The 72,089-nt window shown below is 36.7% G+C and overlaps 1 protein-coding gene across 1 annotated transcript; it reads right to left on the bottom strand.

The window, feature by feature from the left end:
• Nucleotides 1–18,291: 18,291 nt before the first annotated feature.
• On the bottom strand, nt 18,292–36,219 carry ANXA1 (annexin A1). The gene is made up of 13 exons (XM_007182272.2): nt 36,046–36,219; nt 29,217–29,293; nt 29,014–29,122; nt 28,403–28,497; nt 27,445–27,558; nt 26,915–27,005; nt 25,240–25,319; nt 24,991–25,047; nt 23,339–23,432; nt 22,374–22,469; nt 21,184–21,242; nt 19,652–19,774; nt 18,292–18,634 (listed from the first exon to the last, which is right to left on the bottom strand). The coding sequence occupies exons 2-13, from the start codon at nt 29,280–29,282 to the stop codon at nt 18,578–18,580; spliced, it is 1,041 nt and encodes a 346-aa protein (XP_007182334.1). The 5' UTR covers nt 29,283–29,293; nt 36,046–36,219; the 3' UTR covers nt 18,292–18,577.
• Between the last annotated feature and the right edge of the window lie 35,870 nt (nt 36,220–72,089).

Below are 72,089 nucleotides of genomic sequence, written 5' to 3'. Positions count from 1 at the left end.
ATCAGAGTTTAAAAAATTTTGCTACATATTGATTATAATTTGTCCCACTTGACAGTCTTTCATTGTCCTATTTCACACTTGTATAATTTCATATTGATGATGAATCTACTCTTATTGACTGGTATTAAAACTTCCAATATCGATAAGGTTCTGAAATCTGGTGAGCTGGCTAAGGCAAAGATAATGATAATCACAGAATACTTGACTATTAATTTTTTAAAAAATTCACTTCTCCCCTTCAAAACAAAACAAAAAAAAGTAAGACTTCACAATAAGTATATATATTAAAAAATAAAAAGAATGTTGATTTGAGTCAGTGTCCAGAGTTCCCTGTATTTTATAAATTTCTAAAGGATATAATCCACGTGAAACTAACATTGGCATACGTCACCTGGATGGTTTAGGAAATAGTATAGCAAATGAAAAGAGAGATTAAGATTTTTAAGGGTTATAGAATTTGAATACAATAATCTCAGGGGCAGATAGAGGATTTAGAAGAGAAATCTTGCTTGCACTCGCTGAAATTTTCCTCTATTTGTTATTTAGTCACTCGCTGATTCCTTTAATAGCTTTTCAGTGGAAGAATTAAAAGAGAAGACTAGAGGATTGTTAGGGGAGTGACCAGAATGAGGGGGTGGGGTAGCTGCAGCCTCTTGGGAGAGAGGAGAGGATTCTGAAGAGGTGGGAAGAGAGTTATTAGACCCAACTATGGAAAGAAAATTAAAACATTCTGAATCCCGGAGGCCCGAGCAAAGGAAACCTTGGGGAGATTTTCTGGACCTGAAAAGGAATAGCGGCTGAGAAGCAAAGGCCGGGTGCAATTTCCTGACGTGGAGGAAAACTGCAATAAGAGCCCACAAAACAATTAATCCTGAATGCTGAGAAATAGGTACACCAGAGGACTTGTCTTTGCTTTATTCTAGATTCTGGATGTGAGTTCACGGTCAGCAAAAGCATCTTTCTCCCCAGCCAGTAACAGCTCACAGCTAACGTATTAACTCCTTTCTGTTTATATAGCTATAAATAGTTACACATATCTTTATATAGTTTCAAAAAAACCCAAAAAAACCTTACCTTTATTTCAAATGAAGTTTTCACAAGAATCCACATTGTCTCCTGATTAACTCCTCTGCCACCATTAAGAAAGAAAAGTTATACCTATAAAGACTTCATGGTGTAAAATTTAAGTGGTGTGAAAAGAAAGTGGTGTAGATCGGCCCTTTTTGAAAGCTTCTCTCTCTCTCTCTTCTTCTTTTTTTTTTTTTTTTTGCCTTCATTAATGGATTTAACATCATTAAATTGCAAAAGGCAGGACAGAAAGGTGATGTTTTGACAAAATGAGCTCGGTTGTTTGGAAGCAGCCCCTGAAGCAGTAGCTCTGAACTGGGGGCCTTGTGGATTTCTTCATAATGCAGATAAAACTTCATGATATATTTAAATCCTTTTCCGCAAACATTTCCCTGATTTGTTGCCAAGCTGTCACTGAATTTAGTAATCCAGACAGATTACCATAGAGGTTCTATTTTTAGGGTCCTTCTGTTAACTGCGGCAGTTGCAGCTGATCGGATTACAGCTACATCCTACCCATGTAAAATGCATTGATGCTTCAAGAGAAACCTGCGCTCCACTCCCGTAATTACAATGTCAGGATCATTGCTGGATATTTCTCTCTGAGTTTATTTTGTAGCTGCATTGTGGCCAATCCATTATCAACTCATGAGATGGTGTGTTTTCTTTTAGTTTTGTTCTGTGCCTTTCAATACTAGCTTACTATTGTGTGTATGTGTGTTTTGGGGGGGGAGGGTGGGTGATGGAAAATGCATGCTGTGGGTCACAGAGGACATGTGTAATTTCTCTGATTCTGAGGACAGGAAAATGTGTAACGCAGACATTACTCTCTCCTATAGATGACAATATCTCCATCTAGTGGTGAAAATGAGCTTAACCATCATATTATCTTCATTGTCAGAGGAGGAAAGAGGCAAATTTGCCTCAGAACGTAATTTGTATTTTACCTTTATCTAGAATATAAAATTTTTCTTAAGAAGAATAGATGTTCACTAAGCCAAATTGGACCCCTTCCTGAAGTCTTTGCAAGGGAAAAATAATTCCATTTACGTCAGGGAAAGTCTGGCCTCCAGAAACGACTCTCAATATCCAGGTATACAAAGTTGTCAATAATCTCTTTCATAATTTTTTACAAGGCTTTGTAAGGGAGACGGTTACAAAGTGTAATGAAATAACAAGTTGAATTAATGTCACATGGATTCTTGTATCTGGGCTAATAAGTAAGTTAGCCAACACATTTCTCATCTCCCCATAAAACTATCTTTTATTAATTTCATAGTATTTACACTCCAGTGAATTAGTATATATTATAAACATATAAACAAGTAAATTACATTATTTTCTTGGAGGCATAAATGCTAAAGAAGAATGTTAAGATTTTCCCATTCTGTAAGTTATTGCAACCTCAATTAAAAAGCTCTTGTAATATAAAGTCAATAATTTAAGGCTGTCTTTTACAAATGTTCTTGATTATGTTATTGTTATTTACTTTTGCAATCTCAGGATTGCTTTTAATTAATCTTCCAACTCCTATCAAGTTACACAGCTTTTAGTAACAAATTCATTTACTTAAGTATAGATAGCCCTCAGAGAACCAAGATGGGGAAGACGGCCGCTGAGCTTGCAGCAGAGCTCCACCAGGTGGCAGCACTCGTGTGGGCATGTTTCAAATCCTGGTCTTTGTACTCAAATTCCCCCTTTTTTCTTGTGCCACAGGAATTTGATCTCTCTAGAAGGACTGAGTAGGGTAACGCAATGCAAAACAGTCAGATCTTTCAAGTCAGAATGCCAACTGATTTGTGTAAAATTGAGGATATTCCTTTCCTGAGTCTGTAATGTCAGACTACACAGAGATCAGAGAGAGTTATGAAAATAAATACAAATACATGGGCATGTACACATGTCTATTTTCTAGTTCTATGTGCTGAGCAACCATAAAAACAATCACACTCCAGTAGCTATGCACATCTAGTGACCAGATCTTGGTTCCTAAAATCATTCTCCTTAAAAAGAAATGAGAAATGGAGAAATGAGTGATTCCAGAGCTCATTTAGGGAAGTGCAAGATGAGCCTAGAGCATATTTTTTAACCAGAAAATATGGAAGTTCTCAGATAATGATGAGGACACGTCAAAATGACAGAGTCCAGACTGAAGAGGCTCCCATGGTCCAACATCAGACAATATGTACATCAAAATAAATTATCATATTAATAGATTATAAGAAATCAAGGTTATGATTGTCAAAGATAAACTGAGGAACTCTTCCAGAGCAAAGGAAACTAAAGAGACAGGACAACTAAACACAACGTGTGATTCTGGATTGCACCTTGGACCAGATATTGGGTGTTGGGGGGAGGATGGCTATAAAAGACATTAGTGGGACAATCGCAAAATATAAAATAGGTCTGAAGATTAGATAGGAATATTGAATAATGTTAATTTCCTGATTTTGATACTTATGGTTTTGTGAGAAAATATTCTTGTTTTCAGGAAACATACGCTGAGATATTTAGTGGTAAAGCCTAAAAGTTGCTTTCAAATGAATCAGAAAAAAGTGTGTGTGTGTGTGTGTAAAGAGAAAGAGAGGACAGAAATGAGGTAAAATGTTACAGCTATATAGGGTCTGAGTAAAGTGTATATGAAAATTATTTGTACTATCCTTACAACTTTTCTGTAAGTCTGACATTTTTCAAAATAAAGCAATTTAGAAATTTAGTGTCTAGAAAAATAATATTAACACAGTTCCTGGCACATACAATCTTCATAAGTGTCAAGCTTAGAATTCATGATTTCCATAGAACACTGTGAATTAATCATGCAGTATGATGAAATAAAGTAATATGTCCCTGCCATTCAACATTTAATAATTCACAAGGTGAAAAATAAAGTATCCGTATGTTATGTTTAAGTTAGAGGAGACACTTTAAAATGATGCTTACAAACTGTTAGTTTAAAAAACTGAAATGAGGACAGTATTTTTCCTTCCTTCCTTCTTATAATCTCCCTGACATAATAGTAAATATACACAAGAAGAATAAATCACAGTGGTAAAAGAAAGAAAAGATATCATCAACCAGCCACATAAATGTTGCATTTCTGTAATATAGAAAACTGGTAAAATCCTATTGATGGATATATTAGAATAGAGAAAATGACTCACAACATGTGCAGGGGAAGCCTGAAAAAAGATAGGAACAATTTCTTTCTAATGAATCCCAAAGTGGCCAAGCTCAAGATTATCAAAAATGGGGAATGTAGGGGTGCAGAAGTTGTCAGAGGAATTAGTAAAAGGCTGAGTATAGAATGGCTGAGCCTCTGTACGGTCATGTTATAAACCCACAAACAATGGCACAAAAGGAGAAGGTAATCTTGTGGATACACCCTTCACTAGCTCCCTCTTGGGTGCAAATGAGTGAGAATGTCAACCATAGGGGAAAAGGCCAAGAGATTGCAGAGTTGTTGCCAGTTAACCTCTTGGCCAACCCTGAGGCCATATACCTCTAGGCTTTTTGTTATGAGCAGAAAATAAATTCTTAATTGTTTAAGCCATAATTCATCAAGCTTTCTTTTATCTGGAGCCAAAAACATTCCAAAATTTATCCAACATTTAAATGTGCCAATGCAATCATTAGAAAAACTCACAATAATAATATATGTAATAGACAAGCATTTGTAGGAGTAGGTGGGTCTGGGGAGATGGAGTAAGAAAGATATCTTCATGTTCCGCAGGAGAGATGTTAACAGATACTTTCTAAAGTTTATAAATTAAGAAATAGTTGTATAAAAAAAAAAAAGAAAGAAAAAAAAAATAGTTGTATAGGTTTGTAATACAAATTATTGAGTTAAAACATATTAAAATATAAATATTCAAATGGATTTACCCATAGAAAGTGGTGCATTCTCAAGCAATAGAAGAACAAATTAGGAGAAAAGACTTGACTCAAATGCCATCGTTTCAAATAAAAGCAAACAAAATTTTATATGTTAAGAATATGAGATGAGAGAAGATACCATATAAGGTGATATATCATTTTCTTGATTTAATAACATGTGAATATTTATTTGTATAAGTTAAAAAATACATAAGTACGTACAGTGATTATTTCCCATGTGTCTGTTGTGCAATTTTTTTCTCAAGAATGGACAAAAGAAAGCCAAAATATTTTTCTTTTCCCTCTGCTCAGTTGAGAAAGAATAAAATGTTCGCAGTGTAAGGAAAATAATTTACTCAGTCTTTGAGAATAGATTTTAAAGATCCCTGGAAAGAAGTAATTGAATGATTATCTGATTTCATATGCTGTCAATGGGTGCTTTTTTTTCTCCCTCACATTTCCATTTTCAGTACTCTCTTTTCATTACTTCTCATTGTGTCAGGTACATACCCTCCATTTGGTGCTGATGGTCTTAAACATCTGAAAATCTTCCTTTAGAGTGTGACCTGACTTTAGGCAATCTACAGTAAATCCAAGAGTCCATTGGCACAGCACCGAGGACAAGAAGTAAAGAGTATTTAAAAGCAAGATCATTTATCCAAGTAACAGGAATACTTTCTACCAGCCTTCCGTTTTCAGATTACTAAATTCTAAATGGAGTTATTCATTCTTATGTGACAGTTTATGATGTTAATAGCCAGCAAAGTGCTTCTGCGAGTAAACATTACTGTTTTCTCTTGTGTGTTTGTTTCCTCCCCAGTGATAAGCATTGGCAGCAATCAGTGCCCTCACTATGTTTCTATTTGTTACCAGCACTGATGATTCTGGCAAAAGGTTGCTGTACCTTATCCCTTCTCTTGCAGACCCATTCACTTCTTTATCAGGACTAAACTTCATTTTCAGGTTGAAAGTGTGGAGCTTTAGTTCCCCAGGGAACATCCAAGTGTTCAACAGGTCACTAGATGTGCAAGACTAGAGCTCTGGAGAATCAATCCCTAACACGTTAGATTTAAAGTTCATCAAAATACGGGTGAAGGATAAAAACATACATGTGGATGACATCATGTGACCATTAGTGAGCCAAGTATACCACCTTGGGTAATACCAATGCTGCAGACTGAATGTTTGTGTCCCCCTCCCCCCGCCAAATTCCTACGTCGAAACGTAATCCCCACGGTGATGATATTAAGAGGTGGGGCCTTTGGGATGTGAAGAGCAGAGCCTTCATGAATGTGATTTAGTGTTCTTATAAAAGAGGCCCCAGAGAGACCCTTTGCGCCTCCTGCCATGTGAGGTTACAGCAAAAAAGGGGACCTTATATGAACTAAGAAGAAGGTTCTCACCAGACACTAAATCTAGACTTCCCACTTCCAGAACTGTGAAAGATAAATTACTGTTGTGTATATAACCCTCCTAGTCTGTGGTGTTTTGTTATAGTGACCCAAGGGGCTAGGTCAACCAATAGCACTTAAAGAGTAGGCAGAGGAAGAGGAACCCATGGAAGAGGAGGGATGGACAGAGGACCAGAAGGGACCAGAAGATTGAAGTCATGGGAGAAGGGGAAAGCAGACAAGAGCATGTCAAATGCAGCAAAGGAGCTCAGGAAAATAAGGACTAAAAATGGTTATTGTATTTATTGACAAAGTCACTGCTGATGGGCCAGGGTCATTTCAGCAGAGTACTGAAGAATAAATGAGCAGGAAGCAGCAGTACCAGCCGCTGAGGTGAACTCTTGTCTGTAGTCTGGAAAAGAAGGATTTATGTGATTTTTAAAATTTCCACTCCATTAATCGAGTGCCATGTACAACTGACTTAGGGAAAATGGATAAGTTAGCTTTCTAACACTTCACTTCAAATAAAAATATCAAACGTAATATATACCATCACTACTGCTTCCCTAGTACACATATAGCTTTTTCCTACTGTTGATAATTCTTTTATATTCTTTGAAAAGTGATTTTCCATATTTTCCATGCCTGCAGCTTATGTCTCCTGGGCTAGACTGTAAATCCTGTGAAGAAATAGAACATGCTTTCTAGTTCTTTTACTTTTTTTTTTTTAACAGCTCTTTGTATATACAATCGGAAGGAAGTTTATAAAGTTGATCACTAGATGGCGGTAAAGATCAAAAGTTGAATGAAACCGGGGCAGAAAACTTCCAAGAGTAATAATTTTGAAATAAATTATGAACTTGCACATTTGAAATCAATTTAAAAGCCATATTGCCAAATACAATAGCTAATACATATCTGAAAAAGTATGCTGACATGCTCTCTGTGCTTAAAAAGAGGGTTATCTTGGGGAAAACAATAGAAATATTGAAGCCAAATGATTAAAAAACAGAACCTAGCAATGACATGCCTGTTTGTATGACAACTATGCCTTCTACAACTCCCCAGAGACAAACTTACAAGCTTTTTACATTATATGAGAATCATGTCTAAAATATTAAAGCACAATTCTGTGCCCTCTGTCAGAAAACATGCATTCCCCAACGAGTAGAGAAATTTCTTCATTTAGTATTTTAGCATTCTTCATTCCAGTATTTTCTTCATTTTTCAGGAAAAATTGGAAAATACAAAAAATATAAAATAATATTAGAATGAAGCATAATAATTCTCACTATATTTAATGGCACTTTTGAAAAAAATTTAAAATAATTTCACAGTTCCTAACTTTTGTGCCAGCGTTTTATTTTAGAAAAGGTATAGGGACTTCCCTGGTGGTCCAGTGCTTAAGACTCCTCACTTCCACTGCAGGGGGCACGGGTTCGATTCCTGGTTGGGGAAACAAGATCTTGCATGTCGCGTGGCGTGGCCACAAAAAAAAATAAATAAGAAAGGTATAGTATTTGTTGCTATCTTTAAGCATAATTATCATTTTGATTCTTTGCTTAATGTGAAGAGTTATGATAAAAACATTTTAGTTATATAGCCTTTGCACTCGAAACAGCACCATTTTTGTCCTTTGATGAGAGATCAAGGGAGCCTTGACAACTACATGGACTGATTCACCTCCAAGAAAGATCACACAAGTAGGATGGTTTAGTGAATTGCCCAGTGGATCAAAAAGGTCTCCTCTCAGCTCTGTTTTGATGTCATTTTTCACTAAACAGTCCCTGCAATGAGTCACCTATGACTTAATTAGAGTGGGTAGCTTATGCTTATGGTGACACCCGGTGCCAGGGACATATACTGGACCAGACACTATTTTTGTTTTTATTTTGTTTTAAGATAAAAGAGTCTTGACTCTTTTAAGTGAAGATAGGAAAGAATCAATAAAGGGAAAGATTTAAAATACAAATAAACAGGGCTTCCCTGGTGGTGCAGTGGTTGAGAGTCCGCCTGCCAATGCAGGGGACACGGGTTCAAGCCCTGGTCTGGGAAGATCCCACATGCTGTGGAGCGACTAAGCCCGTGAGCCACAATTACTGAGCCTGCGCGTCTGGAGCCTGTGCTCCGCAACAAGAGAGGCCGCGATGGTGAGAGGCCCACGCACCGCGATGAAGAGTGGACCCCACTTGCCGCAACTAGAGAAAGCCCTCGCACAGAAACGAAGACCCAACACAGCCATAAATAAATAAATAAATAAAAATTAAAAAAAAAAATACAAATAAACAAAAATCAGCCTCATGAAGTATAAATGCTTACCCACTGGATACATTTATATGTTTTCTATGCAATCCATCCAAACACAGAGAAGCAAGAGGAAACAATGGGTTAACTGTATCCATTTAAAAAAAAAAAAAACTTTAACAAATGATTTTACTGCAGGGTTCTTTTAAATAGGAAGCCGAATTTGTGATTTTATATAAAAGTGGGGGTTTTTTGGTTTGATTTTTTTATTTTTTTAGAAAAAGATACAAAACTCACTCCAAGCATAAATTAATATTTACTTGTACATTTTAAAAGAAAATCTTAGAAAAACTATCATACATGACTAGGTCATAAATTTCATGTGTCCTAGCTTACATGTAGAACAAATGTACAAACCTCTTATTTTGTCTTTGGTTAATCCGGTCTTTCTCCCATGCTCCCAAACAGTGGAAGAAAAAATTAATTTTGAGCCCTATCGTGTTTAAAATCCAATAATGACTGTGCTTCTAGGAACATATGGCTAGTATCTCACATCCTAAGTTAACCTCCAATGTCAAGTTCCCCCCAGGTAGGCAAGAGATATGAACCAGCAAACAGAAGGGCCAGGAGACACTGAGCCAGAGACCTCAATCCTTCCCTCGACAATGACACCCTTCCCCATGGTACACTCCAAAAATTCTTAGAGAGTAGCCAAGGGAAGAAGAAGTGGAGGAGGAACTAAGAAACTATGCTCTTTTTTCTAGACAGAGGAAGATCTAAAAATAGATTATTAAATCAGAACAAAATTCACACCAGATGGCACTAAAAGTTCATTTTTTTTCTTCCTTAAACTGAGTATGAAGGTTTTTGAAGAAGAAGAGATTATTTTTAGACAACATAAAGGAGTTACATTCAGGGTTGGCTTCACGGATACACAACCTGTGCAGTCACATAGGGCCCTGCTCAGAAGACCCTACATTTGGTTCAATGGTCTGCTCTCACTGTCTTGAAATTCTTTTTTTTTTTTTTAAAGATGAGTGTTTTATTTATTTATTTTTGGCTGTGTTGGGTCTTCGTTTCTGTGCAAGGGCTTTCTCTAGTTGTGGCAAGCGGGGGCCACTCTTCATCGCGGTGCGCGGGCCTCTCACCATCGCGGCCTCTCTTGTTGCGGAGCACAGGCTTCAGACGCGCAGGCTCAGTAGTTGTGGCTCACGGGCTTAGTTGCTCCGTGGCATGTGGGATCTTCCCAGACCAGGACTCAAACCCGTGTCCCCTGCATTGGCAGGCAGATTCTCAACCACTGTGCCACCAGGGAAGCCCTGTCTTGAAATTCTTAATAATTTTTGACAAGGACTCTTACAGTTTTCATTTTGCCATGTAGCCATGCTTGGTTATATTTTCTCTGCTCCTTCATATTATGATGCAACTTTAATTTTTTTTATCCCACTAGAGACAAACCAATAAGGATTTTTTCTTTCTTTTCGTTTTGAAAATTAATAGAAAACTTGGTTTTTCTAGGACTATATAGAGAAGTCTTACGTGTGCTTTTCTGATGTTTTTCTTCTATGGTAATACATTTAGAAAGACTAAAGTAGAGATCTGAATATGGAGAATTTAAAAGAAAAGGTATACATGCTAGATAAACCAGGATAAACATATTTAAAGTGTAAAAGTTGAGACATTTGAAATTAATAGTTGGCTTGCATGTTGACAACACAAAATTTCCAGTGGTCACTATCTTCATGAAAATGGAACAGCAATAATTGCTTCCAGTCAGAAGCAAGAGACTTGAAGTTTATTTCCATTAGACTAGCCAAAACGAAACAGACTTCTTTCCAGATGGGTTGTTTGGTAGATGACTCAGCTTGGGACTAAGCCTGAATTTCTACGGACTCCTGTGGTGGGCCCAAAAAAAAGAAGAAAAGAAAAACTCCACCCACACAGTGAAATTCTTGATGTACAGATATGTTCAAGCCGTTTTCCTTTCTTTTCCTTTCCTTTCTCTCATACTAAGCCTTTACCTTCTACTCCTGCTCCTTTTTCACAGGTACTTTTCCTACTTTTACCTTGGACCCATTTGTAGTTCCATATTCACAGAAAAAGAGGCAATAAATAAGCTTTCCATTGCTTGAAAGGCTGACACTATTGAACTTAATAATCTACAGTGAGGCAAGCATATAAAGAATATAATCATAACTTAGTTTACTACATGCAAGAAATCTCATTTCATTTCTCTTTGCAATAGCTAGCTAGAAATGATCTGATATTTCTGATATGATAGAGCATTTTATAATGCATTCTCATATTAAAGGAAGCTTTCTTTGGCAGAAATGCATGGTAAGCTCCTCATAGTAGCAGCAGCTACTGTGTATTAATATTTATTGAGTTCTTTATGTGGGCGCGATGCTGATTATCTCATTTAGTTTTTATCACAACCATCAATATTCTCATTTTACAGATGAGCAAACTGAGACACAGGGAAGGTAGGAAACTTAGCCAGGCCTCACAGTCAGTGAGTGGTAGGGCTAGATTTGAATCAAGCAGCCTGATTAATTCTGAATTATGATTGTGAAGACACTGACCTCCTGTGAATCAGTCTTCAGAGCCAAAAAAGCAAACAGTGATTATAATTGCAAGAGGATGCATTGTTTATACATCAAAGCTAAAGAAAGGATTTGGAAGGTGGGTCACTTTGGCTATTGAGTCAATATCCCAAGTTTCTACCACTGAAACTAAAGAACGGGTCATTTCCACATGACTGCATTTTAGGTTTCCAGACACTGAAAAGACGTTTCTTTTCATGTATTTCTGGCTCAGCCTGAAGCAGGTACACAAACCTCAGTACAAGGGTATCTTTTCAGGCCATTCAATTTTTAAAAGTCATTTCAGTTTGGAGCTAAGAATTAGCTTAATCCTACTTTAATCGCAACAAGATCTGTATCATCCATAGCAAAAGAAATGGATGAGAAATAAACACTAATCATACTGACTGTTTGGCCTATCATTACCAATTACCTTAGTATTTGAAAGCATTGATTTATTTTTCACTTTCTCTTAGGTGGTTTAATGGTAGCTGTCCCTCCAATTTCTTATGTACCTATTAAGTGTCAGTCACTTTAACTCCATTACGTCTAATCCATATAGCAATTCTGTGAGGCAGGTAGTAGCAGCAGCAGTATTAGTAGTAGCAGTACTTTTTTTTTTACCGATGAAAAACTATAGCTTAGAATAAGTAATTACTATCCTCAGGGTCACCTAATAAGTGGGAGAGATTTGATTAGAATTCGGATCCCTCTGGCTCCAAAGTCATTACCCTCTGTACCACTCTGCTGTCATATTATAATAAACCCTTAGCAAATATCCACAAATATCTTTTCTTGTCTCTCTTCTTTGCTAGTACTATTCCATGATTTTCCCAAAGGAAAAAAAAATCATTATTAATCTCAACCCTCATTTACTATGATCTTTTGAACTATGAGGTAGTATGCCAATAAATTGAACATGCCTTGTAAGCACCCCACAAAAATGTTTCCCAAAGTGGTTATCTATTTCTTGTATTAAAATAATCAGAACAGGAGAATCATGACTTTCTTTTTTAAAGCAATGACAACTTGTGAATCTGCATAGCCAATCCGTGGAGGATATTGCAAATGATGTTACATGGAATGCAATGACATGTAACACGTGGCATATTTTCTTTCCCCAAAATGGCTGTCACAATATCTCTATTCTTCCCCAAAATCATCTGGGACCTTGCCACTTCCCCTTTTAAGAGGTGAAGTGTAATTACTCTTCACTTGAATCTGAGCAGGCTTGTGACGGCTTGTAACCAAAATAATGTGGCAGGAGTAATGTGTGACTTCTGAGGCTAGGTTGTAGAAGATGTTGTAGCTTCTGCCTTGGTAGCTGGAACACTTTTGTTGGAGCCCTGAGCTGCCGTGTCAGTCGGCTTACTTTTCTAAGGATACCATGCTGTAAGGAAACTCAATCTAGTCTACTTGGAGAAGCCCTGAGATAAAGAGAGAGATGCCTGTCTAGCCCTCAGTTTTCCAGTTCCAGCTGACTACAACTGCAAGAGTTTCCTCTAGCCAGAACTGCCTAGCTAGGAAGAGAGAAGTTTGAAGGTAATTCCCTGCAGAGGTCTTGGTGAGAGCAGAGTGGTGGTCTCCTGATTAGGGTGTGGGAATATTAAGAAGGTTGCTGTACATTTTCCCTCCTGCTTTTCATCCCATCGTGGCTCCCAATTTTCTTGCCTATTTCTAAACCTGGACTCCCAGCCTGCTACCCATTCTCAGTCCCTTACTTCAACACACTCATCCTTTTATAAATTCCTCTTTCATAGGTTAGCCAATTAGTTTATCTTGCTTTCAGCCAAAGACCTAACTGATACCTATCATTCAAGCTCATTGGAGGCCTATTGCTTTATATTATCACATATACACATAATCATCCAGTTTTGTTTCTAAGCAAAAGAATTAGTTTAGGGAACCTATGTGGTTCCCAAACATGATGAGCCTAGACATGATGTCTGGATCTCTAGCAGCCATTTTGAGACCATGAGATAACCAACATAAGGAACATGCCAAATGATCACAGGATTTCCTGGTATCATTCAGTCTCTGACCCAATGCCAGCAGCAGTTATCTCCTGGATTTCTTGTGAAAAAAATTTCTATTTATTTAGCCATTATTAGTCATCTTCTTTGTTAATTACAGAGGACCACAAAATTAATTGATACATACATAGAAACTATCCCTGTACATTCCATATGAGGCATATAGGAACAAAAAAAAGAGAGAAAGAAAAAACTCAAAAAGAGTTCAAGGACTTAACCTAGACACTCTGGTGACAGGTGTTACTGAGGTGTGATACAGGAAATAAAGAGCAGAGGTGGGTCACTGAGATGAGTATTTTCTTTATTATTTAATGATAAGAAGAAAAACAAACAAATGAGGATAGATAAAACTAATAGAGAAGCAAGACTCAAGAAGCTTATGAGACATTTTAGCCATAGATGAAGTATGTAGAGCATATGTGTGCTGAGCTTAGATAGAAAGGGATGAAAGACCAATTATTAATACATGGGAGATGGATAATTTTGCAGTGTTAAATATTTTCTCTTTTTTACTGTTCCTAGATTTATACAGATTGTTGAAAATATTATTACTATTTTGTTTGAGAAAATTTTCATTGACAGTATGTAGTTTCTACTCCTCCACACAGAATTTACAAGTATTCTGCGTGTGTGTGTGTTTTAACAAAATCACTGTAAGTTTACAAAAACTCATGTATCAAGCAAGGAAGGGTGACTGAAAAGTTTTTTCTGCAAATGCAAAATACTAGCTACCTTCTTTGTGTGTTTGTTCATTTATTTGTATTTACAAATTTAAGTATGTATTATCTAATAGGGTCTGGGTTAGGCATTAGAGAAACAGAAGTGAATAAAACTGTCTCTACCCTTCTGAAACCTAGGGAAGACTAAGGGCAAATGAATAGGCAATTATAATGCAGTATTATGGGAGTAAAGGGGAGATTTTAGGTGTCAAAAGAAGACTTTTCAGAACTAATGTCTTATCACGTAGCTGAAACTATGTTAGAAAGGTAAATATAGGGAATGGGGAGTTTTCCTAGAGTTTAACCCTTTTAAGCACAATATTATCAGAGGTTTAACTTACACCACAGTTTATCTGTTTATCTACAGGGAAGAACTTTCTTATTAGCATTATGCTTAATTTCAATATCTTGTCATGGAACATGAGATGATAGTTTTTTTCCTTCTTCTTTTTCTCCTGGATTTGGACAATGAACACATTTACCTTTAATATATGATATTTACATCTCTTATTTTTCCTTTAAACCTGGCCATTAAAGGGAAATATGCCATCAAAAAAGAAAATAAAATTACCTTTCATGGCGTTGTTTATTAGAATCACAAAAAAAAAAATCACTGTACTTATTTATACGCAACAGAGGACATTTTGATTTTTACTCATTAATTAAAATAACATCTTTGTCAAAAGACCTGGTGTCTGAAGCAGGTTCTCATTCAGTCTCATTTCTTTCTTGGTCTTTCTTCCTATAGGTAGCTTTGGGGGTCAGCAGACCTGTGTTCAAATTTATGTTCATTCATTCACCTTGGGCAAGTCATGTGACCTTGGGAACTTCAGATTCCTCCTACGTAAAAAGCACATGACACTTTCTTCACAGGCTTGTTTGAAGACTAAATTTTTAAAAAAATTCTTAAACATCTAAGAATAGTTCATAAGAATGAGAAATTCTCAATAAATTTATTCATTCAATAATTCAACTGGATGAAGTACCACTAATCTTTCAAGTATTTTCCATTTTGTAGCTTTTCCCGATTTTGTTACTCTCTTATTTTACTAAAGTATTTCATATATGTCTGTATGTAACCATTATTACTTTATACTATCATCTTTTGCATGATTCTTTCTTTCTGGATATATTATAAGCTTCAAAAGTTGAGAACTGTTTTTTTAATAGACTTTATTTTTTAGGAGAGCTTTAGGTTTACAGCAAAATTTTGCTGAATTCCCATATACCATTTCTCTCCCTATATCTCACAGTTTTCCCTGTTGTTAACAGATTAGCGGGTACGTTTGTTAAAATTGATGAACCAATATTGACACCTTATTATTATCTAAAATCTATACTTAGGGTTCACTCTTTGTATGATAGAGCTCTATAGGTCTGACAAATGCATAATGCGTGTGTCCACCATTACAGTACTATACTCAATAGTTTAATTAACCTGAAAACGTCCTGTGCTTCACCTATTCATCTCGCCCTCCTTCTCCCTAACCTTTGACAACCACTCATCTTTTTACTATCTTCATAGTTTTGCCTTTTCCAGAACATCATATAGTTGGAATCATACAGCCAATTTTCAGATTGTCTTCTTTCATTCAGCAATATGTGCTTAAGATTAATACATGCCTTTTCCTCCATGTCTTGATAGCTCATTTCTTTTTATGGCTGAATAATATTCCACTGTGTATATGCTAGTTATCCATTAATCTTTTGAAAGACATCTTAGTTGCATCCAAATTTTGGAAAGTATGAATAAAGCTGCTATAAGCATTTGTGTGCAAGTTTTTGTGCAGACATAACTTTTCAACTCATTTGGGTAAGTACCTAGCAGTGTGATTGCTAAATTGTATAAGACTATCTTTAACTTGTAAGAAACTGCCAAACTGTCTTCCAAAATGGCTGTACTATTTTGCATTCTTATGAGCAATGAATTAGATTTTTCTGTTACTCCACTTGGAATGGATTTTGGCCATTCAAATAAATGTGTAGTGGTATTTCATTATTTTAATTTTCCATTCACTAATGACATATGATGTTGAGTGTCTTTTCATATGCTTTTTTACCATCTGTGTATCTTCTCTGGTGAAGTGCCTGTTGAGATCTTTTGCTCATTTTTAAATTAGGCTGTTTTCTTATGTTGAGTTTTAAGAGTTCTTCTGTGTGTTTTGGATACCAGTCTTTTATCAGATATTGTTTTTCAAAGATTTTCTCCCAGTCTGTGGCTTGTTTTCTCATTTTAACAGTATCTTTTACAGAGCAGAAGTTTTTAATTTTAATGAAGTCTAATCAATTTTTTCTTTCATGGATCATAAAGAGCTATATATTTTTATCTTCTAAAATTTTTTTTATATCTCTACTTACTACATACTCTCCTATTCAAGTGTGTATCCACTTACCTATTCTAGAGTCTAGAATTTAGTCAGGAGCCTCTCAAGTAGTTTTTGATAAAATAATTAGGCTAGCACCTTTGGAAAGTATCATCATACAGAGTCCTAGCTGGAAATGCCTGGCACACCAAGCTGGGAGTTTTGTGATAGTTTTAAATAAGGGACTATTTACAGAGGTGGGAGCAGGTTAAAGGAACCAGCATGGAATGTTGCAGCACCCAAGGGCCAGCACCAGCAGGAATTCCAGGATCCAAGTGACAAGAAAGCAAAGTGTTGGGAGCTTGGCCAACCAGAAGATGTTATAATTGTAGAAGAACACACGTTAACAAATCTGTGTAGAATCAGGGAGGAGAGCGGAAGAATATCTTCTCCTGATCTCCCATCTTCTACCAGCTCCCCCAAAGGGCTGAATTCAGCCAGAAGTCAGAAGGTAAGAGAGCCTGCAGGGTAAAGTGTTCAGAAGTCATCTTCCAGAGAGCAGAAAAGAGCAGATAATGGACAGGGATGGTTAAGACAGGCAAAGAAGAATAACTAGGTTAGGCAGTTTCTTTAAAATTAATTTGGAAGAGGAAGAGTGTGGATGCAATCTTAACTGGCAGAAATATTTGTACCGCCTTGACCTTGTTTAGAACAGTGATAACAAACATATCTGGATAAATCCATCCTGTCTCAATGAACCAGCCCCAGGTTCCCTCTGATTTCCCACTCAGGTACTTCTCCTTCTCAATCCAGCACACAAGGAAGGTGTCATGTATAATAACAATAGAACTAAAAAAATCAGTGCTGTAATAAGCAGCATATCTGTCAGCCTCAGTTTGGCTAATACGTTATGGGCCAAGTCATCATGGTTGTTCCCTAAGATGCATGGGACAGGTGTCCATGGAGGAAAGTGAAGGACAGTAATTAAGGAAAATAAAGCTACAGTCAGGTGAATGAAGGTGAGAATAGTCAGAAATTCAAATACCCAACTCAATTCTTTTGGGAATGGATAAATTAAATTACCACCTATGTGGTAAGAATACTCTCAGAGGAAAATAACTGATTTTTTTTTTTTTTTTTACGAACGTGCAAAAGCAATTCAATGGAAGAAAAACTACCTTTTCAGCAAATGGTATGAGAGCAACTGAATAGTCATAAGCAAAAAAAAAAAAAAAAGAATTTTGACCAAGGTATGATCTCACACTTTACACAAAAATTAATTCAAAATGGATCACAAACTGAAATGTAAAACGGAAAACTATAAAACTTTTAGGAAAAATAGGAGAAAATCTTCAGGACCAAAGGTTAGGTAAAGAGTCTGTAGATGAGACACCAAAAGCAAAATCAATGAAAGGAAAAATTGAAAAATTGAATCTCATTAAAACTTGAAATGTTTCCTCTGAGAAGTCTTTCTCTATTAAGAAGATAAGAATACAAGCTATAGACTGAGAAAATATTTGCAAACCACATATTTGACAAAGGACTAATATGTAGAATATATAAGGAATTCTCAAAAGTCAACAATAAAAAATAAACAATGCCAAAATACAAAATAGTGACAATATCAAATGCTAGTGAGGTTGTGGAGAAACTAGATTACTCATACATTTATGATGGGAAAGTAAAATGGTACAGCCACTCTGGAAAGCAGTTTGATAGTCTCTTAGAAAATATGCAACTACCATTTTTTAAAAAGTGAGGAATTTTTATTGCTGTTGCTATTTCATCTTTATACTGGTTCATGAAATATAGCAGAATATCCAATTGTTACAATGCTGATGCAATAAATCCATTATTATACAAAGATACTCTTTCAATAATCTGTACCCAGATGGTAAAATGTATGAAGTTCATTTTCTAACTCTGTGAATATTTTATTTTGTTTAATATGTAAAATCTATTTCATGAGAGGATTATAATTTAGAATTCAGGCTCCTGTCCCTTGATATCAAATTAAACAACTGCATTACACACAAAAGAAAATCAGAATAGAAGAACCAATGACACACCAATTGTCCTGTAAAATCATTTTATTTTCTGTGACATAAACATCTTTCTCAAGCAATGTTACTAGAACAACCTCTTTATGGGGTTTTATAATTTGGAGTAAATATATTTTTTAAAAACTTATCTCTATTATATAGAGTTGAATAAAAAATGATTTATAGGCTATACTTTTCAGGAAGGAGTTACTAGACTATATTCCTGTTGAAGAAACTTTCCTATTTAAATCTATGATATGGAATGGAAAGATATGGTTAATAAGTCTTCTGATCAAAAAGCTTGAGACCATCATAGGAATGTTTAGTCTCCTCCACAGAGAGACACCAGGATTTTTTCATAATCTCCCTTGGTTGCATCCTGTTGATAAAAAATAAAGTATACTTAATGCTACCTGAAACCATAATCAAGAGAGGTATTTTTAAATTGTAGAATAATTACTGTATTAGACTTAACAGTTGTAGAACATACATCACAGTACATCTATTTTCTAGGATCTTGGATAAGAATATCACTTATTTAATTAAATAATATAATGCATATAGAAGATAACTGATATTTTAATTATTATATGAAAAGCAATAGCTTTCAAAATTCAGATTGCAAACTTCTCTGAATTGATCATGTTATATATTAGAGCCATTATTTTCCAAGAATGAAATACCACAGAGAATTAAGTATAACACAATATAATTTCGTATCACCTCTGACTTGCTCAACCAGAGTGAAAGTTATAAGCCCATGATATTCTCACTTTTTCTTGGTAGATTTTAGTTATCCAATATAAATGCCAAATTGAGTTTAAACAGTCACTTATCTTTCATTAAGTTCAAAACCCCTTGACTTGTCTTTTTTTACTTCTTAACTTGAGCATGTATTTTATATATTTCACATATGACAAAATTAAGGAAAAAGTTAGAATAAAAAGTTTCAAATCCTCTGATCAATATTCGTTGATCATAAATCATTATATAAATCATTCTATCTTTCTACTAAAATATTTTGATTGCTAAATGTATGTATGGGAAACTGTTTCCATGACCACTGAAAAATTTGCAGAGTCTTTCATTATAGAACTCACTAGTAGATTTTACCAGTGAAAGTTCAGTTTACTTTAAATTATGTATCTTTTTAAAAAATTTTTATATTTTGGCTGTACCACATGGCATGCAGGATCTTAGTTGCCTGACCAGGGATCAAACCCACACCCCCTGCAGTAGAAGTGCAGAGTCTTAACCACTGGACCGCCAGGGAAGTCCCTGTATCTTAATATAAGAAATTAATCTTACATATGAAATTTAAGTCAGCCTTTCTCTTTGAAGAAGTTGTGAAAGTATTGTCATTTGTGGGGTTAGCATTATGAAAATCACAACATACCAGGATGGCTTGGCAGAGAGAGATGCCATACAACTTCTGATAGCATGCTTTGATGTCATTCATGTCGATTTCAGAACGGGAAACCATAATCCTGATCAGTGTCTTGTGACGAGCTCCAATACCCTGTCCAAAACAAATGATGCTAAGTGTCCCTCATGTTCGGAGCATATACTCTTAATAAGGCAGGATATGGGTTTGAATGGGAAGCTCTTTTGCTCACCTATATAGTTTCTATGGAGAAACCATCACCACATTAAAATACACACACACACTTTACACAAGTGGTAATAAAATGACACAAACCAAACTGTGATATCAGCAGCATATATAAGAGCTTTCATAACCTCCTAATTGGTCTTCTACCACCCAGTCTTTCCTCTGTCTAAACTATTCAATAATTACAAATGAAGTAAACTTTCTAAATTATAAATCTGATCTTCCCATTCATCTATTTAAAACCCTTCAATGGCCTTCTGCTGCTTTTAGGATGAAAACCAATCATTTTATCTGGGCTTACAACGCCCTGCCTAATTCTACAACTTCTTCCACCATGCACCATCACTCTAATTATGTTTACTATCCTGAAAGAGACATGATATCTCCTCCTCCTGGACCAGTCTTGCTTTATCCCTTCATCTCATCCACTTCTGCTCTCCTCTGGCTAATTCCTTTTCAAATATCAGGTCTTAGTTTAGCTGACAGCAAGGCTGCATTGATTTCCAAAGTCTGGGGCACAGGCCCCTCTTCTGCTCTTTTACAATACTAGGTATTCATTGTTACCCATCTAATTACCTCACTAGATAACAGCAGGCATGGGGTCAGGGACTGTACTGCCTACTATTGATACCTAGTAGCACAATGCCTATCACTTCATAGGGACTCTTTCCTATTAATTGAATAGTTGATCGCTCTCTGAAGACTTCCTTATTTTGGAGTGACAAAGGAAAAAAAAGACAATTTCATAACTTGTCACAATACAAGCATGGAGGTGACATCTATATAATAAGATGCATGCTAAACGATAAAGTTAAAGTGAAGTGGTTAAGGTATCTCAAATACATCTTAATAACACCTTCCACTTCAGTGATCTTAGAACAAAATTTAAAAACCTTAGAATGACATATAAAGCAATGGCATGGAAGAATAATAAAAAAGATAAATGAAGCTTAGAAAGGGGGAGATTGTGCAACTTACAACTTTAACAGAAGTAGGTTACTAAAATCATACATTAAAAGAGGAAGTATATCACCCTTCCTCTGCTGACTGAAGTTTTATTTAAATCATGAGTAATCTACAAATTGCATTCAAGTTCACCTTACTATCTTACCTATAAAAGAACACAACAAATCTAACAGAGAATTTTATTCTAATAAGGAAGTATATTACCTCTTGCATTGGATGGAAAAGTAATTCTTTTTAATGGAAAGATATTAAAATAAGTGTAATTTTCAAACAATATGAGGTTTTCTGTTCTTCTTTCCATACACCATAATTTTTTTTTCCCTAAGCAAATCACATATGTCGAAAGTTACCTTCATGGCCTGATGAAGCTTCTCAGCAAAGAAAATTGATTTGCTTGTGACACACTTCACTGCAAGAGAGGTATATTTTAGTTGACATATTTACCACCAAAAAAAGAAAGATGCATGTGACAGAAACAAGAATACAGAGTTTTGCAAGTAAGATTCTATTCTCCATCCCTGTTCCTTACACCTCCTACCAATATGGGATATTTGGCTTATAAGAAGCTATTCTCTAGATGGTGACTTTGAATATTCTGTCCTCTGACAGCATCACTTTTTTCCTATTATCTTAAATCTACCCAATAGCAACTTCAGTATTTCATGCTATCTTGAGTATACTCTTCATGGAAACAGGGAAGCTAGTAGGTGTTAAAGGTCATGCTGGCATGGAAGAAATAGTTTTTCATGTTGTAATAAGAAAAAAATTTTAAGTGGAACAGGACAGTCTTAAAATATAAGGCAGCTGCCAAATACTATAAAATACTAACAGATGTGTCAATTAGTATGATTCTCTACCTTGATACTCAAAGTGTGGTCTATGGACCAAAAGAATTGGCATCAACTAAGAGCTTGTTAGAAATGCAGAATCCAGGCCCCACCCCAGACCTACTGAATTAGAATCTGCATTTTAACAAGATTCCCAAGGGATTCATGCGCACATTAATGTTTGAGAAGCACTGCTTTAAAATGCAGGTTTCCAAACCTTGACTGGTCATCTGAACAAAATGGGAAACCTTTAAAATCCTTTTCTTCTGAAGACCTTTTCAGAAGCCACCAGAGACCTACTGAATCAAATCCTTTGGACTTGCCCAAGATTACTCAATTAGCAAGTGACAGACCAGAATGTGGATCTGCATTTATTTAATTCCAAATCCTACGCTCTTAATGACCATTTTGACTTTCCTTTGTGCCATGCCCAGCCTGGTGTATTGCATGGTAGTATAAGTAGGTGCTCAGTAAGTATTGTCAACCTGCCCATCTTTTTAAAAAAGGAAATAATATCTGTTATTACTAACAAGGCCATTGTATAACTTTAGCTAAATATTTATTGCCGTTATCTTACATGTTGCCTCTATTTGAAATATAAATTACATCTGCGTTTTTGTTTTGTTTTGTTATATTTTGTTTTGTAAATTATGGGACAGCATTGACAATGCAATTTCAAGTTAGAAAACTCTTCCTCCTCCAGGACTACATACCAATAACTGTGAGGCATTTCTCGATGTCACCTTTCAACTCCAGGTCCAGAACTTTGCTCATGTCATGCTTGCTGTACTTGGAGTACTTCTGAAACACTGAATATTAAATTTAAACTAAGAGATGTACAAAATATCCTATTCTTTAGCAAACTTGAGCAAAATCAGGGCAACTGAGTCAAAGTATTCCTTAGGAGGACTGAACTTCAAAAAACACATTTTAAAGCTAATTATTCAACTGAGCATATTTTGGATACATCATTTTCTCTGAGGAATGTAACTTACATGGTTATTTTGGTGCTTCTGTATATTTTGGGGAAATTTTTGCAAATATTGACATTTATTAGAAGTGGCATGTGATTGACAGCCATAACACTACATCAGAGATAAGTGTCATAACAAATGGATCTTTCCTTATATAAAGATCTGTGTAGTAGATTTCTCTTAATTTTAACATTAGAAATCGGAGTGCTGTTATACAAATAATAAACTTTAGGTAATCATCATGACCTTCCCTTTGCCTTGACTTCCAGAAGTCAAGAGCTAAATCTTGTGATCAAAGGCAAGAACTCTTTTTTTGGTTTTTGTTTCTGCCGCATCTAGATACTCTTTTCTTCAATTAGCCATGAGTTTTTTTTTGTTTTTCTTCATTGCAATTTCATTTGTTCTGTTGTATGTGTATATGTTGTCAGACGTATTCCAAATATTTTAGGGAAAGGAAATAGTAAAAATAACAAACTAATGTTCTACATGCCAAAGTCATAAAATGTGTTTCAAATACTATAAAATGGTGGTGGTACAAAGCTGGACAAATGCACAAATAGCAAGAAGGAGTCAGGAACACTGCATCCATTTGGTATCAGAGTGACAATGATTAAGATTTCTCTCTTTCCTTTCTCTTACTTGTCCTAAAAAAAACCCCTGCATCTTCTATAAACAATCCCAGGAAACATTTGTTTTCTTCTTACCTCTGCAAAGATGGGGATAGCTTCTGGTGGTAAGAATGGTGATAAATACATTAACATCTGTCCCTTTTCTTCTTTCTCCTGCTTCATATAAGGCCTGTCAAGAAACACAAAAACAAACACTTGACTATCTGCTGACTTGCTATCTGCACAAGAACGTTAGATCTCTTCAAAGATTTTGGAGGCAGTAGCTGCTTTGTGTCCAATACAATCAGAGTAGGCAATGCTAAGATTATAAGTTCCTTAAAGATGGGAACCCTATTTTGTCAAGTATTTTCCACAGTATCTCTCAAGGCGCCTTGCGAACCCTAGAGACTGAATATATGTTTGCAGAATAAATGTTTGTTAAATTAAATTGCTTTAAGATTGCACTCTGTATCAAGGCAACTCCAAGGGACTGTCTAATTTTTAATTTTATTTTTAATTGTTCAAAGTAGTTTTCAGCAAATGGTACTGGTAAGTCAATAATTCAACCATTACCTAGATCTTGAATTTTGATGTTAGAATTTCTGGATTCAAATTCTGACTGTGCCACTTAATAGCTCTGTAATCTTAGATAAATAGTTTCACCTTATTAAACTACAGATTTTCCTCTTTTGCAAATGAAAAAGATAATCCCTGCCTTATTGTCACAAACATGCTCTATTAACTTTGAAATGTTAATTACCATCCTCTTCCTGGGTCACACTAATCCATGTAGCTGCCATAAATATACATCTAAGAGCCTTGATAGCCTTAAAATGGAAAGCAAATTCAGAAATACCAGAAGCAAATAAGAGTAATTTCTTACTATGGGCAACTATTCAAATGCTAACTTTGGTTCTTTAGTATGATTGCACAATTTCTATTAAAATGGTCAAATTTCCAATGGTCATAAGAAGTTATTCTGGACTTTCCAAGCAAACATCTGACATATATGCATTCATTCAACAAAAGTTAATAAATGCTTATTATGTGCAGGATAATGTACTGGTACAGTGAGTGGAGGTGATCAAATAAGTTTCCATTCTTACTAACTCACTGTGATGAATTTGTAGAGAATACTATCCCATGAGGAAGGCATATGTAAATAATAGCTGTCTTTTTTTTTTTTTAACAAAAATTCCAGGCCCTAAAATGACACAGTTTTTCTAATGTTGCCAATGGATTGATGTATAAATAACAAGCAACCTTGCTGACACTATATATAACAATATGCTTGAAAGTATATAAATGTTATAATTTTAATGTCATTACAATATTACTTTTACAATATAAACTTACACCTCTAAACCAATGTTCACTGTTAAAAGAATATTAGATGTGCTTATTCTTTCCACTTTACTTTCTTATACCTGGTAAAATAAAAATTCTGTTTTCTCAACAAAACAATTCTTGGGAATAACAAATCAAATTCTCATTGTTCTCTCTCATTCCTCTCCAGCTTCATGAATAGTGCAATCTACTGAAAACATAAAGACCACATTTCCTCTCTTTGACCGCTTGAATGCAGGAAGGTAGGCATCTTTCAGGGAATGGACATTAGGTACCGTTGTCCTTTTGGAGGATCTCAGATCTGCTTTCACGTAGAGGCCCTCAAGTGGTACCTCACCTCAGGTAGGACCTATTTGAAGTAGGAAAGTGGATTCTAGGAGTATTTGTGAGTACTTGCTTACCCTGGCATCCGTATCAACCAAGTCGTCCTTTACGGCAAGCTCCTCACATCGGTCACCCTGAAAAATATCCCATTCTTTCGTTAAGTGGTTTTCTAGCATGTAATCACATGATTAACTTAATTCCCTTAAAATCAGATGAATAATATTCTTTGCGGGAAAAGGAATGAATTGCTCATTTCTAGAGAGACGAACTCTAAGATTTTACTTTTCATAAAAGAAGAGGCATTTCCTGAACTATTTGAGTTATACCTTAGCAAGGGAAAGCAAAGCCGTCTTATAATCTCCAGATGTGTCTGAGATGATGTCTTTAGCCAGATCTCTCTTCAGTTCTGAGAAATAAGAAAAGTATATTTTGTATTAAACTAGTGATAAGTAATGGTGATAATAATAATACCCGACATCTCTATATTGGCTCACAATTTGCAATGCCAAGTGTTCAATGACTTATGGGACACATTTCAAATATTATCATTTTTTAATAAAAATAGAGGAATCAGAGCAAGCAGAATTTTTGATCATCAAATTTATTTCCTATAAGGCAACTAAAACAATTTAGATAATACTGTGAAAAGCTATAGCCCTAAAGCTTTTGCTAACGAGAATAAATTGCATAGGTGTACATTATTAAATAACTAATTCTGAAATAAAATATACCAGAATTTAAGCAATGAGGTGAATAGAACAGTTATTTAAAAGAATAAACCAGAGGAACTTGCTTGAACACAGAGTATTTATTTACTTTAAAAATGATAAATATCTTATATGTAATATATTTTAGTTATGCATGTATATGTGTATGTATACCCGTCTACCTTAGATATAGATGTAAAACTTTTCTTTGTTAAACACCCATACTTAACTTGCAAAATAATGCCGTATTAGCAAAAAATTAACTGAATTTATAATTCACTAGAAGACAGAACAATTTAATAAGCTGTCATTGAACTATACGTTGGGAATAATTTATGGATATTTACCTTTGTAAACTATGTTTTATCAAAGAAAAAAACTAATAATAATGCCCCTCTTGATGGTTATCACTGATAAATGGATTTAAGATAAATATTGATAATGAGGTATGAATTGCAGAAAATGAGGTTAAAAGCTTCCTTATTCTGGTTCCTTTATTAGACTGCTGTGAAAATAATACACAAGGGCTATTGTATTCTCTATGTTTGGTATTAAAATCAAGCAGAAATATCCTCTGTGGTGCTACATGTTAAGCTGGGAAAACAAAAAAGCTGGGGGCTTAGGAAACTAGAAAAGGAAAATAGTAAAGACCCAGCACTGCCCAGGACCCACTTGCAGATACTCTTTATAGTGTTGAGCATACCACTGAAATGAGATGGTTCACTGAATAGATAACATGAGCCACTGCTGGTCTTTCATCCCCATGGATCTATCTGGACGTTGAGAGTAAGTGAGTCATTTATGCTCATAATGGTAAAGTTAGTTTCCATCAGAGAATTATAAGCACCAAGCTCTGTACTTTTTCAAGGACAAATGTTTGGGGTGTTTTGTTGTTGTTGCTGTTACCTTTTCAAAATGGAAGACAACAGGACATTTTTATGAAATAAACCTCAGAAAGATATGAAATGTTTTTAGGAAATTCTTTAAATTCAGTGCTTTGAATTGAGTTTTCCACTGCAATAATATGTGGCCATTTGTCCCAAAGGGACACTTTTTATTAAAGTGCAAACTTGATGAGGGCTGAGACAATTGTGTCCCTTATCTGCACCCCAGCAGCTCTAATGTGTCTGGTAACAGTATGTGCATGCGGTAGACATGTGATAAACAATGAAGAAATATGTTAATATGTAGTTTCCAAAGTCCCCATAATTAACATCCCCACTCAATTTTTTTTGAAGTATATCAGATTTCCTTTCCGACTAAGGCACTTGGGTTGTTGGACATTAAAACTTACCTTCTCTATAGACTCTGTTAATTTCTCTGATTTCTGTGTTAGTTCTTGATGCCAAAATTTCATTCAGAGTGTCTTCATCAGTTCCAAAGCACTGAATTGAAAAAGAAGAATAAAAGAAATGTAGAAAAATCTTCATTCAAGAATATCAACTAGTTTTTGTGTCCCAAAATTTGTTCGAATCTGACATTTAGTAAATTTCTCACAGTATTTAGTAAATATCCACAATATTTAATAATTACAATAAGGTCTATCTATTATAGTGCTCTAAAAACAAAATGGGTTTAAAGCCAATATTTTGGGCAAATACGTAAAAAGAGAGATCTATGATATATAATAACATCATGAAGATAGTGGAAATAACATAGTTGTTAACACCAACATTTATTGATTCATTTATTTATTCATTCACTTATTCATTTTATAACCACTGATTGACGGCCCTGTACTAGTTGTTGAGAATACAGTAAGAGGCGTAAGTGGATCAGACATTCTCTTGAGGAAAGGAGTTTTGCTTAAATTAGATGATTTACCTTCATGGCAGCATGGAGCTCATCAGCATCAAAGCGGGCTGGAGTTTTCAACAGAGCCAAAGCAACTTCCTCAAGGTGACCTGTGAGGGCTTTCTTCAGAGCTTCATCCAGGGGCTATAACAAGGAGATGTTATAACCTTCTAGTAAATAACATGCAGGATGATACAGTAATGTGGTGTTACCTGATCTTTAGATAGTCTTACTGAGTCCTAAACCCAACCATTTTTTAGAGCTCCTTCCCTTTACATAGAAAAGGGTTCCTGATATTTAATATCTTAATCTTTTAGATCTAGAGTGATTAGAATGAAATTTACTGAATTCATTGATACTTTCTTAAAGGACAGGGTACTCAATCCTTTATACAGGGAAGAAATCACAAAGCTCAAAAGATAGGGGTTGTGTATTAACAGAAACAGTAGTAAGAATACTTTAAAAGTAATGTATTAATAACTTTTCCAACCATTGGGATTTGCACTGTTCAAATAAGCACTATAATCAGACATCAAATAGTTTTCTAACTGTACCTCCTTAAACAAATTACCCATTTTTTGTATAAAAATATAAAGCTTACTTTTAAAATAGAAGTATATGTATAAACTTTACATTCAGACATTAAACAGTTCAGTTTAAGTTTTAGCAGAAGACACATTTCAATCAGAACATATTTCTTATTGCCAATAGTAATCTTGATGTCTGTTATGTTCAAGTTAAAGGCTTGTCTCCAGTACGGAACACCACATGACATGTGCAAAGAATCAAGGTGACAAAACGATATATAAAACCAGGAAATTTGCTAGAATTGATTACATTGCAACCAAGAGGATAAATACGGTAATCTTAGTTGTAATGGAAGAACAGTGGTTAGAGACTGACAGAACTAGGCAACTGTGCTTCAAAATCTATATTTAAACATAAATATGACTGAAATTAATTATCTCAATTAACCACTCCAACCTACCTTTCCTTTTTCCTGGAGATAGGCTGCTTTGATCTGCTGACGCTGGGCATTGTTTCTCTTAGTTAGAATTTCAATGATGGTTGCTTCATCCACACCTGGAAATAAAGGGCCCCTAGACTTCTAAAATCAATTTTCTTCATCATCAATAACCGACATAAAATGGTTCATTATCAAGATCCTTCAAAGGAAGTTCTTAACAAAACTAAGAAGTACAAATTTTACCAGACTGGGATATGGATGCGATACTGCATATCAAATAGAAGCACTTGGGATGACATTCCATTCACTTGAATGAGAAAGGAGGAAGAAATTGTTCCTGGCCCTCAGTGGTGCAGTGTTTGTTTCCTAGTTCAAACCCTAAGTGTGAGCAGAGGTGTTGACTTCAGCATTGAGCCTGTTAGAAATGGGCTTTGTGAGCATATCTGTTGTAGAAGCAGATATTCTACCGATTTGACCAAAATTTCCCAAGTGCTGAGAAAGGAAATATATCTTCGTTGACAAGGAAATCTTTTTATCTTCAAAACAAAAGACTCTTTAAATTGCACATGTCTGTTTTTTAGTAGCCATTCTGAAATGTCTAGGAGGGGACTGTTTTGGGGAGACAGAATTACCTTTAGCTGTGATTGCTTTATGCAAGGCCTCGACATCTGAGCATGGATCAAAGCTAGGACAGGGGCTCACTGATGACCCAGGACCACCTTTGGATCCTTTCACAGCTTTCTGTGGATGAGAGAGAAATAAATTACTGTCCATTCACTTACATTAGTTTCTATTTTAATATTTAACTAAGTTATTTTATTGTCACTTGACTTACAATGTATTCCTGCTCTTCATTGTCAATAAACCAGGCCTGCTTGAGGAATTCAGTTACCATTGCCATTTTTGAAGGATCTGAAAAGAAAACAGGTCGATGCGTTTACAAACCACAAACCCACCACACATACACACCACTCCACTCCCTTACATACACAAGACATAGAGCAGCCTTGCCTTTACTTTCCAGGATTACTCTTAGGATCATCCTAAAATGCTAGATTTGGGTTTTTTTAACAGAGAGTCTACTGCCCTTGAACAGAAACCCATAGCCTCAGAAACGTAGCTCTTTCTCAGCATATTCAGCCCTCACCTTAGGGATCAGATGACTTCTATAAGTAAGCATATAGGCTGAAGAGAGGAGCTGGAGTTTCACTTCACTGCTCTAAATTTACAGACCACCCACTGTATGCCAAGCACTGAGGGCGCAAAAACATTGAAACATCCCTTGGCTCAAAGAACTTGAAGCCAGTGTGTGCTCTCCCTAAGAAAATTCAAAAGCTAAGAACAATTCTTAGAGGAAGTTCTTGGTGACCTGAGCCTCTCTTGCGAATAGTTGAGATTAGCAGAAAAGTTAAAGAGAACAAAACAGAGAGAAACTTGTCATATTTGGGAAGTTGAAAGAAGTTTACTAGAGCAAGAAATGTTAACAGAAGCCCCAATTTAAAAGTTTAAATATATTTCCAAAGGTTTGGATAACATTAATGGATTTTTTTAAAAAGAAAGTTATATTTCAGAAAGGTCATCCTGTATCATAGAGAATGGCTAGGAGATGAGCAAGAGGGAAGATTAGAGACCATTTAGTAAGTTGTGGGAGAATCTATGCAGGATTAATGAGGACTTGAACAAAAGTAATGGGTAGAGAAAGAGCATAATACTGACATTTATAAGGTAAAATAATCTATGACTAATCTGCGGGAGTGGATTCAGACTCAAAACTCTATAGAAAGATATTCAGGTGATATTTCTCCCCGAAATAATTCAGTTTTCTTTTCCATTCCGTGGTATAAAATTATTTCAGTGTCTGGAGTAATCACTACATTCACATTTCTTCCTATTTGAGCTGTCTAAATACTAGTCCTACATGTGTTTTTTTACCCAACATAAAAAACCCAGAAAAGGATTATTTTATAGCAGGTGCCTTGCTCTAACAGGATTCATTAGAGTGAAATTGCACCATGCATGCCCTCTTTTGGAAAACTCTATCTTAAAGAAAATTGCCTGACTTGCTGTCGTGGTTCAGCAATATTTTTATTTAATAAAACTGTATATTTTTAAAACCTGAAGTATGTTAAAAATTAATGCATTCTCTGAGTTATCTACAAAAGAAGCCATCAATGATCCTTTTTGTCTAGGGATTTTTTTTTAGGAGCTCAAGCTCCAGGTCTACACTGATCTATCTCTCCATACCCTTATGTTTATTTCTCTGGAGACAGCTATCATGAGTACATCTGAAGGAGGTTGGAAGGATAATCTTGGCAGTTTTTTGTTTTTTTTTTAAAATTTTATAGCTACTTTATTTATTTATTTATTTATTTATTTATTTTTGGCTGCGTTGGGTCTTCGGTTCGTGCGAGGGCTTTCTCTAGTTGCGGCAAGCGGGGACCACTCTTCATCGCGGTGCGCGGGCCTTTCACTATCACGGCCCCTCCCGTTGCGGGGCACAGGCTCCAGACGCGCAGGCTCAGTAGTTGTGGCTCACGGGCCCAGTTGCTCCGCGGCATGTGGGATCTTCCCAGACCAGGGCTCGAACCCGTGTCCCCTGTATTGGCAGGCAGATTCTCAACCACTGCGCCACCAGGGAAGCCCATCTTGGCAGTTTTAAATTCTTGCTATGAAGCTAAATGACTCATGAGGAGTAAAACCCATAACCTGATTCCTTAATGGCATGTTCAGACAAAGTATTTCAGTCCACACCTGCTGAAAAATGGCTGTAGTTGCAAGTAATGAGATTAAATAATAAGTAACGAGAGAAATAATATCCAAAGCAGAAACTATCTCCACTTAATTATCATGGGGATTGCTCAAATTACTGTTGTGTCATCTGTGAGAAGAACCAATATATTGTGCACTCAATCTCTTCCCCACAAGCAACTGATAAATTTAAAGTTATTTCCTGAGGTAAAGTCATGGTGTACAATTTTGCGCAAGGTTTTAGTTCCTATTTTACTATAATCTGGTGCAATTGCTGTTGGCACATGGAGTGCCATTTTCCTCTTAATTGGCATATCCAAAACTTCTTGCAATCTCTGGCAAGGTTTCAGGTATTTAAAATGTCCATTTCTATCATCACATCCATGCCCTTTATGAAGTAGAATCCTCAAAATGAGTGATATGATCGGTCACTTAGCAAAGTACTTTTCCCTCAAGTATAGAAATATGTGTTCCAATATTTCCACTCTTTTCAATTAGAAAAGAAAAACTTCAGAAGAGATCAAAGAAGAGATTAAGGATCTTGTCAAAGGTAATTTAAAAAATGAGCCTCACAACTTCAAAATAAATTTTATGGAAACTTTACTTCACAATTTTTTCACTTAAAAATGCTTACATAATGCATCAATTTCTTAAAAAAAAACTTGAGAAAGCCTAGAAAATGATATTGCTCTATTAATTACTTAATACAAAATAACAAAAACAAAGGGGTTGAATAATTTGTTTGACACAATAGTATCCATAGAGGAGACAGCTTTGTGACATATCCTCTGTGTTCCTCGATTTTAGTCTGAAGCCATTTGGATGGCCTGAAGGTATGATCTGGAATATGGTCAAGCAACCTGAATAGAACCTACTCAGGAAAGCAATTAGAGGAAAATGGAATCTCAATTCAGCCAAATAAGATCCACTAGCTCTCAGCAAAGCTTAAAGACACAAGGATTGTGGCAGGATGTACAAACCCTCAAGGAAATAGTTTCGATCACGTACTGCTAGTTAAGTGCTCAAACGCAGCTGCATGTTTTAACAGAACCTTGAATAGTTGCAACACACCTTACAAATACCACAGCAAAAATATTTTGCTCAGATTGTATTGCTAAACCATTCTGTGTGTTCAATACCTAACCTCTGCATGAAAACCAGCATTTTGTACTTGATTAAACCCATTCAGTAATTTGAAGGTAAGATTTCTTACCTATAAATAAATCACAAACATGCAAACATGTTTTATAGATTGCCACATGCTATACAAATATTTGTCATATATTTTTACTATTCAGAGAATGATCTAGTCTATGAAGTAGAATTGCACAGTAAAAAAAAAAAAATTTAATAACCCTCTGAGTTCACAACAGGTTTTATTTTTTCCATCTTTCTTTTTAGTTGCAATGTTTAGAACATGTACTAGGTACTTAAGAGCTTATTTTATTAATTTTCCTTGGCTCAATATATATTTAATCTGGCTACCAATGAGCTCTGAAACCAAGTTTATCTCAGTCCTTAACATCATCTAATTTGAAGATGAAATTGACCATTTATACATAGGCTGACCTATATGGAAATTAATAATATTCCAGAGTTCTTCTAATTAATCATCTGTGAACATGCACTGCCTACCAATCTCATTCATCTATGAAAAAATGGGTAACTTTTTAGGGATTAACATTTTTTTTATGTGTCGTAAGAGAGCTCTCTTCCTCTCATTCAGCAAGAAATTAAAGAAGGTAAATATGCATAAGAAGATGTTAGACAGAGAAGGAGCCATGCTTACTAAATGTAAGAGAAAGGGATTCCAGAAATGGTACATTAGCAATTGTACCAACTGGACAGTTTGAGAAAACAAAGGCTTATTGTATGAAAGTTAATTTCCTGATTTTTTTAAACTGCACTATGGTTGAAGTATCTAGAGACATAGGGACATCATAGCTGCAGTGTTCTTTCAAATGATACAGAAAAAAATAACTATATAGAGAGGGTGGAAGGGGGAAAGGGAAGAATTAATGATAAAGCAAATGTGGTGAAAGGTTAACACTTGGGGAACCTGGGTAATAAGTATATGGTGATTCTGCGCAGTATTCTTGCAACTCTTCTGAAGGTTTGAAATTATTACAGAAGAACAGTTTTCAATAACTTTAAAAACCACAATTTCTATCTCTGTCAGCTTCATGAAAGGCTACTTCCAGAATTTCTGACAGAGGAAACTGAGTTTTGTGGTCTATCATGCCTTCCTCGAGACAAGTGAGAAAGATCAGAGTTCTGCAAAGACAGCAGCAGAAATTTGATCCTCGCAGAGGACAACATCATTATTCCCATTTTCTACCTGGGTAAACAAAGTGTAATTTCTTCTGGCAGTTTTCTAGATACTAGTGGCAAGCATCAAGGCATACATAAATCCATGCCTTCTGAGTCCAAAATATTGTATACGCTTTTAAACTAGTGACCAAAAAGACGATGACAAGATCAATGTTATTTTTAATAGCTTACACTTAAGAATCAAATTCATTCACAGTTAACCCATGGAGACTGTGGCAGGTTTCACCCCGGCCCGAGGGAGTTTATTTGTCAGTGCTTTGGCTTGTGCATAGTTTTTTCCCTCGAATATATGTTTCACAAGTCTTTCCCACACCTACTCGTTTGAGAAAACGCAATTAGTCTGTACAACGGCATGACTTACGAAGAGCCACTTAATGAAAGGTAGTCTCATGAATGTTTTGCTTCTAGACTTTTGAGTAGGGTGTTCCCTTTGCCTGGAATTCTGTTTCAAACTCCATGTCCAATTCCCTTTGCCTAAATGATGCTTCTTGGTGAGGACTCAGCCTACACATCATGACATCCTCCAAGAGGCCTTCCTTGGTCCAGCACTGAGGTGAGTGACCGACCTTCTGTGTGCTCCCAAAGCATCCTGCCTTTACTCCTACACTTGTCCCTATTGTTCTGCATTATCACTTTCTATTTACTTATCTATATTTATAGCAGCATTCCTTGGGGGCAGTGATAACCTACCATTCATTATGAACCTCTAATCCCTGGCAGAATGCTTTGTACTTAGTATGCTAATAAGCATTATTGAATGAACAAATATTGTATCAGTGCTAATTATTCAGGAAAAATATCTATACTAATTTAACAAATATTTTCTATCCACAACTATAGGATGTAAAAATAAGAACTGAGGAGTTCTGAGCCCTACTTTGACTCTCTTTAGCTGGCTGTTTGCCCTCAAGAAAACATTTAACTTCTCGGCAGTGGGGGAGAGGGTCTCCATTTATAAAAATAAGAGTGTTGAAATACACAGTAGCTAAGATTCATTATAGCTCTGAAGTGCCAGTCTTAAATTTCACCTCAAGCAGATGGAGGTGGAGAAAATTAGCATAATGAATGAAGGTATTATATAAATTGTATCTGTTCTGATCTTTCTGATAAAAATCTCTCCCATTTTAAGGAAAGAGGAAATCATTTACTGAAAAAACAGCTTTTGGTTTATCACTGAAAAATAATAGGTCCATGGTTTTAAATATGTCATCAATTAATGGGTCTAGAGAGGATTAAGAACCAGCTCAGCAAGCTAACATCAATAGAAAACAATCTTTGCAGATCTTTTGACTGAAAAAGTATTTATTAACCATGAAACTCTAGCTGGTTTCTTAATAATATTATTATTAACAGTTTTGTCAACATCCATCAAATGTCAGATATCTGCCAGATGTGGTTGAGCCTGGGGCTATAGGGTGGTTAACATAACTTCTGGAGAAGAGGCCATTTGGAAATTATGAAACCAGCATTTTACCACATTTGAATCGTTTTGCAATGTGCCTACCAAAATACATTCCTGCAAGCAGGGGAGAATATTACTTTTTCAAGGTCTATACATAATTTTAGACACAAACAAGGCAAGAAAAAGCACACCTTTTTTCATTAACTAGCACTAAAAATCATATGTTACGTCATTTAACTTAACATTCGGAATGAGCTAAGAAAAAATTCTTGAAGGAACATGTGTAATAAACAATAGCCAAATATATGGTTAGGATTCAAAATCTCTCACTTTTGCACATATATCCAACACCAGTAAAAACTCTACTTTAGATATGCTTTTTGCTTTCCTAAGGAGTTTTATGGCCATTAGCTCACAGCAATCAAGATGCTACTAAGTGGAATATTTTTAGAGGGCCGTACAGGCGTTCCCAAGAGATAACTTATCTGACACCACCCGGGAAATACTTCCTTTCCCCTTAGGTTTTCAAATCAGCACTTGAAAAGCCTGTCTATGACACAGAGACCACAGGAAAAAGAATGTGCCCACACCCTCTCTAAATGAAAGGACTAATAAGTGGATCCTCTTATTTATCTACACTGCATGAGTGAACATAACGTTAATTTCAAAATGTTGATTACAAAAGGCATAATTGTCACTATGAGGTCTGAATCTATTTTTTTTGTTTTGTTTTGTTTTACAAAAGAAAAAATAAATTATTTAAGTCCTGCTATTTTGAGATAGATCCCTGAAACCTATGTCTGGGGTCTTCTGGCCTGGCTCCCCACAAACACCCACCATCCATCATGATTTCCACGTAAAGCTTACACAGCTCTTGGAGACTCATAACTTGTAGGAAAAAACACATTCTTTCCTTCTTTTCCATGGTAACTCACCAACAGTACAATAAGCCAGTATTAAGCAAAGTTTCCTTGTTTTTAAAATTGTATTTCTTAACTAAGTAAAAATAAAACATTGCAATTTGTGATTCCTAAAATATAAATAGCCAGTGTAATTTTACAGAAAGATTTATCAAAGGTGTAAGTGCAGCTAGCCATAAATTACACAGAAGTAACATTAAACACTGTAATGGGAAAAGTTTTCAGAACAGCCAAAACTACCTAAAAGTAAAACCAAGACTTACCTTTTTTTTTCCGCCTCTGTCCAAAGACCTAAAGAGAGATTCTTCTCTGAATGGCTCACGCTGGAAGTGGAAACTTGGGCTTCTGATTTTATAGAATTTGAAAGGAGGCCACACCTAGCAACCAGAAGTTAGTAACGGGCTGCCTTTTGTTTGAAATACTGGGTTCAGTCTTGCTCAAAACAAAGTGAAGCAAGTCTTGCAAAATTACTCACTAAACCAACTCAGAGCTGACGGCACAAAGGAAAAAAAACGGAAGTACAGATATTTTTCCCTCTTTAGTTTGCACTGTTTTTTTTACAGGGGAGTAGAATGCAAGAGATTTTCAAGTATGCAGTACTATCCGCCTCAATCCTGATACCAATGATTGGCATACTTTTTTAGTCAAATGAATTGTGAAATGAAAAATCATAAACTTTAAAACAAAATAAAACCCCCTTTGGTTAAGTCCCAGCTTCATCACTAATTACTATGTGATCTTGGGGACATATTTAACTTCCCTGAATTTGTTTCAACTTTTGTGAAATAGGGATAATATTTTCTAGGCTGCCTACTTACTAGAATTCTTATGACAATAAGAAATAATAATTAAGAAATTAAGAAATAATAGGGACTTCCCTAGTGGTACAGTGGTTAAGAATCATCCTGCCAATGCAGGGACACGGGTTCGAGCCCTGGTCCGGGAAGATCCCACATGCCACGGAGCAACTAAGATCCTGTGCCACAACTACTGAGCCTGCACTCTAGAGCCCGCGAGCCACAACTACTGAAGCCCACACGCCCTAGAGCCCATGCTCCACAACAAGAGAAGCCACCGCAATGAGAAGCCCGTGCACCGCAACAAAGAGTAGCCCCACTCGCTGCAACTAGAGAAAGCCTGCACGCTAGTATTTTGTTGAGGATTTTTGCATCTATATTCATCAGTGATATTGGTCTGTAATTTTCTTTTTTGTAGTATCTTTGCCTGGTTTTGGTATCAGGGTGATGGTGGCCTCATAGAATGAGTTTGAGAGTTTTCCTTCCTCTGCAATTTCTTGGAAGAGTTTGAGAAGGATGGGTGTTAGCTCTTCTCTAATTGTTTGATAGAATTCACCTGTGAAGCCATCTGGTCCTGGACTTTTGTTTGTTGGAAGACTTTTAATCACAGTTTCAATTTCATTACTTGTGATTGGTCTGTTCATAATTTCTGTTTCTTCCTGGTTCAGTCTTGGAAGGTTATACCTTTCTAAGAATTTGTCCATTTCTTCCAGGTTGTCCATTTTATTGGCATAGAGTTGCTTGTAGTAGTCTCTTAGGATGCTTTGTATTTCTGCAGTGTCTGTTGTAACTTCTCCTTTTTCATTTCTAGTTTTATTGATTTGAGTCCTCTCCCTCTTTTTCTTGATGAGTCTGGCTAATGGTATATCAATTTTGTTTATCTTCTCAAAGAACCTGCTTTTAGTTTTACTGATATTTGCTATTGTTTCTATTTTATTTATTTCTGCTCTGATCTTTATGGTTTCTTTCCTTCTGCTAACTTTGGGTTTTGTTTGTTCTTCTTTCTCTAATTGCTTTAGGTGTAAGGTTAGATTGTTTACTTGAGATTTTTCTTGTTTCTTGAGGTAGGCTTGTATAGCTATAAACTTCCCTCTTAGAACTGCTTTTGCTGCGTCCCATAGGTTTTGGATCGTCGTGTTTTCATTGTCATTTGTCTGTAGGTGTTTTTTGATTTCCTCTTTGATTTCTTCAGTGATCTCTTGGTTATTTAGCAACGTATTGTTTAGCTTCCATGTGTTTGTGTTTTTTACGTTTTTTTCCCTGTAATTCATTTCTAATCTCATAGCATTGTGGTCAGAAAAGATGCTTGATATGATTTCAATTTTCTTAAATTTACTGAGGCTTGATTTGTGACCCAAGATGTGATCTATCCTGGAGAATGTTCCATGTGCACCTGAGAAGAAAGTGTAATCTGTTGTTTTTGGATGGAATGTCCTATAAATATCAATTAAATCTATCTGGTCTATTGTGCCATTTAAAGCTTCTGTTTCCTTATTTATTCTCATTTTGGGTGATCTGTCCATTGGTGTAAGTGAGGTGTTAAAGTCCCCCACTATTATTGTGTTACTGTCAATTTCCTCTTTTAGAGCTGTTAGCAGTTGCTTTATGTACTGAGGTGCTCCTATGTTGGGTGCATATATATTTATAATTGTTATATCTACTTCTTGGATTGATCCCTTGATCATTATGTAGTGTCCTTCCTTGTCTCTTGTAACATTCTTTATTTTAAAGTCTATTTTATCTGATATGAGTATAGCTACTCCAGCTTTCTTTTGATTTCCATTTGCATGGAATATCTTTTTCCATCCCCTCACTTTCAGTCTGAATGTGTCCCTAGGTCTGAAGTGGGTCTCTTGTAGACAGCATATATATGGGTCTTGTTTTTGTATCCATTCAGCCAGCCTGTGTCTTTTGGTTGGCACATTTAATCCATTCACATTTAAGGTAATTATCGATATGTATGTTCCTGTTACCATTTTCTTAATTGTTTTGGGTTTGTTTTTGTAGGTCCTTTTCTTCTCTTGTGTTTCCCACTTAGAGAAGTTGCTTTAGCATTTGTTGTAGAGCTGGTTTGGTGGTGCTGAATTCTCTTAGCTTTTGCTTGTCTGTAAAGCTTTTGATTTCTCCATCGAATCTGAATGGGATCCTTGTTGGGTAGAGTAATCTTGGTTGTAGGTTCTTCCCTTTCATCACTTTAAGTATATCATGCCACTCCCTTCTGGCTTGTAGAGTTTCTGCTGAGAAATCAGCTGTTAACCTTATGGGAGTTCCCTTGTATGTTATTTTTCATTTTTCCCTTGCTGCTTTCAATAATTTTTCTTTGTCTTTAATTTTTGCCAATTTGATTACTATGTGTCTCGGCATGTTTCCCCTTGGGTTTATCCTGTATGGGACTCTCTGTGCTTCCTGGGCTTGGGTGGCTATTTCCTTTCCCATGTTAGGGAAGTTTTTGACTACAGTCTCTTCAAATATTTTCTCAGGTCCTTTCTCTCTCTCTTCTCCTTCTGGGACCCCTATAATGCGAATGTTGCTGCGTTTAATGTTGTCCCAGAGGTCTCTTAGGCTGTCTTCATTTCTTTTCATTCTTTTTTCTTTATTCTGTTCCACAGCAGTGAATTCCATCATTCTGTCTTCCAGGTCACTTATCCGTTCTTCTGCCTCAGTTATTCTGCTATTGATTCCTTCTACTGTAGTTTTCATTTCAGTTATTGTATTGTTCATCTTTGTTTGTTTGTTCTTTAACTCTTCTAGGTCTTTGTTAAACATTTCTTGCATCTTCTCAATCTTTGCCTCCATTCTTTTTCCAAGGTCCTGGATCATCTTCACTATCATTATTCTGAATTCTTTTTCTGGAAGGCTGCCTATCTCCACTTCATTTAGTTGTTTTTCTGTCGTTTTATCTTGTTCCTTCATCTGGTACATAGACCTCTGCCTTTTCATCTTGTCTATCTTTCTGTGAATGTGGTTTTCATTCCACAGGCTGCAGGACTGTAGTTCTTCTTGCTTCTGCTGTCTGACCTCTGTTGGATGAGGCTATCTAAGAGGCTCATGCAAGTTTCCTGATGGGAGGGACTGGTGGTGGGTAGAGCTGGGTGTCGCTCTGGTGGGCAGAGCTCAGTAAAACTTTAATCCGCTTGACTGTTGATGGGTGGGGCTGGGTTCCCTTCCTGTTGGTTGTTTGGCCTGAGGCAACACAACACTGGAGCCTACCTGGGCTCTTTGGTGGGGCTAATGACAGACTCTGGGAGGATTCACGCCAAGGATTACTTCCCAAAACTTCTGCTGCCAGTGTCCTTGTCCCCAAGGTGAGCCACAGCCACACCCCTCCTCTGCAGGAGACCCTCCAACACTAGCAGGTAGGTCTGGTTCAGTCTCCCCTGGGGTCACTGCTCCTTCTCCTGGGTCCCAATGTGCACACTACTTTGTGTGTGCCCTCCAAGGGTGGAGTCTCTGTTTCCCCCAGTCCTGTCAAAGTCCTGCAATCAATTCCCACTAGGCTTCAGAGTCTGATTCTCTAGGAATTCCTCCTCCAGTTGCCAGACCCCCAGGTTGGGATGCCTGATGTGGGGCTCAGAACCTTCACTCCAGTGGGTGGACTTCTATGGTATAAGTGTTCTCCATCCTGTGAGTCACCCACCTGGCAATTATGGGATTTGATTTTACTGTGATTGCGCCCCTCTTACCATCTCATTGTGGCTCTCCTTTGTCTTTGGATGTGGGGTATCTTTTTTGGTGAGTTCCAGTGTCTTCCTGTCGATGATTGTCCAGAAGCTAGTTGTGATTCTGGAGTTCTCGCAAGAGGGAGTGAGAGCACCTCCTTCTACTCCGCCATCTTGGTTCCTCCTCCCCATGGACTTTTGAAGGAAAATAATTCCCTTAGTTTCTCGTAAGGGTCAAGCCAAAGTAAGACAATTTTTTTTTGTTTGTTTTGAAGGTCCAGACACATCTGGAGCAATATGTTTCAACTGTTAAATCAAAATCATTAGTGAATTAGGAAGTTTATTTACTATGTATTGACCAACAGTAAAAAAATAAAATAAAACAAAATAAAATAGAAAGGAGTAGAATAGAATGAAATGAACAATGAGGAAACTATCAGCATGTTTCACATATTATAAGGTAACTATTATTTTGTGAAACCTTGGCTTAGAGTGTTATGTGTGTGCATGTGTGTAGAGTGTATGGTGTAAAGATATAAATGTATTCCAACTGAATGTTGTATTTAAGGTCTCACAAAGACTGAAGGTGACTACTAAAGTGAATATACCCAAGCAAGGTAGCAAATATTGTGTGTACCTAATTATATAATGTAGAGAATGCAATTATATCATGAGTCATGTATACATATGAAAATCAAAGTATTGCTTGTATTATCAAAAAATTGAAAACTCAATTATCCATAATCAAGAAATGGATATGAAAGAGATATAATATGAATGAATTATATATATATATATATATATAGAGAGAGAGAGAGAGAGAGAGAGAGAGATGAAGGCATGAATACATCCTAAAAACCTAATGTTGTCCAAAAAGAGCAGTGGCAAAGGATAAGTATGATATCACTTAGGAAAAAATTTTAAACATCAAAACAAAAGTATATGTTGTAGAACTGTTTACATATGAAATAAAATTATAACAGCATGATTGAGAAGGATACTTACTAATCCAGATAAAGGTTAACCCTGAGGAGAAAGAAACGTAAGTGACATAGGGTATGCATTTTTCACCATACTTATATCTTTTTATTTATTTTTAAAAAAGCATTCTGAAGAAAGTAACATTTGTTAAACTCGAGTGTTAGATACAAAGGTGTTTTTATAGCCTTCTCTGTAACTTTCCATATGTTTAAAAATTTCAAAATTGTATGTGATAATGGAATCTGACATTGCGTCTGACATTTTTAGTCAAACTTATATTTATGAGATTCATCAGTATTATTGTGTACATTATTATTGTATGTATTATTGTCTTTTCACTATTCTCCTTGCTGTATGGCATTCCTTTGTAAAAATATATCACAATTTATTTATCCATTTTTCTCTAGTCAAATATTGGAATGTTTCTAATTTCTGGCTACTACAAACTGTGCTACTACAAACATTCTTATACATATCTTCTGGTACTTTTACTAGGTCATGGGGTTTGCATACATTCTACTTTAGTCAATACTGCCACACAGTTCTCCAAAGCTGTGGAAGTTACACTCCCAAACAGCAGTAAATGAAAAATCCAGTCTTTCCTTATCCTTGTCAATATTTGCTATTGCTTTTTTCTTTGTAACAATTCTGGTGTTATGAGTGGTATTACCTTGGAGTTTTAATTTGCTTTTCTTCAGTGACTAATGAGGTTGAACACCCTGTAACATATATGGTGAACATTGGATATGTTCTTTCTTAGACTCCAGTTCAAGTTTTTGGTCCATTTTTCTAATGGGTCATCTGCTTATTTCTCACTGATTTGTAGGAATTATTTATATATTCAAGTTCTTTACACAATGTTCACAGACAGGCAAAACTTATCTATTTTAGTTTTTTAAAAAATATTTTAAATTGAAATAAATTTACTTATACACACACACACACACACACACACACACACACCACCACATGCACAAAGTAATTGGTCTGACCTAAGAGGTGGTTGCAATTCTCAGTCCTGGGAGGAACACGAGAGCTTTGGGTCATCTAGACCATACAATGTGCTTGAATCTGCTCAGATGCCTCCATGTTAGCGTAGTCACCAAAGGGCATGACTTTCAGGGGCTGACTGCATAGGACATGAAAGAAGTCAGCACTAATTGCCATGGTCTCGTGGCCTTACTGCAGGTCCCCACTATTGACCTGGTCATCAGCAATTGAGATCATTGGAATGAAGAACAATGTGGTGCCCATTCTCATTTCACTAGATTTCCCAAAACCTTGCATTCTGGTGTGACCCAAGGATAAGAGAGAAAGTGCTAAACATGCACTGATATTAAATTTACTGCTAGTCTCAGGGTGTAAATTTTGAGGTAAAATTTAATCTAATTTATAACTTAAAGAAATATTATATTTCTCCTATCCTCATGTTGTAATTCCAATAGCTACCAAACAAAAAGAGCTAACATATTTGTACTAAGATATTATATCTCTGCCTCTCTACATTTTCTTTTCTGGGTGAGAAATCGTAGATAAAACAGAAACTCAAATTCAATGGTGGCTTAGTATCTATTACTGTGTGACTTAGGAAAATGAGTGAGTAATTTGGTGGGTCAATTCTTACACTCCTACCAGCAGGATCATGCTAGGATTAGTAACTTAATGTTTCACAAGTCTTTTTTAATCCTTGAATATGGTATCCCCATTCCTCTCAATATTAGCCTAACAAAAGAGAATAAGATGGTCACATTGGCTATTGTGACTAATTTTACCCCAATAAATTTTCAAGAAATCTGGGGGGAGAAAAATTAAGATTTGTGTTAAGGTCAAGAGGTCAAAGTCTGCCTTCTAGGTTCAAGGAGAGCAAAGGAGCTATTTAAATCCAAAGTTGTGGAATTTCGGGTTTCCTAATGCCAGCTTAATTACAAAACATTTTGTACACAAATTCTTCTATAACCTTTAGTAATTTGTGCTATCATAATGATTTTTCTTTTATTCAATATGTCAACCCACTTGCAGCAAAACTGTCTAATGGAAAAGAAAAATATATAAACTCATTGCATGACGATATTAGTTTGAGTAATAGATATTTATTCAAAAATCCAATTGGCAGGAACACTTATTCACTGCTGGTAGGAATACAAAATGGCACTGCCCTTTGGAAGATAGCCTGACAGTTTCTTACAAAATTAAACATAGTCTTAGGATACAATTCAGCGATCGCACTCCTAGATACTTACTCTAATGAGTTGAGAAAATTATTTTACCACAAAAATATGCACACGAATGATTGTAGCAGCTTTATTCATAATTGCCAAAAATTGATAGCAACCAAGATATCCTTTAAGAGCTGAGTGGATAAACTGACCATTATACAACCATACAATAGAATTTTACTCAACAATAAAAAGAAATGTGTTCTCAAACCAGGAAATGACATGGAGGAATCTAAAATGTGTATTGCTAAATTAAATAAGGCAGTATGAAAAGGCAGTATACCGTATGATTTCAACTATATGACATTCTGTAAAGGCAAACTCTAGAGAGTGCAAAAACATCAGTGGTTGCCAGGAGTTTGGGGGAAGGGTAAGAGAATGAGTAGGTGGAGTGCAGGGGATTTTTAGGGCAGGGAAATTTGTCTGTACTATCATAATGTTATATACAAGGTATTTTGCATTTGGCAAAATCCATAGAACTGTACAGCATGAAGAGTGAGCCCTAATGTAAACTCTGGCATTAGTTAATAATAATGTATCAATAGTGGTTCACCAGTTATAATAAATGTACCACACCAATGCAAGATATTAATAATAGAGGAAACTGAGGCCAGGGGAAGAGGGATTTTATGGGAACTCTCTATACTTTCTGCTCAATTTTTCAGTAAACCTTAAACTGCACTAAAAACTAAATTCTATTAATTAAAAAAAAAACTCAGTTGACTATATAACAATAGAGTCACATCCTTAAATTGAGTAATGATGTTATTTTTAACTTCTATTTGAACTCAATAGATTAAACAAGTAATTTAAAACAATTCTTCAAATGGGAACAATTAGAAAAACTGGATCCCCATTTCATACCATATGAAAAAATAATGTCCAGAGGGGTCTAAGATTTAAATGGAAGTAAATATATAAATAACATACATAATCTTTGGGTTGGCAAACTGTTATCTATGCATGGAAATCTAATATGATTAACAGAGAGAGATTTTTAATACACACACATAAAAATGCACATGTGGAAAAATATAAACAAAATCAGTAGGTTCTCACTAAAAGTTCAAATTTTGTTTTCATGTATTAACAAAAGACTGATATCTATATTATACCAGGAGCTCTTATAAGTTGTTGAGGAAAAAAGACAAGCAACCTGAAAAACAACAAAAATAAAGGGAAAATATGAATATTCAGAGAAGCAAATCCAAATGGCCAAACAGGAAAAGTTGTTCAAATGCACAGTAGTGAAGGAAATTCTGTTTAAAATAACGATGAATATCTATCTATCTATACATATCCATTAGACTGAAGATGGTTTAAAACTTTCTATAACATCTTAACTGGCGAGACTATTCGAAAAGGGGTACCCTCATACATTGCTGGTGCTTATTTGTTTGGAGAGCAATTTGCCAATAACTATCAAAATAAAATAAATACAGAAGAGGATATGTCAGAGTAGCAGGAAGCAAATGAAGAGAAAGTAATCTGGAAGAAACAACAGCAAGAGGAGAAGTTATCAGGAAGGAAGACGTGAGTAATATTGCCAAGGCTACAGAATGGTCATTTCGAAGGAGGATTAAAAATGGGCCTTAAATTTGGTAATTAAGAGAGATGATGGCCTTAAGGATAAGAGTTTCAGAAGCAGAGTAGAGAGAAAGTGGTCTGAAAAGAGCATAGAAGCTGAGAATATGAAGTATAGGCAACTCTTAGACCTCACACTTTCATAAAATGGTGGGAAAATGGGGAGGAACCACGTACTCATTGTGAGGTAGGAGTGGAAAATAATCTGAATGTATTTTTAAGTGGAATAGTAAATTATTAAATTAAAGAAATTAAAGAGAGTTGAAGATTAATTATTAAAGAAAGAGAGTTGAAGATTAAAAACAAAACCAAAACCAAAAACAGGGTAGCTATTGTAATAAGCTTCCACAAGATTTGGGAGGACAGAAGAACCGGAACAGCAAAAGAATTATTACCCTTAGGGATGAGGGGTCACCCTTCCACTGGGGATCTTTTCACATCGTCCTTTCTAGTTGAAGATTTCATGGGAGGAAAGAGAACACCTAGTCCTCGGGTGGGACAAATGTAGTAATTAGGAGGGGCAGAGATGGAAAATCAGTGGCAAGAAACCTCACCGATGTTCAAAGGGAAGAAAATATGAATACAAAAAAAAAAGAATGCAGCCATCTACAAGCCAAGGAAAGCAGCCCGGAACAGGTTCTTCCCTGATGGCCCTTAGAAGGACCCATCCCTGCCAACACCTTGGTCTCGGGCTTCTAGTCTCCAGAAATGTGAGAAATTAAATAGCTGTTGTTTAAACCACCCAGTCTATTTAGTACTTTGTCACAGCAGTCCTAGCAAACTATTGCAGATTTATTATTTATCTAAGGACACCCTTGCTTAGATGGCCCACTAACAGTCCCCATATAATTAATAGTTTTTCCTCGTAGAGAATTAAATGAATTAGCCAATTTTGAGTGTTGATTACTGTTTTGCTTTTTTATAGCTCCCACTAAATCTGTAGGCCCAGCTTCCAGAGATAATTTACACGTATATTATAATGGAGAGAAGATGTAATGTACGATGGATTTGTGTGCGAAATCTCTCTTTGTTCAAGAGGTATTCCATCTTTCCTCCTCTTTATTCCTCTCCATTGACCTGGTCTCGATGATGTAGCAGAACTGGGACTAGATGTTCCCGTGGTTGTAGGAGAGGCAGTGGCTGGGTCCCAATGCCTCCCCCCACGGGTTGCCCTGTCATCCCTGCAGAACTGTGGCTAAAGAGTACCAACAAATCCCTTGGTGTGCACCCCGCAGAAAGTGCAGGTCCTGCACTGCTTGCACTTGAAAAGGAAATTTATCTCACCAGTGGAGAGTAAAAAATTTTCTTTGCACTGTTTTGGATAAGGAAGTGGTGGACATTAGAATAGCCTTTGACTGTTGTCTCTTAGTGTCCTGAAGTATTGATTATTATGAAGAATTTAAAAGCCATTTTGTCTAGAGTATATGGTTATCTGATTTCGACAAGGTCCTAAAGCAATTTTACTTTCCTCTTTCACTTTGCTATTGCAAGACAGATGTTACCGTAGTTTAACAGTAGAGTTTTGCCACGACATACCACATTTTTTCAACATGCATAACAGTGGCAGGGGATTTAAGACCAATTTTAATAACTGAAGGATTCAAAATGTCTTTCAATGCCATAATTGTACAAAAATATTGGATGTGACTCCTGTGTAGCTAGCTGGTATACAAAAATCATTCTTTTAATTTTTATATTAAAAGATATTTTAATTTTATAAAAGATATTTTATAGTTTTTATACATCCCTACTATGAAAGGTTGTGAAATTGCCATAAAATAAGTATCAAAATATAAGATAAAAAAGAGAGGAAAAGCTGCACACTTTTTATAACCAAGATCATCTTTAAGCTCAAAGCCAAACATGCAAATTCTAACATTTTCCCTAAATCTGCTACATAACCAGGAGTCTTTTGGAGAGACTAAAAATAAGCAAAATGTGAAAAAGAAACAATTCTAAATTCCATGCATGATAGCCAGGTTCAGAAGAACCCCAAGAAATTTAAATTCAGCTAATGGGTTTATAGTGAGCAATCCAGAGAATTAAAGATCCTTAGGCAGCTCTTCTTTCCATTTGAAACTATATCCTGTTGCCTGGTTAAGGTTTTGCATTTTTAAGAGGCTGTGGCAGGTGCTTGCAATGTGCACATTTCACTTTAATTTCCATCTGGGTGAACAAGAAGTCAGATGCCTGGAGCTGAGGCATATTTACCGTGGACACAGGTAAATTTGCTCAAACTGCTCTAAGTGTAAAGAGAATAAAGGCTTAGTTGAGTAAAGAGAGAGCACAAAAACTCACTGGGATTAGAAATGATGGGTTAGACAAATATTCTTTGTAGCATTTGATATTTGCAATATGGAAATGAAATGCAGATCAGAAGAACTGACTCTTGGACTTCTTAAAACGCAGTGTCTCCTAAAGTTCCTTTAAACGAAAACATCTAAGTTACATTTCTATGTAGCTTGAGTGTACTAAGTTTACTATCACTATAAGGTATTTTAAAAAACTCTATAGATGGGGTTTTGTGAAAACTAGTACCACATTGAAGAGAGCTATTGTATCGCGAATGTCACTACCATACAAGAGATTTGCTGAGAAGAATTAATGAAGAATCCATTTTGTGAACAAACCTGTTTTGCAGAAGGAGTCAGAGAAGTTGAGAATGTCTAACTGTGGTTTGGTGAATCATGACTTTAAAATTTTCCACAGGGTGAGGAAGAGAGGGAGGGAGATTTGCCGGGAATTGCATGATCCTGCCGAAACTTAAGAAAGGAAAAGAAAATGCCATTCCTTTCCTTGAATTACCTGTATCTTTCTTTACTAGGCAGTTCGAGTTTAACGTGACACATGCTTCAAACTGAAACATAAACTCTTAAAAATAAAAACAGAAGAAGCTTTTTTCAAGTTACTCATTTCACTTTAAGGAAAAATGGTAGAAAAGCCACATTTTTTTCCATGGGAGGGCACTCGGAAGTGCTTAAATACTTGTGTCTTGAAGAAGCTGCAGTGCTTAACAAATTACAGTAAAGTTATTTCAGCTACTGAAACATACTATTCTTTATTTCTGCTGGTCTCATGAAGGCTCAGAAAAGACTTTAAGACTGATTTCTAGGTCAAGGCATTCTCTGCCTTTGAGCTTCTCTCTGTGGAAATTCTATTCATATTTTAAGACACAGCTCAAAAGCCAATCTTCTCTAGCATAACTTCAAATCTCTACAGAAAGGAGTGTTGCTTCTCAGAAAAGCAAACAGCACATTGGTTGGATCTTAAATACAGAATCATTTCACTTGAATGTTTAGTGTACCTATTTTTATGTTGTCGCTCTCCCCTACTAGATCAAGTTTCTGCAGGATGCATTCTTATTCGTTCTCAAATTGTCCACAGGGCTGTGCAAGTTGTAGGGGCACACACACTGAAAAGCAAACATTTATTCAATTATTTAGCAAAATAATTCAGCTCTACAGTCACTATGTGTGAGCTCTCCAACAAATGTTAGCAATCACATGTACTAGGTCCTCTTCCAAGCACTGGGGACTTGGTGAAAAACAAGAAAAAAATCTACCACCCTCACAGAACTTACATTTTAATGACACAAGTTGTATTATGTCAGAGAATCCACTCCAAAAAACAAAAAACAAAAAAACTTACACTTTTTGTCTCTATGGACTTTTTAAATAATCTACTCATTATAGTGCAGACTTTGAAATTGCACTTTTGCCTTATGAGGTAATTGCAGCCAACAGATCATAAATGGAAGATTGTCTGATAGTTTAGGTCATTCTCTTATAAGCATAGCCAATATCTTTGATTAAAAGAAAAAAAAAAAAGAACTAGAGTAAGTTGATAACATAAGGCAGTAAAAATTTAACCTCTGAAAGCATCTAAATTCAATTCTCTGCCCCTTGTGGACATACTGTGAAGAAATCCCATCTATCCCTCCGTAATATGGATCAGAAAGGGTTGTGAGAAAAGAGAACCTTGAAAAAGCCAGGATTGGCATTGTGTCCAAAAGTGAAAGTCAAATTCAGGAAGAATAGCTTATCCCACATTGGCCAATAGAAGCAGGAGCACACAGAGGAGGATCAGAAGACAAATCTACTCCAATAAAAATTAATTAAAAAAACAAACAAACAAACAAATCAACTAAAGCTAACTGTAGTAGCTCTCAACAGTAGAGGGGCAAAAGGCCAGACTGTTCAAAGTCTATGTAAAGGGCCAGAACAGGTCAGATGGTATTAAGGAATTACTAATAATCACTGAGTTTTTGCAGTGGGCTAGGTAATGGCAAGTAGGCTTTACTAGGGAGGAGGGTAGAGGACTAGATTCAAGACACAGAGAGAAGATTTTGGCAAGTTAAGCATTGTGGGAGTCTCAGCAACTCACCAGGGGAAGATGGCATTAGAAGTAAGGGAAGCTTTTCAACTAGCTTGTCATCATTTTACAAGTAAATTAACCTCTTCTTAATGTAAATAGTATCTGTGGTATTGTTGATTTGTGCTGTTAAATGTAAGTTCCCTGGATTAGTCAGGATTGCTAGTGCAGAAACTGAACTCCAACAAGCTCAGTCAGAAAGGGGGAAATAGACGAGAACAGTACTAGAGGTCTCTTTTGTAACTCAAGTACAGATCTAGCCCTCAGACTCTTAGACCTAGGAATTTGCATGTTGTTTGAAGTTTCTGTCTCTTTCTCTTACCTCTGCATTAATCAGACTAGTTTTTCTCCTAATGGTGGGAAACTAAACAGACAAAATTCTTGTCCTTCACACTTCTCATCACTTCTCTATCAGAGAAGCACTGCTTCTTCCCCTGTCAGGGAAAAAAAAAAATCCTGGAAGGGTTCCAATTGGCCTAGCTTGGCCGATACCTTACACCTTAAACCATGCACTGGGGACAGAGAGCTGATGTACTATGACTGGAGGACTTTACCAGAAATGGTTGGTTGGTTTTGCCCAAAAGAAGGTAGGGTTATTCTTAACATCAATAAGAATGTTTCTCAGAACAAGCAACAGATGTCCGCAACATAGGGAGGGAATCCACTGTCTTCCTTAGTATCTCCACTTTTATTGCCTGGAAAGGTTTAAAATCCTTAACTTTTAGCCTACAATGCATTGCCTTTATTTTCCCCTTGGTATAGCTGGAAAAAAGTCTTCTACAGTCTATACAGTGATTTATGGATAATAGGAAATTTTAAAAGTAAGGAGGGCTTCCCTGGTGGCGCAGTGGTTGAGAGTCTGCCTGCCAATGCAGGGGACACGGGTTCGAGCCCTGGTCTAGGGGGATCCCACATGCCGCAGAGCAACTAGGCCCGTGAGCCACAATTACTGAGCCTGCGCGTCTGGAGCCTGTGCTCCGCAACAAGAGAGGCGGCGATAGTGAGAGGCCCGCGCACCGCGATGAAGAGTGGCCCCCGCTTGCCGCAACTGGAGAAAGCCCTCGCGCAGAAACGAAGACCCAGCACAGCCAAAAATAAATAAATAAATAAATTTTTTAAAGTAAGGAAAATTTTTGTACATTGCTTCCATCATGAACAACAGGCAAAGAATAAATTCTCCCTTTGGTACTGACTTAATGTGAAAAAACAATCAAATCCTACTTTCCGTATAAGTAGCATCAAAGTTAATCGGTTTAATTATTTATGCATTTGATGTTTTTGCAAATGTGTTATAAATTTGTAACCACTTGCCATGAACAGATAAGGCCTATTTTCTTTTTACAATTGTCATAGAACCTCATTTCATTTATTCTTTATCGTAGTGAAATATTGTGAAGGTGGGGAAAATATAGTCCATATCAATGTACAACCACCAACATGATCTTTTTGTTGTTCTTTCATTTTTGCTACTCTGATCAGAAGCCTTTAGTTTATACAGTACATCACTATTTGCAAAGTCCCGTTATTAATTCTCTCATTTTATCATGGTTGACTGCCATGTACTTTCTTGGCTCAGCTCATTCCAATGTAACATAAAATAGCCTTTGGGCTAGAGATTGACTGACTTTGAATACGATGTGCATTGTCATTTAGGTATAGACAGAAATAAGATGAAGAGTAGAACTGAATTTTCATGACTTTTCATAAGATGTACATTCAACTGGATAGCCCTCAAAGGTAGCAAATTTGAGATAATGAGAGCTTATTAAAAGCATGTTTTTTGTTGGGAATTTCATGACTGGTTTGTAAGACCCCCAATCGCTGCCAGTTTACTGCTTAGCTTAGAGGTCCATTTGTAGTCAGGAGGACAAGAAGTATCCAATTAAGGTTTACAGTCTACCCCAAATTCTAGAAGATTCATTCTAAAGATAGAGACATAGAGTACTTAGGAATGTCCACCATTTTGCACTTAGGAAAAGCACAACTTTTCATGTGTAATGTGAGATTTAGGTTCAAATCAGTTCTTAGAATACACACTAAGTCAAGGGTGAATTTCCCAAAGGTACTAATTCAAATCATTTTGTAGTAATAACTCTAAATAATATATATGTCATTGATAGCTCCAGAAGAATGTTTGATTCAGGTTCTGGAGAATAGAAAGCAACTGCCCAAAGCCTTGGAAGATTAGTGTGCAACATAACATTTAAATTTCCTTTAAAAGAAAAAGTCTAAATCAAAACATTTATTTTACTAAAAAAGAAAGCAATATTTTTATAAAGATTGGCACCTTGCTTTTCTTTTTTTATATATATTATTGAGAACATTAACCAACATCTCTCATTTTTAATCTTCTTTTTCTCCTAATGGTTGATATTTTCATGTTGCTTTTTTGATGCCTGAAGGTAATGATCTACTTTCATATACATTCATAGATTATAATTGCACTATTATAAATGAAAATGATGATTTCAGGTAGAACTCTGTGGAAGAAAATAGATGTGTGTATGTGTGTATATATATATAATATATATTCTGATATATGTATTCCATCAATTCTGATAATACATATAAAAATATGTGAAGTGAAATAATACAATAATTTATATTTCTAATTGACCAGTTTAAGCAACTGCCATATTCATTAAGAGCCTGTTGTTGCCCTGGTTCTGTACCTGTCCTTCAAATGAAATCTTATTTCACAGGCTCAGGGAGAAACTCTTTCCCTCAATATCATTTCTCGAGAAAAATGCAGAACATGTTTTTTAAAGTAAAAATGTAAGATTTTCATCTCTTGCTTTAATCTCTAAAAATACCTAAAAATGGGAAGATGATGCAATGGTTAAATATTATTTTTGTTTGCTTTATTTTATTTTGTTTTTTACCTTCTCCTCTGCAGTCAAGAGCTAAGCCCTGAAGGCTTGCCCCTTCCTCTCCCATTCTATGTCCTCAGCTTCACATGTACCCTCAACCAAACAAGACCAATTTCTCTACCATTTCCCAAATAATCTCTGTTCCCACTTGTGCACATTTGCTCATCCTGTTCCCAGTAGAGACACTCCCTTTTTTTCCCCCATAAATCTTTGCATTCTTTAAAGTGCAGCTGCAACCTACAGTATGTACTCCTGAACTTTCCAATTCATTCCTTTGAGTAATCAAATTCTTGTTTATATTAGTACTTGATAGTTCCATAGTCTTAGAAACTTCTTTAGAGCACCCACTGAGTTTTTAATGCTTCTTTAATTTAAACCTTAAAAAGATCCTGTTAGAAATTGCTACCATCTCCATTTTTCTGTTGATTAAAATGAGGTGAAGTTCACAGAATTTCAGATATTTTTTTCTCCTAAAGGAAAAGTGAATTAAGTGACAATATTTGAACTCAGGTCAGTTTGTTTAGGACTACAAATGACATTCCTACCACATAGAGCAGAGCTCAAAATATAGTAGGTGTTTGGATTAATTGTTATTCACACATTCCCCTTCAGAATTAGAAGGAAAAAATTAGAGAAGTCTAATTATGACTTAAGAGGAACTGAACTCCTTTTCAATGAATTTGATGTGAATATATAGTTTCTTGTGTAGTTTTCTATGTAGTTATGTGTTTGATATCTATTTCCCCCAACAGACTATAAGTTCTTTGATTTATTTCTTATTAGTTCCATTCCCTAGCACAGTGCCTGAAACATAGTAGGCACTTAGTACTTGTTAAATGAATAATGAATGATGATATATCTCTATATTAGAATGAGATCATTTGTCTGAGGAATTCTTTAATAATAAGGAATCAAATAGAACAATCTGGTTTACTTTCCATGACTGGGAAGCCGATAATATTCTTTTAAGCTCAAAGGAAATCTACTAGCAGTACTTGGACAGAATAAAGGTGAGCCAATACTGGCTGTTACATAATACAACACAGGTCCTGTGACTGAGCAACAGATATGGAAAATTTATATCTCTGAAATCAATTCTAGTTTCAGTTTCTGCATTATAACATTCTTTTTTCTCCCTTTCTTCATTTTAAAATGAAATTCTTTACAGTTAATTAATGATATGATGACAGTAATGAAGAATGGCTTTCTTGTCAAATAACCCATTGTGGACACATTATTAAGTAACAAAATTTGGAGTGACCAGAATGGGATTTAGAAGGATATCATTGTAAGGAAAAAAATAATATTTGGGTATAATTTTTAAAAACAGGACTGGGAGGTAGAAGAGAGCGGAGAGGAACATTTTAAGGGTGAAACTAACTGAGAGAAGGAAGGATAAAAGAAGCACTGTTAATACATGCCTGACTTGGATAAGTTCCTGAGTAAATAAATCCTTTAGGTGGGACCAGTGCAGAGTTATTTGAAACTGAGTAAGGAGGCAATTCAATCCATCGTGGTAAACCTGAATTAAGACTCTTTGTTTCTTTAATGCTCTAGCTATTGCTGATATAAAGTACATCTCCAACCAATCAACAGGCTTTATCTACCCACGATTCTGAACTCTGAAACAAAAAGCTTTACAGGGCATTGTGCCTGGGTGAGCAGGTGGGAAGGTAATGATGCAATTGTTTATTTATGGTTAACTAGTTGATTCCTAGTGGTTTAAGACTGAAACTCAACAGATTCCACCCTGTAGGACACACTCAGGCACATATTTGAGATTCCTGAGACAAGCTTGAACTTTCCTCAAAAGAGCAAATGGAAACCAAGGAGCGTGGAGATGGGTGTTGCAGCCCCAGTAGAAACGCTTTACCTCCTATAGCAATGCTTTATCATTTAAGTTATAAAACTGAATTGGTTCTGTTCTGCTGTAACACAAATGTGTGTGTGTGTGTGTGTGTGTGTGTGTGTCTGCCTGTGTGTGTAACATTTACTCAATGTCAAGGTTCCTGAATAGCAGTAACTTAAATTTTCTCAATATTTTTGACCAGGTGATAATGGACAGCATTTCATTTGGAAAAGTTTAAACACACTAGGATAGTGGACTCTGCTATAGAATCTGACTCAAAGGGGACCACAGTCATCACGTTATATTCATCTTACTCTGATTCCTGCATAGAAGCTTCATTGGCACTTTGCTGAACAACATTGCGTAGATTTTCCCAAGAATAATAAGGCAAATATTGATTCAGAAAGGTACGTTTACTCATGGTCATTTGTCAATTTAAGGCCATTTTATTTAGAAAAATACATTAGGACTGTACTTACTAAGACCAAAAACATTAATAATTCACTATATTTATAAGACATCTCAGATAGCATGCTTCAGACCACTTTGTTGGTTTGAGTGGAATATTTAAAATACTTATAAATATGTATACTTTATATTATATATACATTATATACTTATATATATAATGTTTGCTTATTTTTGAGTATAGATGATAAAGTTGTCTTCCTGCCAATAATCATGTTACTGTTCGAACAAAGTATATGATTGATCATCTGGAACTTTATCTTCTGACTGCCTGATTCTTGACAAAACCACCGTGCTGTCAGGGACATTAAAAAGTGCCTAGTGTTTTCTTCTCAAATATGTAACTACAAAGTCTTTAAAATGAGAGAGATAGAAGTGAAATCCTATCTGCTACATTCATGAGGGGTGAAACTTTCTATTGGTTTTACACTTTAGGGCTTACAAAACTTTTGCCACATGTATTTATTCCATCCTCACAATTATATTGTGGGAAAGGTCGGGCAGGTGATATTATCATTGTACATATTTCAAAACTGAAATGCACTGAAGTTGAGATTTAGTTCAAGTGAGTAATTAGTAAATAGGAGAGTGAGGAATCTAGACCTTATACTTTCTTTGAGTGCAGACCATGGTGCCCCCTTTAACTTAGACATTTGGAGGCATAAAATTATCTAAAGTTCTAAATTACAGATTGACATAAATTATAGAAAGAAAGTTATTGCTTGACAGTAAAATCAAAACATAAGACCAGAATGTGAGGTTTATAGTGACTACAAACCTACACATACGCTTACCATTTAATACTGATAGAACCACAGGCATCCACTTTGTTTCCCATCTTTAGGAGGGTGTGGGAATCTCAAAAGGACACCCATGTTTCTAACTACTACATCATTATTTAATTTCCTGTACGATTCTTGAAAAACCAGCTCTTCGGGAGTTAGCACTCATGGTGTGTTCATACTGTTCAAAGTTTTCTTTCTTTTTGAAACTTTTGTTCTTCTCAGTAATTTTTCATGCTTGACACTTGAGACAAAGCTAGGTGATGAAATAATGAGATGGTTTGATTAATTCATTGTCTTTATAATGAAAGGAATGCAATGCAAAGGCATCATGCATGCCTAGTTTTTGTCCACTCAAAACCTTTTCTCTGGGTTGATTGCTCTTCAACTCTACTGTTTTTCATGGTTTTCTTTGACTTAGTCTCTGAAGTTCTTTTGTCCTTGAATTACCTCTTACCTTTCAGCTTTTATGTTGAAATCTTCTTTCATTATGTCTTTCCTTCTATTCCCTGAAATCATTGAAATACTTAGGTTCCAATTTTCTTAGAGTTCTTTAGAAAATAAATAAGTTGACTCTCCAGACAACTTTATTTGTATTTTTGATTTCAAATAACTTATAATCCCTATAAAATTGCCAAGAATAAGTTTCACTGATTACAGGAAATGTAATACAAAATACCATTATTCCATCTTCAAAACAAACCAACTAGAAAACTACCAAAGCATGAACTAAGTCAAATACATAGATATCATGGTTTACTTTGATCTCACGTGTTGAAGAATAATCCAATTAAATAAACTTCAGAATACTCTGCCACTCTGTATGTGTGATGTATTTAAATAATTGATGATACTATTGATTGGAATTCTTGTTTTATTCATCTTTCTAGAAATTTAGAAAATTTTATGATGTAAAGTATTCTGCTTCCATCAATGACATGAATGATATAATTTGGGAGAAGTATTAAAAATTCCAACTTAAAGACCTTGCTAATTGTTGAAGAGCAAAAGATAAATTATTTGATTTTCATCATTCTCAAACTACCCATCTTAGATTTATAAAAAATATTATCAAGATGATGACTTTCCCACCCCCGCCCCCCTAAAAACCTTACACTTTCTACAGATTCTGGGCTTAAAATATAGGAATGATTTTTAAGAAAAAAAGTTTAGGAAACTTTGCATTTCTTCTTAAGGAAATAAATTTGGGAAAGAAAAAAATCAACCAGTCTACCATGAGTTCGTCACTTTCAAATGAGAGGAGATTTGGAAACTTTTGATGGGTCATCAGTAGATATACTTCCCCTAACACTGTGGTCATTGGCTAATATTTCAGCACAATTTTGGGTAGAGGAGCAACACAATTAACAAATATTCCAGGAAATATTCTGTGTTATTTCACATGATACATAGTTGATGCTAGGATGACATTACTTCTCTGAGAATATGACAAGACATATGGGAAAACAGGGAGTATCAATCTCAAAGTACCTCTTGAAGGTATTTGGATTATGGACGGTTACCTCAGGTGTCAGGAATACAGAAAGCTGCTTTGGTGAGCAAGAGGCAGAATATATTCTACGTACAAATGCTGAGGCTTGCTACAACTGGTTCATCAGGGTGGGGCCATAAGAGTCAACCAAGGAAAAAACTACATCATGCACAAAATGCAAACATCAAGCCGGTTGTTGGCCAGAGTCCTGACAGAGCCCTTAGTAAGATTATTAAGAAATAAATATCTTGGCTCACCATGGAGTATACAATGTGAATCGCAAATGCTCATCAGGATAGCTAATTTTTATTGACACTTTGTGGGTCATTTATTACTGATAGAGTTCCAAGTATAAAGGCTATTCTATTTTTTACTATTTTCTTTATGGGATTGGAAAAACTCACACATCCAGTAACTAACTTTACCTGAAATCCAGTGTGATGAAACATTGAGTTATGAAGGTCTTTTAATTAAACTATTTTATTTAAGCTATAATTTAAAACATTAGAGAAAAACTAGAAATAGTAAGGAAAACAAAAAGAATCTTTCACAAAAATAAAAACCATAATCCAGTTTTACAGAATCAGTCATTACAAGGTAAATCTACAGGTTACAGAATAAAGCAGTGGCTTTAGGTGAAGCTTTAAAGCTAGAATTAATTAAACTACTTCCAATCATATCCATTTATTTTTCACTCTGTATTTCCTATATGTCTTATATGTAGAATCTGAACATTTTCCACAGAGAAATCCTCTTTTCCATCCAAAATCAGCTTTCATCTTTTTTCTGCCTTCCAATTTTGCTTCAGCCCATCTTTTAAAGGCAAAAGATAATATTTATTGCACACATACACACTGTAGAGCATTACGCAAAAACTTTGTACCATGTATTACCGGAGATAATTCTTGTAACAGTCTGTGAACCAGATACCATTATTATCCTTACCTTACAAGAGGCCTCACATTGGTTAGATAACTTGCCCACAGTCTGTATGTGAGAGAACTTGAACTTAAACTGGGGGCAATTATTCTCTAAAGACCAGGCTCTGAAAAGCTATGCCACAAGCAATCCAAGTGCAAGCCTCTTTCTTATAGAACTTTAATTTGAATTTGAATACAGTTTAGTGTTACATGAAATTCAAAAGTTATGAGAAAATGAACTAAGCCAGAGGAGTAAAACTTCGTTTCACACACACACACACATTTTTTTTTTTTTTTACCATTCTTAAAGAAGTTTTTTGAGGGAGTGACTTTATGTCATTTCTCTCATCTATAAAAGAGAGGTGGTGTCAATGTCATTTACTTTTTTGTATCCATGGATGTGATGTGAAAAAATGGTGATGTATAGCTAAGCATGGAGGTAAGAGTATACAGTGGAGAAAAGACAGCTTCTTCAGTAAGTGGTCCTGGGAAAACTGGACAGCTACATGTAAAAGAATGAAACTAGAACACTCCCTAACTCTATACACAAAAATAAACTAAAAATGGATTAAAGACCTAAATGCAAGGCCAGACACTATAAAACTCTTAGAGGAAAACATAGGCAGAACACTCTATGACATACATCAGAGCAAGATCCTTTTTGACCCACCTCCTAGAGAAATGGAAATAAAAACAAAAATAAACAAATGGGACCTAATGAAACTTAAAAGCTTTTGCACACCAAAGGAAACCATAAACAAGACAAAAAGACAACCCTCAGAATGGGAAAAAATATTTGCAAATGAAGCAACTGACAAAGGATTAATCTCCAAAATGTACAAGCAGCTCACGCAGCTCAATATTAAAAAAACAAACAACCCATCCAAAAATGGGCAGAAGACCTAAATAGACATTTCTCCAAAGAAGATATACAGATTGACAACAGACACATGAAAGAATGCTCAACATCATTAATCATTAGAGAAATGCAAATCAAAACTACAATGAGATATCATCTCACACCAGTTAGAATGGCCATCATCAAAAAATCTAGAAACAATAAATGCTGGAGAGGGTGTGGAGAAAAGGGAACCCTCTTGCACTGTTGGTGGGAACGCAAATGGATACAGCCACTATGGAGAACAGTATAGATGTTCCTTAAAAAACTAAAAATAGAACTACCATATGACCCAGCAATCCCACTACTGGGCATATACCCTGAGAAAACCGTAATTCAAAAAGAGTCATGTACCAAAATATTCATTGCAGCTCTATTTACAATAGCCAGGACATGGAAGCAACCTAAGTGTCCATCGACAGATGAATGGATAAAGAAGATGTGGCACATATATACAACGGAATATTACTCAGCCATAAAAAGGAACGAAACTGAGTTATTTGTAGTGAGGTGGATGGACCTAGAGACTGTCCTACAGAGTGAAGTAAGTCAGAAAGAGAAAAACAAATACCGTATGCTAACACATATATATGGAATCTGAAAAAAAAAAAAAAGGTCATGAAGAACCTAGGGGCAAGACGGGAATAAAGATGCAGACCTACTAGAGAATGGACTTGTGGATACGGAGAGGGGGAAGGGTAAGCTGGGACAAAGTGAGAGAATGGCATGGACATATATACACTACCAAACGGAAAATAGATAGCTAGTGGGAAGCAGCCGCATAGCACAGGGAGATCAGCTTGGTGCTTTGTGACCACCTAGAGGGGTAGGATAAGGAGGGTGGGAGGGAGACACAAAAGAGAGGGGATATGGAGATATGTGTATAAGTACAGCTGATTCACTTTGTTATACAGCAGAAACTAACAAACCATTGTAAAGCAATTACACTCCAATAAAGATGTTAAAAAAAGAAAAGAATGGTAAGATGATGAGAAACTTTGTAACATGAGAGCTAACAGCAGAGATTCTGGAATCTAATTATAGCAGAACAAATTTGATTTGCTACTGACTAAGCTATATAACTTTTAACAAGTTTCTTAATCTTTCTGTGCCTCAATTTCCCATCTGTAAAATATACATAACAATTAGTATTCCATATAGTTGCTAGTTGATTATATGAGGAAAATATGTGTAGAAATCTTAGCACAGTATCTGATACATAGACATTTCTCAGTAAAGATTTATTTTGTTCCTCACAACAAATAAACTAAAGACTAGACCATAAAAATAAGAACAAAGCTGGTCCCTAATTAGGGAAGATAATTTTCCAAGATAAAAGGGAGTTTTAAAATAAGACAGGTTTAGGTTTTCTTTTGGAAATAGTTGTTTTACCATTCTGCATTTTTTCGGGATAAAAGTGAAGTTATTTTGGAGAATGAATTCATTTTTTGTACTTTTTTGATGTTCTCTGAACTTCTATGTTTTTAAAGACACATGATCCAATTTTCCTAAGAGTTTATCCCTTAAGGAAAATAGATTAGAAGAGATCTTAAGAAGCTGAAAGAAAACAGGTGAATTATTGATGATTGCATTTCTCCTGATTGTGTTTATGAGCTTCCATTCAGAACAAGCAAAATGTTTATCATTTTATTATCAGAAGACTACATGTCATAAAACAGGAATGAGGGGAGTTTTATAAGCGATCTAATGAAAAGCTCTGAAGAAAAAGAAGCAGCATGTTAGAAAAAGTTGCCAATGATGCTGTAGGAGCAGAAATATTACTGATACTAGAAACCAGGGAGGAGAGAAAGACAAGGGCTTCTGAAGCTGTAATGTTTAACAGTGGAAACTCAAGGAGATACAAAGCCCTATGGCCGTGTGCTAAGCCTGTCACAGCATGTTTTTCTTTTGAGTCTGTGGCTGTCAAGGCACTTCCTTAGCTGGTTGCTATAGAAATAATTATAGTACAGGACGTTGAGAATTCAAAGCAGATGGATGTTAAAGTAGAAACGCTGTCATCTTTGTGTGTTTGCTCTAATATCCTTAGGATTAAAAAAGGAGATAAAATTAAAAGCAAAAAGCATCATTGCTTGAATTGAAAATTAAGAAATATGGGTTTCATAGTTTAATGAAGTATTTCATTTCAGCACAAAACAGTTAAGTGAGAGCTACTGGATGAAGCCCTCAGAGTAATCAACAAATGCTAGCAAAAAGGGGAACCAAGGGCTCCTGTCAAGTGGAAGAATATCTGATTTAATCAAAAAACTGAGGATAAGTATATCTTTGAAAGGATTATATCGTCCTGTAAATGGTCTCTTTTTTTTTTTTTTTTTAAACTTTGGGTTTATTTATTTTATTTATTTATGGCTGTGTTGGGTCTTCGTTTCTGTGCGAGGACTTTCTCTAGTTGCGGCAAGCGGGGGCCACTCTTCATCGCGGTGCGTGGGCCTCTCACTGTCGCGGCCTCTTTTGTTGTGGAGCACAAGTTCCAGACGCACAGGCTCAGTAGTTGTGGCTCACGGGCCTAGTTGCTCTGCGGCATGTGGGATCTTCCCAGACCAGGGCTCGAACCTGTGTCCCCTGCATTGGCAGGTAGATTCTCAACCACTGCGCCACCAGGGAAGCCCTAAATGGTCTCTTTTTTAAGTTTGTGGTTATATGCTGGGATGTGACTACCTTGAAAAAAAATACTCAAAAAATCAAAGCTATTTTTTTGCTATCACCATATTAACTTTGAATCTTTCTTTCTTTTTAAATTTTTTCTTGTGAGATTTATCATATATAAAGAAGATTTTATAAGCTATAAATGTGTGCATATGTGTATATTTGTGTGTGCTTGTATAAAGGTAGATAGATAGATAGATGATAGACAGATAGATAGATAGATAGGTATTATTTCTATCCTGTTCTATCTATCTTTTGGTCTTTCTCTTAACCAGTACCACAGTATCTTAATTTCTAAAATTGCATAACAAGTTTTGATATTGAATAGAGTGATCCCAGCATCTTCTTCAAGTCTCTCTGGGTGAAGACACTGATAATTTTCAGCATTTAGGAAACAGTCACATTTCCCATTTTGGCATGATAATTTATGGAAGGATACCATGATAGCAATTGTGGCTTTGTAGTCAATATGAAGTAATAGATGACAGAGTTACAAAAGGGCCTAAATTGTAAGACCATGTATCTGTTCTACAGTGGCTATTATTTCCTTTGACTCATCTGATGTTGAAAACATAATTCCAGCTTGAAAACAAAAACACAAAACCCTGAATTTAATCTACCTGAATACTCAGGTTAATCATTCCATATTAAATACTCCTATTTAAGTTTATCTCCAGGATTTCAAGTAATTCTGCCAATTAAGAATCTAAGATAAATGTATGGATGTAGTAATATTTGCATTCTTATAAGCAGTGATAAACAGGTCCATTTCTAGTTCAAAGAATGAAAGGGATTAAAATGCTAAATGGAAAATTCTAATTAAGATTTTGTTAAGCAAGAGAGCACTGTAACAAGTGCTGGCATATAAGATTGATCCTGTTTGCAAGGGTCTAAGAATCGAGTTGGAAAAATTGACTTTTCTTTCTTTTTTTCTTTTTGGTTGCACCGCGCTGCTGGCGGGATCTTAGTTCCCTGACTAGGGATTGAATCCACGCTCTCGGCAGTGAAAGCACAGAGTCCTAACCACTCGATCGCCAGGGAATTCCCAGGACTTTTCTGTACATATAAAAATTTCAACAACCAATCAAGGCTGAATATAGTAAATATTAAATGAACAGGATAGCTGTTTAGAGGAAGGGGAGACTACCAAGACGTGGAGGTCATTGAGAGAGGCTTTACTGAAGACTTAAAACAGGGTAGCACTCACAAAGAGAAGGTGCAAAAGGGTATTCCGGACATGAGGGGCATCATTAGCCAGTGTAAAGAGACTAGAATGTGCATCGTGGACTTGCTGACTAATTTCAAATTAGAAGTGAATTATATGCAAAATATGACAAATTAAATTGCAGAAATCTCTACAGTATATACTTGTGGCATTGTAGGGCCCTTCTGTGGGTGTGAGGACTGGCTCGGTTTTCAGACTGGTTGAGGAAGTGGTATTCCATGGGCACTGATGAAATCAGCCTTATGCCATCCAATTCTGCCGCAGACCGGCTGCAGAAATCTAGAAGTTCCTGGCGGTGAGGGGTAAGGAACTGAAAAGCACCAGTATGGGATCAGAAGGGCCAAGACAACTGATGGTTGCAAGGCAAGTTTATTCAAAGAGCATGAATGTATATATAGGTTTAGTACGGAACGAATATCAGACAATAAATCAGTAAACCTTGTATTTCCACATAATTCTGTCGCCACTATCTATGCGCCACTGTCTATGCGTCAGCATGCCTTATGGGCCATTCTTTGGAGATACAGACTTCCCCCTCAGGGCAGCACGTCCTTCTTCTGGGGAACAACCAGGGGCTCTTAGATCCAGAGCAGGCACCTGGAGTGAAACTGGCCGCAAGCCATTTTCCTTTTTTACGCTCAATACCGCAGCGTCAGGAGTGCATACCAAGAAAGAGACAAGCAGTTCTCCGGAAAGCAGAAAGCTGAGTAAGCTTACAGCTTGGGGGCCACCACACAATTCTAATAATTTTTCGTTATGTATATCAAGCCATGCTCTTGTCATCTGTCCATCTATTTTTCCTTTAGCAACATCTTGGCATATTAGCCATCACCATAGATCCCTAGTGGTTGAGTATTGCCACTTGACCTCTGCTATTCTGGAATCATATCATTCCCACTGACAGCAGGGAACCTGGTTCTCTAATAATATTGCCTATCATCAACCCTGGTGCAGTCACCACTGAGCTTGCCAGACATGCCAGTACCTCCATCACTAGCTTATTCTTCATAAGCTTAGTGATGAGAGCATTTTCTGGCCCTTCCAAAGAATGTAGCCTGCTGGTGGGTTCTCAACCGTTGTACAATAGGGCCATTCTAACAAGTTTACTTCCCTGAGCCTTTGGATCTCTTCCTCAAAGCTCTGCCAGGGGAATTCTGTCGTTTGCCCTTAATTTAATATGAGCCTTTTGTCCCCGCAAGCCTCCAGTAATCATCCCAACAGTATTTTAGGACCATTTCCAGGTGTTCTTGCCAGGGAGTTTTCAGTCATGGGAGAATGCTCCCTTATTGGACAGTTCTCCTTTACTGAGCTTATCTTTCACCATCCCTAACCCCTACCCAAGTCCCATGCTATTAAGATCTACTTCCTGGCATGCTCTCTCCCACCCCCACCCCTGATTTCTTTTGCTACAATTAATCGTGTCCTGAAGTTCCTTTGGTAAGTAATTCCTTTTTGCCTCTAGCAGGGAAGTACTTCCCTAGTTGGCCCATGCTGAGACTTGTTAAAGAACTAGAAGACAAGGAGAGGGAGTGGGGTCAGATCTTGAAGAGAACAATTACTATCCTCCAAAGCATCCATCTAAGTCGAGGTTTTGGTACAGTCTTCAGGCAAGAGAAGGCTGCTATTCTTCAGCAAAACAAAGTAGGCTATGCTTGCTGGCCCAGGGGTTCAGAGGAATCGGGGGTCCCATGTTCTGAACACATCTACCCATATGTCTCCATTCAATGTCTTAGAACCCCACTCCTTTCCTATCAGGGCTTTGATTTTAGCATAAAAAACTTGCCAAGGCTGTGGATTCAGTAATCATTATTACTCTACTATTTTTACAATAAAAAAGTGCTTATGTGTGATTGGCATCTGAAGTGGGGAGAAGTCTTGTGGGACTGAACACTTAACTTGTGGGATCTGATGCTATCTCCAGGTAAACAGTGTCAGAACTGAGATAAATTGTATCACATCCAGCTGGTGTCAGAGAGAATTTCTTGGTGTGGGAAAAAACCCACACATCTGGTGTTGGAAGTGTTGTGACTATGGTAGTAGTGTGGGAACAAAAGAGACACAGAGGAGGAAGAGTGAGTTTTTTCCATATAGTTCATCATCCAATCTTCAGTTCCATCTGCTTTCTAGCGACAGAAATAGTGGATCTCTTTAAATGCTTCTATGGAGGCTTTCTAACTTTCTTTCACACAGTACGCCAGATTGGTAATTGACAAATCTGAGCCTGTCAATTTTCTTGTTCAAAACAACAGTGGTACTTAGCAACAACCAACACAGTCCCTATAATTACTGATCCCTCCATATTTCTCAAATGCTTAGTATTGTGCAAGTCAGTGCATCTCTTCTCACCTGTATCCCATCCCAACTCACCACTGGTGAAAATTATAGCAATTATAATGCTAGAGTGAGCAGGAGGTTTTTAACACAGTTTATCTCTTACAATGGGATCTCTATTGCTATACAGCTGGCAAGTGATCTAATTCCAAAATCACATCCAAGAGTATGCTATCTGGGACCACTTCTGAAATTACTTATTTTCATTTGGGTTTTTGCATTGGTTTCCTAGGGCTACCATAACAAAGTCTCACAAAGTTTGTGGCATAAAACAACAGAAATTTGTTGTCTTACACTTCCAGAGTTTAGAAATCCAAAACCAAAGTGTTGGCAGGGTTGGTTCCTTCTAGGCACTCTGAGGGAGAATCTGTTCCATGCCTCTCTCTTGGCTTCTGGTGATTAATTAGAAATTTTGAGCATTCCTTGGTTTATAGATACATCACTCCAACCTCTACATCTGTCTTCACACGTGGTTCTCTCCTTTTATTTCTGTGGTCACATGACATTCTCCCTGTGTGTCTCTGTCTCTCTGTTCAAGTTTCCCTCTTCTTATAAGGACAACAGTCATATTGGATTTAGGACTAATACTGGACAGTATGACATCATCTTGACTTAAGTACACCTACAAAGACCCTATTTCCAAATAAGATCACATTTACACATTAGAATTTCAACATATCTTTGGGGGAGTCACAATTCAACTCATAACAGTCCCAAAGACAAAGACAAATCCTGTGATGGGAATTTGTGTGTAAGTGATTTATTAGGATATATTCCCAAGAAAATACAGTAGGAGGGTAAGGAAATGGGAATGGTAAGGGAAGAAGACCAGTCAAGGATACATTAATTAAGCCGCATTCAACTGAGGATAACTTTTGCTCACTCCAGTCATGGAGTTCTGGGGATAGTGTAGGTCACAACTCTGAATTGGTCCTCAGAGGCAAAGAAGTTAGATTATTCTCACCTCTGTACCCATTGGTTCAGAGCAATGGCTGGAGGAACATTCCCAGGCATATTTCATTCCTGCTTGTATGGGAAAAGTGATTGTGACAGACTGAAGATAGCTGTTATGGACTGAATTATGTCTCCCAAAACTCATATGTTGAAATCTTAACACCCAGTAGCTCAGAATGTGACTGTATTTGAAGATAGGGCCTTTAAGGAGGTAATTAAGGTAAAATGAGGTCATATTATATATGACTAATCCATTATGACCGATGTCCTTATAAGAAGAGATTAGTACACAGACAGCACACAGACAGAGGGACGACCATGTGAGGACACAGCAAGAAAGTGACCATCTACCAGGCAAGGAGAGAGGCCTCAGAAGAAGCCAAACCTGTCAACACCTTGATCTTGGACTTCCAGCCTCCAGAACTGTGAGAAAATAAATTTCTGTTGTTTAAGTCACCCAGCCTGTGGTATTTTGTTATGGCAGCCTCAGAAAACTAATACAGTAGCCATTGACAAACATATAGGTGCTGGTTTGTGAAAGTTGAGATCACACTGGGGGCACGTGTGCATGGAGTGGAAGAAGAATCTGAGGGGATGTGGGAAGAGCACTCATGGGGTCTGCTCTGACCTTAACCCTTGAAACTCCCAGTAAACCATTTCTGGAATGTGTGCTTCTTGCCTCCACGACTTCAATCTTTGCTCTATTAGACATTCTGGTTTCCAGAAAGGATGTAATAAGGGTTCTACTGAAACCTGAAACTCAAACCTTGTCAGTGTAGGCTCTGAAAAATTACCCAGGCTTGTTTTTATACAATGGAGACAGAAACAAGTATATATATGGACCTCAGGAGATTCCTTTAGATGCATCTTGATTTTTCTACACCTGGTGATAAAAATGAGCAGGTTAATGCAGCAACTGCAGTAGGATGAGCGCAAGGTACCAAGAGAGCATGGGCCATTCAAGGTTGAGGAAATGGGTCACTCCACAAAGTGATCAACCTAGACCAGGTGCAATTTTAACCAAGCATGGGAACATCTTGAACAGTTAATGGAGGAGTGAGAAGAGCCCTTAGTTGATTGGTTGGTATTGAAAACTCTGCTTAGTTCAGTATATCTAAATTCTATTTTCATATCTGCATACACAAGGGATTTACATCACAGTCCGAAAAAGTACAATTCATAGCCAAGTTTGAGGAATTATTGTATGTGGTTGGGGAAATATAGTAAACAATCACACAAATGGCAGAACCTCTTTGCTTCTATAAAGGACTAGTTCTAAGATTCATGTTGTCATCCATTAGGTTAAATCTGTTTTTATATGCTTTTATGTTTCCAAATCTAATCAGTATAATGTCTCGTTGAAATGGCATTCTACAATATAATGCAATATTAAAGTTGATCTTACTTTAGTCATTCCTAATCATAACTGTATTGTTTGCATAATTTTTATCTTTAGTTGGAGTTATAATTTTATGTATTCATTTTCTACAGAAATAATTTACTGTGGATCTGTAACTCAAAAATTAGTATTTCAAATATTTTTCTTATTACATATTTAAAGAAAATATCACAATAATGATAATTCAACTCTCAAACATTTAAGAATAAAATGTAGAGATGCAGTTCTTATTTTAGAAAAAGGAGCAACATGATAAATGTGATATTACGATTTTTTTCCCAATTAGGAATACTTTGTGTAATATATACATGTCAGGTTATTATAATTTTGATTCTGTCAAGCATAACAATGAATGTGAAATCACTTAGTAGAATTTTTAATAATGTAAATTAAAATTTTTGCATGTGACTCTAAGTGATATAAGAAAATTATAGGTTAACTGCAGGGATGAATCCATTTAGAGTCATTGTTTATAGTCATAGAGTGGAAAATATTCCAAAAACAATTCAACCTATGATAGAATAATCTTCAACATTTTTCTCAGAGCTAAAATAAACATCTAAATAAATCTTGCATTATGTTCTGTATGAATAATTATATTGATATTAGTTTCACAAATGTTATTTTCACACCCAGTGTTAATTAACTTTTAAATCTACTAATTAAAACAGCAGAATCTCATGTTGTAATACAAATAAAGAGACAATTTTCTTCCCAGGGAACCAAGTTAAGTCAGTATTCAAACTTAGAAACAGAATATAGACAAAAATATTAACCTTCCATCTCAGCCAACCTCTAATTAACACATGCATGAAAAAGTAGATTAAACAAAATTCTTAAAACTGAATAATTCCATGCTTACAGATCATCAGCTTATAATGAAAAACAAAACAAAAATTGCTTAATTCTTGCATAATTGGACAAGTTAGGAACCAATGGTGGAAACATTTTATGAAAACACAAAACAGTACACATTCTAATATTAATTAAACCTGCACTTACTCATGTCTCTACCATCCTCCTTGTTTCCTCTAACCTGCAGAACCTCTTCCTTATTCATCATCCCTTGCCCAGTGACTGAGAACAGTTACTTGGAGGATATCATACCTGCCTTCTCATCTCAACCAATATCAATCAAGCCAGGCAATATTTTAGGGACTGAAGATATAGGAGTGATCAGAAGTCCATACACCTGTCTTCATCAAGGTTATATTTTTACTCAAGTGATAGACATAAATAAATTAAAAATAAATAAATAATGATCTTAAATCCTGAATCTTACTGTGCAACCTTGAGTAAGTTATTTAACCAGTTATTTAACCTACTAAGCCTCAGACGTTTTTTAACCTATAAAATGGGGATGATAATATTGCTTATCAATGGCTGTATGTGTCTGTGTGTGTGTGTGTGTGTGTGTGTGTATGAACATATATACAAGAGAATATATATAAAAATATATATATATATTTATCTGCCTTAAGATAAAATTAGCCTTCTTAAAAAGAGAATTATAAATCCCAATCAGACTGAGCAAGGATCCTTGTGTAGACAGAAATCCAGCTCATGGAAGTAAGCATATACTTTAATCAGATCTTGTGCTATAAATTGCCTTTGTTGACATGATGGAATATAAAGAAAGATATAAATTATGGATGATCCAGTGAGCAAAGAAGCTTGTTATTTGACTGCTTGAGCTGAGGCATAGAGCCCATAAAAGTGAGAAAGTTAAACATCAAATACAAATAATATTTTACTATAAGGCTGCTTTCTTAACCAGAGGGGTGCTGACTTAATTTGTGATATGATTTCTGCAGAACAAAAGAGATCACCCTGCCTCCAAATAACTTCCAGTGCCCAATATTCTACCAGTAGAAAGCCAATAGAAGTGATTTTCTTAGTTCTCTTAATGGTTTTAGGTCAGTTTAGGTTTCAAGATACACACAGTTACTAAATAAAGTTGCTTTTTAGGTTACAGGATATGAAAGAGACAAGGAAGGGTCAAATGTCACTGGAGGTGGAGACGAACGGTACAGAAGATGTACTGCCTACACTGAACTTTTTAAATAGATGATCCTGTATTAGTATCTGGCAGTGATCTAATTTTTCAGTGGAATGTGTCATAACTTACCCAACATGAAGCAGACTACCGGCAAGTTCCAAGAACCTGCCAGGGAGGCAGTCAGAGGGTATAGCTGAATCTCTACATAATTTGAAGGAGTACAAAAGCAGGCAAGAGTCGATTTGAAGCTGGGAGTGGCAGGACCAGGAAATAGAAGATGGGACTTGAGCCATGCATGTTGCTTCACCCATGCAAATCAGAAGGTACTGCTGAGTCAAACTAGGTGTGAGCAGTCATATGGTACCCTGGGAAAATCCAGAAAAGCCAGGGAACAATTATGTTAAGTTAGGAAGAGAGAGTCACTAAAGCAGGCTGGAATGGGAAACAACCCATGTCAAACCAGGAGAAATATTGATGGTTGCACAGTAGCAAAGAAAATGCATGAATAGGCTCCACATGATCTTGTGTTAGACACCGCATTGCTCCATCCCACTCATATTCTTGTTTATTCTATACATAAAGGTCTTTAGCATACCTTCTGGAATTTTTGTAATTATGACATATTATTCATGCTGCCCTGATATCTCAGAGTTCACTGACCTAAGTAAGACCACAGGGAAAAGAATTAAGTAGTTCTTTCTTTGTATTCCTAAATCATGATGGCAACAGTCCCCTCACTTGATTGGTAGAACGTAATGACCATGAAAGTGTAATGTCATTTAAGGTGTCTCACACGCTTCTCAAGTCAGTTTTCAGCTACCATCAGGATACAGGGTCTGTGGCCATTGCTATGCTGGAAGGGTGACCGTGAGCTCACAAGAGCCAGCTGTGCACATTTCTCCCAAATCCATGTTTAGTGAATTTATGTTGATAGCTTTAAATTGGCTATGATGGAAAAGACTACAAACCAGGGCTTTTTAACCCTCCCTGGAGAGCTGGTTGTCAAATATTACCAGCACACCACCAGGTTTGCTCTGGTCTTTCTTTCCACCAGCTCTCATTTGTGGTTTAATTCCACTGCTCATGAAGCCATTTGGAAAAGCCCCATCATTGCCACTGCTTACCGTGAGTTCAATAGTAATGTCAATAGTATTGTTTCCAGATGCATCAAAGGCTTCCAATCTTGGGATTGCCAGAACATTCCTGGATTCCATGCAAAGATGGGAAGAAGAATCTCCTACCTCAACTCTTCATTTTTGTCACCTAGGCTCTAAAAACTCCTAGTATTCCCATGGTTTCTTGGTCTATTTTATTGACTTCTCTGTGGTGTCTCAAAATGAATCCAACAGGGGGAGGGGCAAGATGGCGGAAGAGTAAGACGCAGAGATCACCTTCCTTCCCACAGATACAGTAGAAACACATCTACACGTGGAGCTGCTCCTACAGAACACCTACTGAACGCTGGCAGAAGACCTCAGACCTCCCAAAAGGCAAGAAAATCCCCACGTACTAGGGTAGGGCAAAAGAAAAAAGAAATAACAGAGACAAAAGAATAGGGATGGGACCTGCGCCAGTGAGAGGGAGCCGTGAAGGAGGAAAGGTTTCCACACACTAGGAAGCCCCTTCATGGGCAGAGACTGCGGGTGGCAGAGGGGGGGAAGCTTCGGAGCCACGGAGGAGAGCGCAGCCACAGGGGTGCGGAGGGCAAAGCGGAGAGATTCCCACATGGAGGATCGGGACCGACCAGCACTCACCAGCCCAAGAGGCTTGTCTGCTCAGCCGCCGGGGTGGGCGGGGCTGGGAGCTGAGGCTCGGGCTTCGGTTGGATTGCAGGGAGAGGACTGGGGTTGGCAGCGTGAACACAGCCTGAAGGGGTTAGCGCACCACAGCTAGCCGGGAGGGAGTCCGGGAAAAAGCCTGCAGCTGCTGAAGAGGCAAGAGACTTTTTCTTGCTTCTTTGTTTCGCGGTGCGCAAGGAGAGGGGATTCAGAGCGCCGCCTTAACGAACTCCAGAGACAGGCGCGAGCCGCGGCTATCAGCGCAGATCCCACAGCAACAGGGGCGCAGAGGGAAAAACAGAGAGATTCCCGCACAAAGGCTTGGCGCCGAGCAGCACTCACCAGCCCGAGAGGCTTGTCTGCTCACCCGCCGGGGCGGGCGGGGGCTGGGAGCCGAGGCTCGGGCTTCAGTCGGATCGCAGGGAGAGGACTGGGGCTGGTGGCGTAACACAGCCTGAGGGGGGCTAGTGTGCCACAGCTAGCCGGGAGGGAGCCCAAGAAAAAGACTGCAGCCGCCGAAGAGGCAAGAGACTTTTTCTTGCCTCTTTGTTTCATGGTGCGCAAGGAGAGGGGATTCAGAGCGCCGCCTAGACGAACTCCAGAGACTGGCGCGAGCCGCGGCAATCAGCACGGACCCCAGAGACGGGCAGGAGACACTAGGGCTGCTGCTGCCGCCACCAAGAAGCCTGTGTGCGAGCACAGGTCACTCTCCACACCGCCCCTCCCGGGAGCCGGTGCAGCCCGCCACTGCCAGGGTCCCGTGATCCGGGGACAACTTCCCCGGGAGAGCACATGGCACGCCTCAGGCTGCTGCAACGTCACACTGGCCTCTGCCACCGCAGGCTCGCCCCGCATCCGTACCCCTCCCTCCCCCCAGCCTGAGTGAGCCAGAGCCCCCGAAGCAGCTGCTCCTTTAACCCCATTCTGTCTGGGCGGGGAACGGACGCCCTCAGGCGACCTACATGCAGAGGTGGGTCCAAATCCAAAGCTGAACCCCGGGAGCTGTACGAACAAAGAAGGGAAAGGGAAATCTCTCCCAGCAGCCTCAGAAGCAGCGGATTAAAGCTCCA

Source organism: Balaenoptera acutorostrata, chromosome 6, assembly GCF_949987535.1.
Source record: "Balaenoptera acutorostrata chromosome 6, mBalAcu1.1, whole genome shotgun sequence".
In the NCBI taxonomy this organism is placed as follows: Eukaryota; Metazoa; Chordata; class Mammalia; order Artiodactyla; family Balaenopteridae; genus Balaenoptera; species Balaenoptera acutorostrata.
This window is presented reverse-complemented; position numbering and strand designations above follow the sequence as displayed.

What these genes read in the sequence shown, in the direction of transcription:
- ANXA1 (XM_007182272.2), bottom strand. Translation starts at nt 29,282, where the DNA reads ATGGCAATGGTAACTGAATTCCTCAAGCAGGCCTGGTTTATTGACAAT. An exon ending in ATGAAGAGCAGGAATACATT is followed by an intron (nt 29,123 to 29,216) that starts GTAAGTCAAGTG and finishes TCTCATCCACAG; the next exon opens with AAAGCTGTGAAAGGATCCAA. An exon ending in CTTTGCTTTCCCTTGCTAAG is followed by an intron (nt 25,048 to 25,239) that starts GTATAACTCAAA and finishes GATATTTTTCAG; the next exon opens with GGTGACCGATGTGAGGAGCT.